The sequence below is a fragment of the Myotis nattereri genome, assembly GCF_964212035.1.
Source record: "Myotis nattereri genome assembly, chromosome: 3".
NCBI lineage: Eukaryota > Metazoa > Chordata > Mammalia > Chiroptera > Vespertilionidae > Myotis > Myotis nattereri.
The window spans coordinates 27,910,603-27,982,691 of record NC_138077.1 but is presented as its reverse complement, the minus strand read 5'-3'; the positions used below and the strand labels follow the sequence as shown (position 1 = coordinate 27,982,691).

Below are 72,089 nucleotides of genomic sequence, written 5' to 3'. Positions count from 1 at the left end.
ATTTGAACATACTGGGCTCCATCTAAACTTGTGCATCTCAAGATGTGAAAGGTAACCTCCATCTTTCACATCCCACCAACTCCCTGATGTGATTGAGAAATTCTGATAAGGAAAATGGTGTCAATCTGGCCTAAGATTTTCTGCAAAGTACCTGGTGTATATGTGCAAAGTCATCTCTGAACAGCACTGCTATTTGCAGTTTGTAAGCAACTGAAATTGATTCTTTTTCATATCCTGGTCAGCCTAATGAAGGATGGAATGAATGCTCAGATTGACTCCTCTACTAGCTGACAGCTTGTTTTCCACCCTCCTAAGTGTTCAAAATTCACGCATTCTAAACTGCTAGTGATATTACCTTTTTTATTTGTATTTTTTATTGAATTTATTGGAATGACATTGGTTTGCAAAACCATATAGGTTTCAAATGTACAACTCAACATATCAGCGGCACACTGCATCATGTGCCCATTGCCAAAGCAAAGTCTTTCTCCATCTCCCTCTACCCGCCCCCCCTTTGCCCACCTCCACCTACTCTCACCCACTTTTCCCTCTGGTTATCACCACACTGTTGTCTGTGTATATGTGTCATGTATATATTTTTTGCTTAATCCCTTCACCTTATTTCATCCATCCCTTTCAATCCCTCCCCTCTGACAGCTGTCAGTTTGTTCCATGTATCCACGTCTCTATTTTGTTTGTCACTTTATTTTGTTCATTCCACATGGAAGTGAGATCCTAGGGCATTTGTCTTTCTCTAAGTGGTTTATTTCATTTAGCATAATACCCTTCAGGTAAGAGGAGAAGTTACCACAGACATCACAGAAATACAAAGGGGCATACTAAAATACAATGAAAGACTATATGCCACCAAATGCAATAACCTAGAAGGAATGCATAGGTTCCTAGAAATATATAACTTCCCTCGTCTGAATTATGAAGAATTGAAAAATGTAAATAGACCAATCAACAGTGAGGAAATTGAAGCAACCATCAAATCCTCCCAAAAAGTAAAAGTGCAAGACCAGATAGCTTCACTAGTGAATTCTGCCAGACATTCAAAGATTTGATTTTGTCTTTTTAATCTTGTATTCCTTTTATAATTCTTATTACTGCCTTTCTTGCTGTATGAAAAGAATCCATATACTGTATAGTGTGTCCTTTTTTTTGCTGTAAGCTTAATATAATTTTTTTTCTTTAAGTTAATATCAGTTGGTCTGTGACAACCTGGAGCTTATTTCTGGGGATGCCTTGGGTAAACTTGATTTAAATGAATTAATTGATAATTTATATAATCCTGTACTAAGGTCTGAGATAGCTAAGAGGGCAGACTGAATGAGCTTTTCAACATTGTTTCTAGAACTCTCATTTTCTTTCCCTTTGTCTCCCTGAATCCTACCCCCAAACCCCCTAGGCCTTCACCACATTAATTCGTGTCCATGGGTTATGTATGCATATATGCATATATATTCTTTGGCAGAGCTCGTCCCATCCTCTCCATCCTCCTCCCCTCTGAGATCTGTCAGCCTGTTCCATTTATTTTCTTCAAGAAAAATTTCAGCTGAAAGAAAACAATGCATATTTTATCAGATACCTATTCTGCCTTTATAAATTCTATATGCTTTTACTGTCTGTTTTTGTTAATAGGGTCTGCATGGCACCTGGTGTTTTTTCTGGGACGTGTCAAGTTTTGTTCAGTGTCAATGCTGAGTCCCAGATGGGTTGGGTAGGTGTGACGGGTTTAGCATCCCTACCTCTGCCAATAAGATATGTAAGCAGGGTAACCTGGGTAACCTGTTCCTAGGGCAGCTGGAAATGACACTTATTCCAGAGTGTGTGGATAACCATGCCTTTGGCTGAAACGCCATCATAACAATCCTTTGAATACAATTATTAAAGTATGAAACCCCTGTGCCCATGACTCTGTGCAAGTCACCATCAATTGAACAAGGTCAGTTTGAGAGCTTCAGAAATTTTCAAGAAAAACAGAAACTTTAGAGGTTTATGCTCAATTTCATCTGCAAGGATTCAATTTGAGTTAATGCATAACAAATGGTATCTTACATCTATGAAACAGCTTATAATTCATTACTGACTGGAGTTGTACAAAGGAGTGACGGCACCAATCAGAAAGGATATATGGAACCCTATGTTCATAGCAGCACAATTCACCATAGCTAAGAATTGGAAACAGCCTAAGTGCCCATCAGCAGATGAGTGGATTAAAAAATTGTGGTATATGTACACAATGGAATACTATACTGTGGTAAAAAAAAAAAAAAAAAAAAAAAAAAAAGGAATTCTTACCATTTACAACAGCATGGATAGAACTGGAGAGCATTATGTTAAGCAAAATAAGCCAGTCAGAGAAAGATAAATATCACATGATCTCACTCATTTGTGGCATATAATGAACAACATAAACTGAAGAACAAAAACAGATCCAGAGACAGAGAAGTATCAATCAGACCGTCAAACCCCAGAGGGAAGGTGAGGGTAAGGGGCAGAGATAACCAAAGGACTTGTATGCATGCATATAAGCCTAACCAATGGACACAGACACCAGGAGGGTGAGGGCTTAAGTGGGAGGTGGGGGGGCAATGGGGAGATAAGGACATATATGTAATACCTTAATCAGTAAAGAAAAAATAAAAATAAAAATAAACAACTACAACAAAAAAGAAAACTGCATTAATGTGCCTTGAGCTGATATCCTAAAGAAAGAATGTCTTTTGTTACCACCAAATGGTAACCAAAGTGATTCTTTATCTTTTTTCAAATCTTATTAATTTAGGTTAAAATAATAAAAATGTTTTCCTACACAATTGATTTCTAAATAACTTTTTAGTAGTTGCTAGTTTCAGATTATGTATAAGTTTATTGATCTGTCAATGATTGCTTATTTTTGAATACTGTTTGCCTCCTTGAAGACATGTTGCATTCATATTATTTTTTATGGTATCAATAATGATTAAAATTCAAATTTCATACTATCACAAGAAATTGATGAGTAACTCACTTCCTTCTAAATCAAATAAATCAATTACCTAAGGGATTCTTTTTTTTTCAATTGGTTATCCCTCCTAGGTGTAGATGTAAAAATTTCTTTCTCTCTTAAATTTGAGTATCAAATTTTAATTGTTTTTCTGCAAGATCTACAGTTCTTTTTTTATTTTTGTTCCTTTCAACCTGAAGCTCCCTTTTAACTAATATATTTTTAAACAAGAGATCTAACAATGTTGCAGAGTTGTTCAAGCATTTTCAAGAGTTCTTCAAAATTAATGTAACTCTGATTAAAGGATCTGAAGTTTCCTGTATTTGTGATTATTTGGTACATATTATTTCATGGATCTGAATCCTGACTAATTTTTCTATTTTATTGCTGGGTATCCTTTGACTTAATCAAATTGCACAAAATAGTTTCTTAAGATCCACTTTCTCAGGCTATCTATACTTTTGAAAATATATACCCTTGAATACTTAGAAATATTTTGTAAGTCTTTTAAGTTCTTTGGAAATAAAACCAAATTTTTAAAGCTTTCCAAGATAATCATAAGGATACCTTTTTTTCACTCCCATAGCACATTATTCATAGCTCTGGACAATTATAACTGATTTGAATACTAAAATAATAGATATTATTTATTTACTACTTTCTATTTGTTAAGTACAAAAAGCATTATCTTTTAAAATTTTATAGATGGTATCATTAAGTAGGTAAAATTATTATGTTTATAAGTGGCACTGCTATCATTTTAATCAAGGTGTATCTGATTAAGAACCTGATACACTGTCTCTATACAACACCTATTACACGTTTTTTTTTCAAAAATATATTGTCTGTATTTCCACAACAGACTAAAATGAACTAAAATCCTAGAGCAGAAACTTATCTCTTATGGCAAATAGTTTACACTTAATAATTATTAAATGAACAACATAATTTATTTTAGCACTAACAAAATAAAAGAATTGAATATTTCATTTGTAAGAGTTCATTCTAGCAGGAACACCCATGACAGTTTGCATTCTAAGATTGAAAGATACACTTTATCTTCATGTTCTTTTCAATACATGATATTCTATATTAACATACAAAATGAAAGGAAATCTCTTAGGAAATCAATTTCTAAGCACAAAGGATTTTAAAAGTTGTTACCAAAACTATGAATTATTTCAGTCTCTAAACTGGAAGATACAGACAAGGAAACAGAATACTATATGCCTTGCAATGTAAAATTAATGGTCATTGGCACTTTCAGAGGCTAAAACAAAAAGTTTCAAAATCCTGTGTATATTCCATTTTGTGGAATTTTCTTTTACTCAACTAAATTTTTCCTGAACTTCCAAATCTTCAAATGTAATTTCTTTCTGTGCTCAGCTGTCGAGAAATTTGCAGTATGGCATTATACAGCTGTCAAATTCCACCCACAGGACCTGATTTGGCAGTTTACACAAGCAAAACTTCTACTGACTCTGGGGATAGTTGCCATATTTTGAATTGGTTGGGAATGAAAGAAAAGAATTGCTTCATTTGGAAAAAAGTTCTTAGAAATTATTTTATACATAAGAGAAAATAAGTAAAAACTCAACTAAGATTTTAAATATATATATATATATATATATATATATATATATATAATTTATTCTATTATTTTTTATTGCTGACAGTGTTATAGATATCTCCTATCCTCCCCTTTTTCCACCCTCCACCAAACCCCTACCCATCTCCCAGGTCTTCACCATCCTATTGTCTGTGTCCATGGCTATGCATATCCTATATAATAAAAGGCTAATATGCAAATTGTCCCCCACCGGAGGGAGTTCGAACGTGACTGGGAGTTAGACATGCGCTGACCACCAGGGGGCAGCATGGAACATGGCAGGCGTCAGTGGAGGTACTGCCAGCTCCGATGGGCCCAGATGAGAGCGGGACTGTGGCGGAATGGTGGATGGAGCAGGTGAGCAGGTGGCACCAGGACAAGGCAGATAGAGTGGGGTTCCTAATCACCCCACTGGCCACCCCAAAGATGGCGACTGGCAGCGAGTGGGTGGTGCCAGGCCAAGGTGGGTGCAAGCGGAGGCCTCTATCGCCCTACCGGTTGCTCCAGAGACAGTGATCATGGGGGGGGGGGGAGGGGGGACGGGGCAGCGAGAGGACAGAGCCAGGCCAAGGTGACTGAGAGCAGGGACCCTGATCACCCTGCTGGTCGCACCACATATCAGCCCTGATTGCCAGCTAGGCCTAGAGACCCTGCCTGTGCACAAATTTTGTGCACCAGGCCTCTAGTAAGTATATCAAAATCCAGAGATATTTTAATTGCAAAAATGTATGAAAATATTAAATACATTGTCATATTATATACCATTTTCTAGGCAAAAATCAATAAGAACCTTTAAAATAACATTTTCTAATATATGAGGTAGAAAATTAATCATATAAAACAACAAAAAAGTGAATGGAAATAAATCTAAAATGAGTCATGAAACAAAACACACAAAAAAGAGCCCACTTTTAAAATAGATTTAGGAGGAAGGGTTTAAAAAAGAAAAGCTGGAGAGCTATTATAAGATTTTAAGAGAGAAAATGGTTAGTCAGCAGTCTTCTTTAAGGAAATCTCTATTCAAACCTATAACCAATCTTTACATTCAAGACAATACAAAGCAAGTTTAGGAGGCTCAATGTTGACAATGGAGAAACAAGTTTCAAGATAAAGGCTTGGCGGGTAAGTCTCACTTCTGAAAATGAGGTGGCATGGTTTTATCACACAGCAATGTTGGACTGGGAGGAACTGGTTGACAAAAGGATAGCGTGTCAGAATTCTTCTCCCTACTTCATCTATCTTGGAGAAGTCATAGATTTCTCCCCCAAAATGAGATTGAGCACATCATACCTAAAGGTACTGAACAACATGCTCTGCAAGTTGCCTAGAATGAGAACAGGTTGGCCAATGTGGAGTCTTTGAAAGGGAATGGTCCAGGGACAGACGGCCAGCTTTCTCTCTGATAGCACCCCACTCAGTGAAACATCCAGTTTATACACTCCACACACATATCCCTGCAGCCATCAGGCAGCCATCCCTTCCAGTGAAATTGCCTTAAGCAACCTGTTGCAATTAATAATCATCTCTTTCTAATTTGAACACAGATTAAAGAACCGTCAGACATTTAAGGAGAATCAACAACAAAAAGACAAAGACTCAAGAGGAAAAACATAAAACTACATTGGACCCATAGTCCCTGCTCTGCCAATGCCTTTTAAATGCATACACTGGCCTTGCACATTCCCAAATCCATCCCCTCTAATTCTGACTTCGATGCCAACTCTCTGATGTACTCAGAGATTTTGCTCTTGAAAGTGTCTCCTTTCTCTAACGGATCATTATTTTCCCCATCAATTACAGTATTCCCCTATGCAAGCATGTATAATGTGTTTTGTTGAAAAACAAAACGAAAACCTCCCTTGACCTTCCTCCACGAAAAGCTTGCTCACTTCCTGTTCTCTGGACACCCCGTGCAATGGCCTCTGACCATTTGTCAAAGGTCCCCAATTAGCTAGCTCTACATTACCAGACCCAAAAGTCAATTAGGACTTGTAGACTGAAAACTCTCTAGTGTGTGCCCTCAGAGAATCGGAAACCAGTGGTGGTTGCCTAAATCACTGCCCATCCTGGCTGGTGCTGTCCGCACAGCTCCCTGGTAATTGCAGGAGCAGTTGAGCTTTTGCTTCCTTCATAAGATCTAATCCTCTGTCAATCGCTCTAGTTTGAGCACAAAAGGAGAGATGTCACTTCTGGGAGAAAGAAGCTCTTCTTGAATAGTAAACACCATGGCCTGCTTACTATTCATAAGCAGAAATGCATCTGCATTAGAGTAGATCACGTATGGCAAGGATGTCATCTGCAGACATGCGATCACCAAAATGCAGCAGATGGCTCTGCAGAAAATGTCTAAAATTGCATCTCTGAAAAAGGATATGATTATTTTGGAGAAGAATAAGTTTTCAGCCCACAAAGCAGAAAATGAGGAAAAAAAGAACTTGAATGGCATGGGTAAAAACTGCAAGTAATGGATGAAGTGAGCAAAATCCAAATAGGTTTTAAAAATTAATCAGCTATCTAGGAAAGAGCCTCATTAAAAAAATATTGAATAAACTGAATGGAAGGAGGCTACATTAAAAAAAAAAAAGGACAAAAGTTGTAGCACTGGATGCCCAGCAATATGAAACTCTCACCTAGATATAGAGAAAGAACTCAATGTAGGAGCTGGTCTCAAAACCTTGTAGGAATTATGCAAACGGTGTAATATTAAATATTTACCAGAGTCTCTATTTACATGACTACAAAAAGCTCTGGGATTTCATTGGCTATGGATATAGTAAAGTTTCTATTGAAAAAAAAATCTGTTTTCTTTTTACTAAAAAGTAAAATGGCCCAGCCAGTGTGGCTCAGTGGTTGAGCATTTACCTATGAATCAGGATGTCATGGTTCAATTCCCAGGTCAGGACACATGCCCGGGTTGTGGGTTCGATCCCCATTGTGGAACATGCAGGAGGCAGCTGATCAATTTCTCTCTCATCATTGATATTTCTATCTTTCTTTCCCTCTCCCTTTCTTTCTGAAATCAATAAAAATATATTTAAAAAATGAAAACATTCTTTCCCCCCTCATTTTAAAATTTAACCTAGTTTTTGATTTTCTGCATATTATTTACTTTTTAATTTAAAAAAATTAATCACAGTTGGTATTCAATATTATGTTATTTTCAGCATAGTGGTTAGACATATACCTTACCAAAGGAGCCCCTAGATAAGTTTAGCACACCCCTGACAATGTACATAGTTATTATGGATTATAACCAATGTAAAGATGCCATGAACTTCATAACAGTCCCTTTATATCTATTTTTCCTTCATTGACTGGCTTATTTCACATAGCATAATGCTCTCCAGTTCCATCCATGCCATTACAAATGGTAAGAGTTCCTTCAGGAGGGAGGGGGGTAAGAGATCAACCGAAGGACTTGTATGCATGCATATAAGCATAACCAATGGACATAAGACCCTGGGGGCTAGGGGAGGCCAGGGGATTGTCAAGGGCTGGGAAAAAAGAAAGACACATATGTAATACCCTTTGTAATACTTTAAGCAATAAAACAATAAAAAAAAAGTCCCTTTATCTTTCTATTTGGTTGACTTTATAATGTTGCTACATGTTGTTGGATAATGTCTACTCAGCTAGACAATGATTTTGCCTTCTCTGCAGTGCACAGTAATTGTAAATATACTACAATTTAAAGTTATTTGCATGTATAGAATTTGGGTGTTCCATTTGAACGCCACAATGCCTTGCGGTAGGCGGTGTTCTCAGTGGTAAGAGCATTGACTTGTGCACTGAAGGGTCAGGGCTTTGAGTCAGGTCAAGGGCAGATTCAGGTCAAGGGCATATGCCTGAGTTGCAGGTTAGATCTCCAGCCCAGTTGGGACATGTGCAGGAGGCAACCAATCGATGGGTCTCTTTCTCATATTGATATCTCTCTATTCCCTTCCCTCTTTCCCTCCCACTCTTTTTTTTAAAAGCAGTAGAAAAAATATCCTTGGGTGAATATTAATAACAAAAAATAAAAGCTCCTATGCCTTTATTACATGAATAACATACACCAAACAAGAAAGCTAAACCCTCTTTACCCAGGCCCTGACATCCACTATTCCCTGTACCACACTGTCGGTTTCAGAGCATGTTAGTTCAGCTGTAGATGGCCCATGTAGTCATGATACAGCAGAACTTGTACACGGAGGCAGTTTCCCCCTCCCCCACTGTCCTCATAAATTATCCCCCTGACTACTTTTTATGCACCTTCCAGCAAAAAATAAATGAATCATGCTGCCCGATGAAATGTTATAATGTAATGGAGACCTTCCTTTTCTTTCTTTCAAAACACACAAGATTTCTTTCCCTATCCTGCCCATGATTTTAGAACTAAATATATTACCCATTTGTGAAATTATCCACCATAAAATATCTTAATCTTGCTAGATAGCTACTCTGCCTTACAAAGATTCAGATAATTTTAAACATTGGGCAATAATAGCACTAAGGAGACAAAAGACAAAACTGCAAAATGTCCAGGTAACAGCTTTAGTTCCAGCACATGGGGAAATTAGCCATAGCTTGATACTCAAAATATGCCTCTTTTAGGCAAAAAAAAAAAAAAAAAAATCATTGTCAAATGCCTGACATAGTATATTAAAGGGAAAAATATATGATATGTATGTATTTCCATTTTATCCAGTAGTCAGTCTTTTTTCTTACTTAGGACTCTTCTGCTGCCTAAATCTCCCCCTGCCTCACTCATTCACTCGGTATCTTTTTAAAGCTGCCTGGACGCTTTTTGCACTAGTGTTGCTCCTCGAATAAGCATCACCTGTTCCTGTGTATGGTTCTTTATTCGAAACACTAACTTTGTTACTGGTGCTAGCTTTATTACCTCATATTGATTTCTAGCTTAATATTTAGCAAAAATAAAATCTGAATATATTCATTTTTCCCTTAACTGTACTAGGCACCTCTTCGGAGAAATCACAAGTTTGAGAAGAGTTGAGGTAAACTAGAAATGTTGCTGAAATCTATATCTGAACCCTTTAAAACCAAACCCCTGATAATGCGGAGGTATAGTTGCTGTTACATAATAGTTGGGTGGGACAAGGAGGAATCAATTTTCTTCCAGGCGATCCCTTGAGCACCTCTAAATACAGCATTGCTTGATTTTGATGGAAAATACACAAATTCAGCAGTCATGGTCTGAGAATGGCATAGTGGCTCTGGAATGAGAATTGGTGATTATTGTATCAGGTAAGTCACCTAGACCCTAAAAGTGCTGGCTGTCAATGAAGGGAAACTGAAATGGATAGTAAAGGTAGAGGAAGGAAAAGTCTAGAATTAATTGTGGCCTCAATACAGTACCAGCTATAATGACAGATGATGCAGTTTGTCCCACTAGATTCCTACTTTATAGATTTTACCCAGAGGGGGGAAAAAAGACCATTAATATCCTATAGTTGCTGTCTCTAGAAATGTTAATAAAGAAATATGCTCAGACAGTGCAAAGGTGGACTGTCACTCATGCTGTGATCCACTCTCTAGATTCTCTGCCAGTAATTATCCACTTTTCCTCCAGATGCGAGGGTGCTCCAGGCTGCCTGCCCTTAGCTGCTAGACCTTTCCAGGAGTTTCCCCAGCTAAAGAGAGGAAACTCCTTGGGCATGTTTCCTGCCTTTGCAAAGGCTACATTGAATGTTTTCTTGATGTGGACAGTCAGCACAGAAAATTATTCTGTTAGAACAAAATATAGCATCATTTTTCTGTTTTTAACTCATTAGCAACCTAAAAATAATAAATAAATAAATAAATAAATAAATAAATAAATAAAGTAAGAGTTTAGAATTTGAACTTGGGAAAGATAACCTATATTTCTTCCCCCAAATTTCAAAATTTGTGAGTTTATAGAATCCTTATAAAACCTAATCTGAGATAATGTAATACAAATGTCCAATGTAATAATACACATCATTTTAAAAAATATGAGTACATTTTAATTCTAGGAACTATAACGGAGCTTGCCCTTCTTCCCTCACAAGATAATTTCACTACCTCTACCTTCAAATGAAAAAAAAAAACAACCCTCTGTAATATACATCAGTCATTTATAACTACATTTGCTTTAACTGTATATGAATATAGCATTTTTGTTTATGTAGGATTATGGTAGATCAAACCTTACAGCCTTAGAGGTAGCATTATCAAAGTAGGGGTCCAGTGCAGGAATTCGTGCACCTTGAAAGGAACTGTGGGCTGTGAGGCTGCAGGAGGCACAGGGGCGTGTCTCGGCCCATCCTCCAGGCCACTGCCCAGCCCCTCCCGCTGCAGTCTCCAGTCCCCTGTCTGCTTCAGGAGCAGGGGGAGGTGGAGAAGCCCTCAGAGGCAATCAGGGCCAGCAGCTGCCGCTCACACCCACTACTGGTGCCAAGTGATTGGGACCGGCACTAGGCATTGGCAGTGGGTGTGAGCTGTGGCTCTGGTGCTGGCAGTGGGTGCAAGCGAGTCTGGCACCGGCAGCAGGTGCGAGTTCCAGGCAGGACCACGGTGTGCAGGAGCAAAGAAATTTCAGTAACAACCAGAGGCTCAACTCGATGACAGCGACTGGCACCCCGTCTTGGTGCCCTGCTCACCTGCTCCACCATTCCACTGCAGCCAACACCCGCCATGTTCCATACATGCCCCCTGGTGGTAAGTGCACATCATAGAAACTGGTTGTTTAGTTGTTCGGTTGTTCAGATTGTGCCGCTGTTCAGTCTATTTACATATTAGCCTTTTATTATATAGGACTAGAGGCCCGGTGCACAAAATTTTGCATGGGGAGGCTCCCTCAGCCCAGCCTGCACACTCTCCAATCCGGGACCCCTTGGGGGATGTCTGACTGCCGGTTTAGGCCCGATCTCGGGGATCAGGCCTAAACCGGAAGTCAGATATCCCTCTCACAATCCTGGACTGTTGGCTCCTATTCGCTCACCTGCCTGCCTGCCTGGTCACCCCTGACTATCGGCCTCCTACTGGCCTGATTGCCCCTCACTGCCTCTGTGTGCCACCCTGATTGTTCCTAACTGACTCTCCTGCTGGCCTGGTTGTCCCTAACTGCCCCCCACTGCTAGCCAGGTCACCCCTATCTGTCTCCTTCCTGCTGGCCTGGTCACTCCTAACTTCTCCCCCGCCCCCACCCCGTGCCAGCCTGGTCACCCTTCACTAATCCCCCTGCCAGCCTGGTTGCCCCATGCAGCCTGCTTGTTCAGTCATTTGGTTGTCCCTCACTAATCCCCCTGACAGCCTGGTCATAGGTAGCCATCTTGTGAGGGTGTGAGGGTTAATTTGCATATTACTTCTTTATTATATAGGATAGTGGGAAGAAAAGCTGGGAAGGAAATACAGTCAGATGGACTGAGTGAGCACAGTGCAGAGCTAGCAAAGGATGATCTCATACATATTCACCTGTCAACTGATAAGGGAGAAATGGCTTGACCTGTCTCTCCTAGGTTAAGTGATGCAAAGAAATTGAGCTCCAGTTAAGTGGCAGGCAACCTACAGATGAAGTGATGCAAAGTTAAAAAGTCAATCTATATGTGACAGTCCATTAATTAACCATTTTTTAGTATTTACAACAAATTATTCTGAACACTCCTTCCTTAGATTATTAAAATGTAGAACAATCTCAACATAGTAAAATAACAAAAATAACATGTAAACAAGCATCAAAGTGAAGAATAGCTCAATAAAATATGGATTATCTAGGCTTATAAAGAAGTAGTTGATGCTACTAAAAACAAATGGAAACAATGTGTAAAATAGAGCAAAATACATCAGTCTGTCACATTCCACTGTCTGCTTTCTAGAGTGATATGAAATATTCCTGTGAAAATGTCACCATTCCTATACAAAGAAGATACAATTACTTGTACCCTTTGTGTGGTAAAATCCATTGGTGGAAAGAGACAGTATATTTTTCCTGTGGTTCACAAAATAAAAGACTCCAAGAAACCCTCTAATAGAGAAAGTAGAAAAATGGAGGCAGCAAAGAATTTTGGCAAGAAAGGAGGGCTGGGATGGAGAGCTGACACACAGTCATAGTCCCAGGCTATTAGAGCTGGTATGGCCCTTGGAGATAATATTGTCCCGAGCTCTCAATGCTGTTATTAGACCCAGGAGATGAAGTGATTTTCAAGTTACACAATCACTAAGTGAAAGAAAGAAAACCAGAAAGTTTAGCTCTTGATTCCCAACCTTGTGCTCTGGTCTCTTCAGACTTAAAGTCCAAATTGCTCTAATTGTTCTGGGAAGTGTGTAGGAAAGTGGAAAACATATATTTATCTCACATGTAAAGTCCGCACATGATCCAGTGAGTCCCTACGGATTTGGTACCTTATCCATTTCAGTGTGGTATTTTGTGCCTTGCAGAAACGGGCTACATGCATGTTCTAAGGCCAGTCCCAAGCGTGCTGACAGTTCACTACAAACATTGTATTCATGTCATCGTGCTTTTAAACCACCTCTCTTCTGACAATGCTTTCAGTCTCTAGTCTAATATGGTCAACGCTTTTGTTCAGGAATAAAATCCTCAAATGAGTTTGCAGCATTTCCTCTGGGTTCATTTTTCATGTCTCATAGAATCTTCACACAAATGATGAGAGGGCATTTTAAGCTACATCCTAAAGACATTATATGTACTAGGGTATTCCTACAATGTTTATATATTGGATTAAGGCTTAAGTCTTTCTATTGATAAAAATAGATACTGTAATAGATATTATTTTTATATTTTATTCTTTATATTCCTCTGGGTAGTACTCCAAATGAATTAAAATCCATTTGTTTTATAAAATTTAAATTGAAGTTTTAGAAAAACGTAATAGAAATATTTTCTTTCTTCAATAACTTTACCTATCATGCAGATACATCACAAAGCAGGGGGTCAAGAATAAATATATTCAAAAAGTATTCCAACTGGCATGTATTTATTTTTGTTACATAGCTGAAGTTGTAGTTCATGATTTAATTCAAAACGTCTTTGAAAGAGACTCATTTATATATAAATTATGACAGTTTATTGCTTCACATAGTGATTTGCTGTATTTCAGTAAATTGTAAGACAAACTTCCATGTAGGGCCGTGAATATGTTTATTTTTCAAATAGAATTTAAAGATGAACAGTAACCTATTTTCAGCATAAGTACAATGTCTGAGAGATTTCTTAAATATCCAATCTCTCTTCTTTCCTGTCTTTCTTCACTATGGTGTTTAGCAGTCACATTTGCTTCCTTCAAGCTGGTGATAACATTTCTAACTTCACTTGCAACTATGTGTAGCCATGTGATTAAATTCAGGCCAATGGAACTGAGCAAAATCAAAGTATGCAGCTTCTGAGTCAGGTGCCTAAAAACAAAGTTAGTTGCCTGACTCTGCTTCCCCTTCTTGCTCTCAGGAAAAAGAAAAAAAAAAAAAGCGAGTGTAATGGGAATATCCTTTCTGATAGCAGAGACAATAGACAGACTTACATTAAGAATAGTAGATATTTTTCCAAGCTTAGACTAATTTGAATAATAGGGATTATAATAGTTTTTAAAGTCCCCTTGTCAATCAGGAAGGTAAAAATTCCACATTTAATGTTAAACATAGACACTTTTAGCATGAACAAATATAAATCCATATATGTTTTGTCTAACTGTGATACTTGACTTTTTTAATTAAAAATGTATATGAAAAGGATTTAAGCCACAGATTTGTATGAAGAGGTGATTCTGTGACTGAGCAATTCTAGTGGAAAAGTCAGGGGCACTCCACTGACAAGAGCAACTTTAAATGCTTTGAGGAGAGACTCCAACACTGAAATTAGAAGAGCCCCAGAAAGGTTGACTTAAGCGATAGTTTAGTTCAGGAGCTCAGCAGACGTCCTCATGAGCTTCATTTTTTCAGTCTATGGAACTCAAAATAAGACACTGATGCTTCACAAAACTCAAAGGAGCCAACATTCACTGGGATAGTTCAACCAAACAAAACAAAGGTATTTTGTGTGTTTTCCTAGTTTCACCTGTGGGAATATTGTTTCTAAACTTAGATAATGATGTTGTCAGATAGAGAATTTAGATTGGCATCAATGAAAATCTGCTAACATTTATTTTTAGAATGAAAGGAATGATTTATAAGTTTCTTCCTATTTTTGAGTCATGTCATGAATCATTGTGTATGCCAGATATATTCTGTTTCACTTCGTGGCTCTTTCTTCCATAATTGCTCCACAGACAGCAGCCCTAGTAAAGATATAAATCCAGATGTCTATATTAAATTAGAGTCAAACATATTTTATAAAAGTTTGCATGCCAGATTATCTATATGGGATCAGTGACCTTTCACATTATAAATTATGAGGAATTATTAATATCTGGAATACTAGCTTAGACCAATTTTAAAATGTGCTGATGAATGTCTGTTAAAATACATGGAACGAAAAGCACAACCGAGATATACTGTGGGAAAAAGAAAAAAAAAAGACATGGTCTATGAGTTAGAGCAGTGGATTGGTTCTGATAAAGTTATTACAGTACTAGGTTCTGTTTTAAAATAAAAAGTATGGCAGTGGCTGCATTTTTGTTGTTGTTGTTGTTAATCCTCACCCGAGGATATTTTTCAATTGATTTTTGGAGAGAGTGAAAGAGAGAGGGAGCGACAGAGAGAAACATTAATGTGAGAGAAACACATTGATTGGTTGCTTCCTGCATGAGCCCTGACCAGGGCCCAGGCCGGGGAGGAGCCTGCAATCAAGGTACATGCCCTTGACCAGAATCAAACCCAGGACCCTTCGTTTGACAGGCAGACACTCTATCCACTGAGCCGAACCTGCTAGGGTTGTGTATGTATGTATATATATATATATATATATATATATATATATATATATATATAATATATTAATATGTGCTTACTAAAAATGGTATAAATTATGTGTAGTGATATCTAAAACATTCATGAAATCACTAGCAACTTTAAAACATTTTATTTTTATTAAATGACTTAAGTTATGCACAGATTTTTTGCTATGCAAGGGATACCATGCATTTTTATCTCAATTGCATATGTATTGTTACTCTAATTAACAGAATTATTATCAAATGACATTATTCAATCTGCACAACTCTAAAAAATTTATATATTTCTAGATATTTGGAAAGTTTCTTAGTAATATGATGAAATAATTTCCTCACTAAAGGTTTATGAGTAGGGGTTCTGTGAAGTATAAAGGTCTACCTAAGCCATGCATTTAACTAGCAGATATCTCACCTCACATGAAAGAGGGGAGTTGGTTGCATATAACTGACTTACATTTCTGCTGTTTATTTTCTTTGCTCTTTCTTTCAGAATGAATTTGCAATGTGGACACTAAATATAAACTCTTCATTCTTATTTTTGGTCAAAGCTACTCTTAAAGGGAGTGATGGCTGTATATCATGGTGACTCTTCATTCTAGAAAAAAAAAATATTCACACCTTCTGTCTCTGAATGGACACTATTTCTTATTTCCTGGTGAACCAAAATGCTAAGATGGTCTTCCAGGTACAGGGGTTAGTGGAATTCAGGTGAAAAATGAATTTGAGTCTTAGTACATCTAACAGATAATTTGGTGGGACTGTAGAATTAAGCTGCAGTTATTTCTCATTTCAAAATGTATAATGATGATATATAATTATCAGCTGAGAAAAATCTCATGAGAATATTGAAGGCTAATTTTGTAAGCATGGTCAGGTAGAACTGCCTCCCACCCCTCACTAAAATAGTAACCAAAAGCAACACTGAACACTTGAGAAAATTGCAGATGTAGTGCAATCATATGCCGAAACAATGTCTTCACTGATACTGCTCCTAGGGCAATGGAAACTAAAGAGATAATAAACAAATGGGACTACGTCAAAATAAAAAGCTTTTGCACAGCAAAGGAAACCATCAACAAAACAAGAAATCCCACTGCATGGGAGAACATATTTGCAAATGTTATCACTGATAAGGGTTTAATCTCCAACATTTACATGGAACTCATACAACTTAATAAAAGGAAGATAAACAAACCAATCAAAAAATGGGCAACAGACCTAAATAGATACTTTTCAAAATAAGACAGAAGAAAGGCCAAAAGACATATGAAAACATGTTTAAAGTTACTAATCTTCCGAGAGATGCAAATCAAAACGACAATGCGGTACCATCTCACACCTGTCAGAATAGCTTTCATCAACAAATCAACAAATGACAAGTGCTGGCGAGGATTTGAAGAAAAAGGAACCCTCGTTCACTGCTGGTGGGAATGCAGACTGGTGCAGCCACTGTGGAGAACAGTATGGAGTTTCCTCAAAAAACTAAAAGTGGAACTCCCATTTGACCCTGTGATCCCACTCCTAGGAATATATCCCAAGAAACTAGAAACACCAATTTGAAAAGATATATGCACCCCTATGTTCATAGCAGCACAATTCACCATAGCTAAGATTTGGAAACAGCCTAAGTGCCCATCAGCAGATGAATGGATTAAAAACCTGTGGTACATCTATACAATTGAATACTATGCTGCGGTAAAAAAGAAGGAATTCTTTTTTTTTAATATATTTTTTATTGATTAAGATATTACATATGTGTCCTTGTCCCCACGTTACCCTCTACCCCCCCCTCATGTCCTCACCCCCCCCCCCCCCCGTTGTCCATGTCCATTGGTTAGGCCTATATGCTTGCATGTAAGTCCTTAGGTTGATCTTTCCCCCTTACCCCCACCCTCCCCTACCTTCCCTCCAAGGCCCGACAGTCCAATCAATGCCTCTCCATCTCTGGATCAGTCCTTGTTCATCAGTTTATATTGTTCATTATATTCCACAAATGAGTGAGATCATGTGGTATTTATCTGCTCTCCAGTTCCATCCATGCTGTGGCAAATGGTAATAGTTCCTTTTTCTTCTTCCTCTTAAAAAGAAGGAATTCTTACCATTTGCCACAGCATGGATGGAACTGGAGAGCATTATGCTAAGTGAAATAAGCCAGTCAGAGAAAGAAAAATACCACATGATCTCACTCATTTGTAGAATATAATGAACAACATAAACTGATGAACAAAAATAGATCCAGAGACAGAGAAACATTGATCAGACTATCACACTTCAGAGGGAAAGTAGGGGAGGGTGGGGGTAAGGGGGAGAGATCAACCAAAGGACTTATATGCAAGTATATAGGCCTAACCAATGGACACAGACAACAGGAGGGTGAGGGCATGAGTGGGGGGTGGGGGGGGGATAGGGGGTAACGTGGGATAAGGACACATATGTAATAACTTAATCAATAAAAAAATTTTAAAAAAGAATTAAGAAGATATATTATCCTCCAAGTATTGGCCTTTGTGATTGATATTCAATACAAGGACACAAATGGAGGCAATTAGTACTGTACTTAGGACTTTGGGCATTCTCTGGGATGCCTCTTGTTATTCTTGTCCCATTAAAGCATACCAGATAAAACTCCCCAGTACCCCAGTACACCAAAAGACTGGATGAGAGAGTAAAGGACCATGGGATGCCTATAAAAGGACTGTATGAATATCATCTTAGAATTCAAGACAAATGACAGAAGTGGAGATGATAGTGATAATTACGTAGTATCCCCTGGTTTCTCCTGATACTTTACCTGAAATCTACAAATGATTGAATTGAAACCCCCCTGCAAATATATAGAAGCTGAAGAGATTTTTATATTACCTCTGAGGTGTTGACCTGATTGATTCTTTTCCATCTAAACAAAGGATAATAACAGATTTTTATCTTTCAAATCCATCTTTTCCTACTCTTAGACCTACTCTGTGCTATGGGAAGTTCTCTATCATTCATATACCTTATCATTCAGACTCTTTTCCAAGTCTGGTATTTGGTTGGCTTTGACAAATGGTAGGTGCAAGAATGAAATCAAAGGGAAGAAAAGGGTAAAGATAGAAATATCTTCCCCACCTCCATCCCTATGTCATGGCCTGCTCCTCCACCAATGGCCATGCCTCTCATTGAATGCCTCTTCTTCCATAGCTACAGCTTATACTAGACCCACTCAGAGTCTAGTATATAGCTTATACTGTTACCATCTAGCTAAAGTAAGATAAACTGGTGTAAAGAATTTGGATATTTCTCATTCTGGGATGTTTCACTATTTTTGGTTCCCTTAACCTTGACTACAACAGTTGAATCTTGACTGTTAAGTTTCTGATTGATATGTGATTTGGGTCAGTAGAATAGAGCATTTCATTTAGAGACTATCCTATCTAATAAAAGAGAAACATGGTAATTAGCCTTACATCTGCTACCCTTCCAATTGGCTAATCAGGGCGATATGCAAATTAACTGCCAGCCAAGATGGCGGCCGGCAGCCAGGAAGTTTGAAGAGAACATGAGGCTTGCTTGCTTCAGTGACAGAGGACTCCAACATTCCCCGCCTGCCTTGCCGGCCTCTGATTTGCAGTTTGAAACATTGTTACAAATATAGAAGCTAAACAAAATCCCAGAAACCTGATTTCAGCCAGCCGGGATCTCAGAGCTGGAGTTGAAACAGTGTTTTGATTATAGAACCCAAACAAACCAGATACCTGCTTTCAGCAGCAGAGGCCTAAGAGCTGGAGCCAAACCTCAGAGCTAAAGCTGGCCCAGAATAAAAAAAAAAAGAAAAAAAGGAGCAGTTGGGAGCTTCAGTCACCCGCCAGCCTGAAAACAGCCCTCAGACCCTCACCCAGACTGGCAAGGCACCCCAGTGGGGACCCCCACCCTGATCCAGGACACCCTTCAGGGCAAACCAGCCGGCCCCCACCTGTGCATCAGGCCTCTATCCTATATAGTAAAAGGGTAATATGCCTCCTAGTACCGGGATCAGTGGAGCCTCGAGGCCTCCCAGCAACGGGATCAGCGTAACAGTGGGCAGCGCCCAAACCCCCTGATCCGCCCTGCTCTGTGTGTGATAGAGGGCAGCGCCCCAAACACCCCCCCACAGGCCCTGCTCTGTGTGTGACGGGGTAGAGCCATAACCTCCCCATCGGCCCTGCCCTGAGTGTGACAGGGGGCGGTGTCCCAACTCCCCTATCGGCCCTACTCTGTGAGTGACAGGGGGGAGCTCCTCAACCCCCTGATAGGCCCTGCTCTGTGCGTGACAGGGTACAGAACCCCAACCCCCCTGATGGGCCGTGCTCTGTGAGTGACAGGGGGCAGCGCCCCAACACCCTGATAGGCCCTGCTCTGTGCGTGACAGGGGATGGCACCGCAATCTCCCCATCGACCCTGCCTTGAGTGTGACTGGGGTTGGTGCCCCAACCCCCCAATCGGCCCTACCCTGAGCATGACTGAGGGTGGCATCGCAACCTCCCTACCCACACTTCTCTGTGCATGCCAGGGGGTGGCGCCCCAACTCCCCAATCAGCCCTGCTCTGAGCCCGACCAGTGGCTGCACCTAGGGATTGGGCCTGCCCTCTGCCACCGGGGAGCAGGCCTAAGCCAGCAGGTCGTTATCTCCCGAGGGGTCCCAGACTGCGAGAGGGCACAGGCCTGGCTGAGTGAGCCCCCATCCTACTCGAGTGCACATATTCTTGTGCACCGGGCCTCTAGTAGATTATAATATTCAAAGAGTGTTAAGGGGTGTCAGCTAAGACAGTGTATAAAAATTTTGCTTTTCTTCAGGTGAGTAACAACTCTGCTTTGTCAACATTTTAACTTAGGAACTCATGAAAAGAGCTACAATAAAAACAATAACCTTACTATTACATAAATACTATATGATTCTTTCACTGTTTAAAAGCATGTTTCTATACACCATCCTATTTGACACTAATACATACTTGGCTTATTAATCATCTACCTGTAAAGAACACAAAAAGCTATCCTAACTAATAATAGACAAAGATGGTAATTGACCGTACCTTTGCTACGCATCCCATTGGCTAGTCAGCATGATATGCAAATTAGACTCCAACAAAGATTGCGGCTAATTTGCATACTGCAGGCAGGGCGGGGCAGCGGGAGCCGCCATCCGGGCCCTGTGTGCAATCACACTGCCTAAGCCCAGCCCCCAGCCGGGACCCCCGTGTGCCGCCTAAGCCCCGCGCCGCCTAAACCCCACTCCCAGCCGGGACACCATGGCGATTAGAGAGCAGGAAAGTGACGCCCACAGGGAGCACCTGGCAGGGCCTGATCCCGGGTGCCCTGGAGATCCAGCGATCGGTGAGCAGGAAAGTATGGCCTGTAAGCAGCCCCCAGCAAGGCCTGCTGCTGGGTCGCCATGGCGATCCCAGAGCAGGAAAGAGTGGTCTGCAGGCAGCACCCCACCCTGACCACAGCTCAAGGGAGAGTACAACATGCAGTGGAGGCCAGGAGCCTGAGAGATCGAGAGAGAGGGGCGCCTGCTCCAAGCCTCCATGGTGTAGCTGGGGGCAGGCCCCCAGCAGACAGACACACACACACACACACACACACACACACACACAGCCTACTCTGAGCCTTCAATGTGGCTGGGGCAGACCCCCAGTGGGGACACACACACAAACACACACACACACACACACACACACACGGCAACTGCTCTGAGCCTATGTGGTGTGGCTTGGGGCAGGCCCCAGCAGACCCATACACACACACACACACACACACACACACACACACACACACACACTTGGGATGCCTGCTCTAGCCTCTGCTACCAGACTGTGGCCATCAGTAGGACATCCACTGAGGGATCCCAGACTGAGGGGCAGGCTGGGCTGTGGGAACCCCACCCCCCAGTGCACGAATTTCATGCACTGGGCCTCTAGTTATAAATAATCCTATTGCTTCAGTAGTTAAGCAATAATAAGAAAACACAAAGCAACAAAAATATTCTAGAGAAAACAGCAACTTATCAATATGTAGGCATTTGTCTTTTTAATTTTTAAAAAAGGGTATACACAAGATATATGTACAAATAGATCTACATAATTCAACTTTTACAATAAGAATTGAAAGAAGAAAGTTGCTACCCACAGAATAGCAAAATGATTAGTGATATTATTCAGAGAAATACTAAATACTTCTACAATATTGGAAGAAACTCTATAGCTTTCATATTGCTTTCGCATATTTTGTACATTTACAGGCTTTCAGGAAAATAGATAAATCAGTATACTTTCAACAATAAAGATTTTTTAAAAGTATTTTCAGAGTCACATGACTTTAATATAGAATTTGGAAAATATAAGCAATTAAATATAACTGCTTATCCTGGGCAATAGTTACCAGAGAAATAAAACAAAAACATAAAAGTGTGATAATTCCTGTCTCTGAACATAGAAAGAAGGGAACATAGGTAGAGGAAGAAGGGAATCATTTAGTGGGGTGAATTAAGAAAATAATTGTTGAGGAGTAGACTCTAAGTTAATTTGGAAGTGTCGTAAAAATTAAAAAAGTGAAAATAGGGCATATCCTTCAGGGAAAAGTAAATTGTGTGAGCATCATGAACCCAGGTAGAAAATAAAAGAGAAACAGCGAACAGTTTAAAAAGATAACAACATTATTAATTTTTACCAGGAGATAATATACATTAGATTACTTATAATTGTATTTTTATTATCTCAAGGAAAAAATAACAAACAGAATTTATGAATTCCAGAGACATTATAGCTTTATTTAAAGTGAATGCTTATTATGCATGCATTGGGTCTCTATGACTAACTTCCCCCAAACTTAGAGTGTTAGAACTATTAAATATTATTTCTCATGATTCTGTGGGTCTAGAATTCAAGCAGGTTTTTGCTCCATGTGATTTGTCTGGGCAGTGCTTGAGGCTGCATTCAACTTGGAATAGAATGGACGGGGCTTTCAGGAAGACCTTATTCATTTGACTGGCAGGTAATCTGGTTATGAGTCTTCATTTTCTTGTCCATGGTTTCTCTTTTCTAGTAGTAGAGATGTTCACACAGTAGAAGCCACCAGACCTCACACAAGCTAGGCAAAAAATTGGAACAGTCACAATTCTGCCAATTTTAATGGTCAATCCAGATACAAGAAAATAGGAAAATAACTCCATCTCTTGATGGAAGATAGTCTATGAGTACAGGAAAGAAAGGAAATTCTAGCAGTTATCATAGTACATTTTAAATACTATGTAATAGATCTATGATTTTTCTTTTCTTTTCACAAAGTTTAAAATAATGCAAATCCAAATTTTATGTTTGAAAATTCATCTGTAATTACATAAACTAGAACTTGGCAGGCTAAATAATTGGAAGCTATATGTATACACTATTGCTGTAGAAGAGTCAGCTTCAGCTGCCAACCATAAAATAGCAACCAAACTCTAAATTTAGTCTGAAACAGGTTGCTGTTTATGAGTCAGAATTTCTGCTCAGACTTTAGCAAATATTTTTCAGATTTTAATATTCAAAGATTTACTGCAGTGTTTAGAGGTATTATTTTAAAAGGGTGTAATATTGCGGTAAGCACTATGATAGTTGCTGGAAATAAGAATGTTCAAAGGAACAGCCTTTGCTACTTACACAGATGAGAGTTTTTATGAGAAAATTTTATTTTTATGTGAGCACCTGGGATGAGAATTATAGAGTGATGGTGAAGCTGGTAGGGGACAAATGAACAAAGATAGTGAAAAAAAAAAAGGAGAGGTGAGGCTAAGCTTTATGTACTGGAAAGATAGAAAAAAACTTAGAGGTAAGTGTGAATATGGGACATTCAAGGAATGTAAAGACCAGCATAGATAGTATGAAGAGAAGAGAATCAAGATATGATTTTAAAAAAAAGAAATATGTAGAATCAGATATTGGGAAGCCTTCTAAACTGTATATGGGCTTAATTTTTATCATATGGGTAAATAGAAAGTCATCCAAAATTTATAAGCAGGGGGGATATTTTCAAATTTGAATAGCAGTAAGTTAACTCTGCAGTGTAGAAAACAACTAGACACAAACAAAAATTGGAGGCAGAAAGTTTTGTTCAGAGACTCTTTTGGGGACAGGAAAGACAAGATAGTGTCAGAAGTTGTACAGAAAGAAGTACATTACTTAAAGGTAAATCAAAATGACAAAACTAAATAAAGCAAGATCACTAAAATAGTTGTGAGGTTTAAAATATGGAAACATTTCTTTCATTAAGGATAGTTTCCTTTAAGTTAAAAATTTCAGCAGCCCTATCTTTGAGTCATATCCTCATCCTAGAAACAAACAAACATCTCTCAAGGAAACCAATCTATCCATAGTTTTCTCTAATATTGGAACAGATTAATACCTCAATCAAAAAAAATGTACTCTAATCACTGGGTATTAAAAGGAAAACCCAATAAATTTAAGAACTGACTTTTCAAGAGAAACAATGCAGAATAAAGAGTGGTATAATATGTTTTAAATAATCAAAGAAAAATGTATGTCAATCAAGAATTCTATACCCAGAAAATCTACTGTTGAAAAATGAAAGTAAAATAAAAACTTTTCTAGATAAATAAAAACTGAGAGTTTTCTTGGTAGCAAGAACACTAAAGGAAATTATCGAAGCAGAAAACAAGTAACCCAAGATGCTAAATAGGAATCCACATTAATAAGCAAAGAACACAGGAAAAGTTAAATGTGCAATTATAAAATACACTGAAAATACCTTTTGAAATATCTTACCTAATAATAGACAAACATGGTAATTGACCATACCTTCGCTACACCTCCCATTGGCTAATCAGCAAGATATGCAAATTAACTGCCAACAATGATGGCAGTTAGCAGCCACGGAGCTAGAACCAGCAGGAAACTTGCTTGCTCCAGTGATGGAGGCTCTAAGCTACACTCAAAGCAACAAAGTTTCAATTATAGAAGGTAAATAAATCCCAGATACCTGCTTTCAGCTGTCCGGCCGTGGCCACTGAGCTGGAGCCTTGGGTTGCCCCTGGCAATGGAGAAAGCCAAGCCCTAGCCGGCACTGAGCTCCACTATAGGCTACAAAGTTTCAATTATAGAAGGTAAATAAATCCCAGACAAAAAAAAAAGAAAAAAAAGGAGAGGCTGGGAGCTTCTGTCGCTGGGGAGGCTTGGCCAGCCTGAAAACAGCCCTCAGCCCTTCAACCCAGACTGGCCAGGCACCCCAGTGGCACCCCAGTGGGGAACCCCACCCTGAAGGGCAAACCAGCCGGCCCCCACCCATGTACCAGGCCTCTATCCTATATAATAAAAGGGTAATATGCAAACTGACCCTAACATCAGAAAAACTTGGAATGACTGGTCACTATGACACACACTGACCACCAGGGGCAGATGTTCAATGCAGGATCTGCCCCCTGGTGGTCAGTGCGCTCCCAGAGGGGGCTCTCTGCTCAGCCACAGCCAGGCTGACGGCTGTCCATACAGTGGTGGTGGTGGGAGCCTCTCCTGCCTCCTCAGCAGCGCTAAGGATGTCCAACTGCAGCTTAGGCCTGCTCCCCGCTGGCAAGTGGACATCCCCCAAGGGTTGTCGGGCTGCCAGATGGATGTCTGATTGCCAGCTTAGGCCCAATCCCCCGAGGAGCAGGCCAAAACCAGCAGGTGGTCATCCCCCAAGGGGTCCCAGACTGCGAGAGGACACAGGCCGGGCTGAGGGACACCCTCCCCCCCACCCCCGTGCACACATTTTTGTGCACCAGGCCTCTAGTAGTATAAATATGAAGCTAAGTTAGGACATACATGGGAAATCATAGATCAATCACACACACATACACAATTTACCGTGACACAACTACTAAAAAATTAAAAAGCTAAATTAGAAAATATTCAACTGACACAAAACAAAGTAGAAAAAGAGAGAGGAACAAAAAGACATGAGAATAGAAAACTTTACATAAAACAAGCAGAAGAAAGCTAATAATAATGATTAGAGCCAAATTAATTAAGCAGATGATAGAAAGTGTAAAAGAAAATCACAATGGAATACTATACAGTTATAAAAATGAAAGCATTCTTACCATTTGCAATAGCATGGATGGACCTGTAGAGCATTATAAGCAAAATAAGCCAGTCATAGAAAGTATTACATGATTTCACTCATATATGGGATCTAATGAGCAAAATAAACTAATAAATAAAATAGAACCAGAAACAGATGCGTGGAACAGACTGACGAATTTCAGAGGTAAGGTGGGGATGGGGGGTGGGAGGAGAGTGATTAACTGGAGAACTTATATGCATATATGCCCAACCTATGGACACAGACAAAAGGCCTGGGAGAGGTGGGTATGGGGTGGAGGGAGTCAATGGGGGGGGAGGGAGGGGGACACCACACAAAGAAAGGGGACAGCTGTAATATTTTCAACAATAAATATAAATTAATAAAAGAAATTAATGAAACCAAATTTGGTTCTTAAAAAAGATTAATAAAATTGACCAACCTAAGCCAGATTAACCGAGAATGAAAGAAAGACGGCTTAAGTAATTAGAAACAGAAATGAAAGAAATGATATAACTATGGACAGTACAATAATCTACACTAATAAAAGAGAAAAAATGGTAATTGGTGTACGGCGATACCTTTTTCATTGGCTAATCAGGGCTATATGCAAATTAACTGCCAACTAAGATTGGCAGTTAACTGCCAACAAGATGGCGGTTAATTTGCATATGTAGGCACAATGCAGGGAGGCGAAAGGGAAAGCAGGAAGAAGCCCCCTGCCACTGACAGTGATCAGAAACCCAGGGGGGAGCTAAGAGCTGGGGGGCAGGGCAAAGGCGACCCTGGGGCCGCCTGTGCCCTGCCCCCCAGCCATGATCGGAGAATCAGGCGCCTTCGCCGCCCTGGCCAGTGATAGCAGGAAGTAGGGGTGGAGCCAGCGATGGGAGCTGGGCACGGTCGAAGCTGGCAGTCCCGGGAGCTAGGGGTCCCTTGCCTGGGCCCAAAGCGAAGCCCACGATCGCGGTGCCCCCCGCTGCCACTGCAGGTCCCCGCTGCCTGGGCCGGACGCCTAGGCCAGAGGCGTTAGGCCTGGGCAGGGGCGGAGCCTACAAACGCGGGGAGCTGGGGGTCCCCTGCCCAGGCCTGACACCTCTGCCGGAGGCCTCAGGCCTGGTCAAGGGGCCGATCCGGTGATTGGTGATCGGAGGGTGATGAGGGTCAACTCCTCTGGCTGAGGCATCAGGCCTGGGTGGGGGGCAGAGCCGGGGATTGGGGAGATATGATGGTCCCCTTGCCCAGGCCTGAAGCCTGGGTCAGAGACGTTAGGCTTGGGCGGGGGGTGGAGCAAGCGATCAGAGGGAGATGGGGGTCCCCTGCCCAGGCATGATTCCTGGGCCAGAGGCCTCAGGCCTGGGCGGGGGCCAGAGCCAGTGATCGGGGGGAGATGGGGGTCCCCTGTCCAAGCCTGACACCTCTGGCGGAGGCGTCAGGCCTGGGCAAGGGGCCGATCAGGCGATCGGAGGGTGATGGGGGTCAACGCCTGAGGGCTCCCAGTATGTGAGAGGGGGCAGCCTAGGCTGAGGGACACTCTCCCCCCCCCCCACCCAGTGCACGAATTTCGTGCACCAGGCCCCTAGTACAAAGTATAAAGAAATATTTTCCCCCATAACTGGTTTGGCTCAGTAGATAGAGCGTCGGCCTGCGGACTGAAGGGTGCCGGGTTCGATTCCAGTCAAGGGCATGTACCTTAGTTGTGGGCACATTCCCAGTAGGTGGTATGCAGGAGGTAGCTGATCAATGCTTCTCTCTCATTGATGTTTCTAACTCTCTATCCTTCTCCCTTCCTCTCTGTAAAAAATCAATAAAGTATATTTTTTTTAAAAAAGAAATATTTTCAATAATTGTATACTTACAAATTAAATAAATTAAATGTCGTGAACAAATTCCTAGAAATACACATCTTTCTAAAAAAAAAAACTCAAGAAGAAATAGATAATATTAATAGAGCTATATCAAGTGAAGTTATCAATTAGTAATCAAAGTCTATCCAAAAGGAAAAGCCCAGGTCTGACTGGTTTAACTTTTTTTTCTTCTTTATTAATTAAGGTATTACATATGTGTCCTTATCCCCCCATTGCCCCTCCAGCCCCCGACTCATGCCCTCATCCCCCTGGTGTTTGTGTCCATTGGTTAGGCTTATATGCATGCATACAAGTCCTTTGATTGATCTCTCCCCCTTGCCCCTACCCTCCCCTACATTCCCTCTGAGGTTTGACAATCTAACTTTTAAAGTTAAGCATACATCTCCCTTTGGCTTAGAAATTCTACTCTTAGGTATTTATCCAAGAAAAATAAACACATATATACACAAAATAACTTGATTGAAATGTTTATAACTTCTCATAAAGGGAAACAATTCCCAATTGTAGAAAGTATAAACATAATTTGGTAAGTCCAGGGAATGGAATACTTTTTTTTTTTTATTATTAGTTAAGGTATTACAAATGTGTCCTCATCCCCCCCATTAACCCCCAACCTCCCCCACACACACACACAAACTCATGCTCCCATCCCCCCGTTGTCCATGTCCATTGGTTTGGCTTATATACATGTATACAAGTCCTTCGGTTGATCTCTTCCCCTTACCCCTGAATACTTTTGGTGACTTAAAAAAAAATCCTGATACATGATCAAACGAATGGATCTCACACACATCATGCTAACCTCAAGAAGCCAAATATATATATATATATATTTATATATTTATATATTTATATATTTATATATTTATATATTTATATATTTATATATTTATATATTTATATATTTATATATTTATATTTATATATTTATATATATATATACACACACACACACATATATATAGTATTTTTATCGAGAAAATAACAAATTTTGCCCTATGATTTATAAATAGAGCAGTGGTTGCTTTGGTAGATGAATTAACTAGGATGAAAGAAACACAAGGGAAATCTCTGAGAGCCTGACGGGGTGGGAGGGTGGAGTGCGTGCTTGCACGCACGTGTGTGTGTGTGTGTGTGTGTGTGTGTGTGTGTGTGTATGTGTTCTGAGATTATTGACTATTGAGTATATTGATGCCATTTCTCTAAATTAATGACATTTTACACTCAATATTTACAGTTTCAATATGCAATTTTAATTCAAGAATAGAAATTCAAACAACCAAAATAATGATTCCAATATGTTCGGGTTGGTATGAAAATTGAATAGCTTATTACATATAAAACATTTGGTGGAATAACCAAAATGTACTAAACATGACAAAATTTAAATAGAATAAGAAAATTAATTTTATTTAATTTTCAAACCTTCACCTTAAATTAAAATTATGTGAGAAATAATTATTTTCCATTAAATATACGCAAGTCAGAAAAAAACAGACACCTAAAACTTCAAGTTAAATATATAGACAGCATAATTCTCTTAGCCTATATCTATTTTCTACTTCACTTTGTAGTCTATTCCCTAATCAATACTACTTGTTTTAGAAATGTTAAATGCAGTATTAATGCTTTATTACCCTGAAATAACAATACATAATTTACAATAAAGTAGTCATATGAATCCCAATTTTAAGCTTTTAGACAAGTCCAAACACTGCTAACACTGTTTAACCATTGCTAAAGGTGGTATTTTTTATAGAATTGATGTTATTAACACTGTAAAATAAAAATGAATTTTCATAAATTCATTTTAGAATGTGTCTCCATTGGAAGCAATCACATGTCTAAATTTTATAAGAATACAAATGTCTTATAACAAGAACATACAGTAGAAAGATTAGTGACAGTTCACTCTTATTAAATATTTATATTAAATTTTATTGAGATTAAACTGTAAAAAAAAATAGCTTCAAATTATAAGGAAACAAATGGATATTTCATTAAAAAGTATAATTGTAATAAAAAATTAAAAGTATAATATAGATATATTTAACCTACCCTGTGTCTTAAACTGAGTCACTTTTATTTTAAACTTTACAAATTGCCATATTTCTACGTATGGTATAGTAAAAATTACCTACGTTGTGTTGTCATTATCATCTTTCATGTGCAAAACTAGAGAGATTATTAGGAAGTGAATATACCTATTGAAAAGCCTTCACAAAATATTCTTAACTCTTGTATTAATAGAGAGATCAGAAGTAATAATATGGCATGAAATATTTTTACTACTAACAATAACAATTATAAAACAAATGAAAAAGTTTTAAAATATTTAATTCATATAAGACTATAAGGAACATAGAACAACATAATTCTCCAGATTTGACACAGCACTTTGAAATTCATTAATATCTTTCAAACAAATTTAATATCTAAAGATTGTAAAGAAGAAAAAGAAATACTGCTATCGTAACATTAACCCTTTATAGCCTCTTCAAAACAAGAGTCCAATGACAGATGGAAAATTACTTAAATTTTTTCAGCAATCTGCTCAATGCTAAAGGTTTAAAAATTAACTAAAGGAATGAAGAATGTTCCTAAAGTCTCAGATAAAAATAACTTTGAAAATACTCATTTATTTCTTTCACAAAACCTAAAAACCATTACTGTTCAGTTTTAAGAGTTATCAGGACAAGAGTAATTAAGATAACTTATCTGCATAAGATATCAAATTACAATTAATTATACATTTTTTCAAAGTTATTTTTCCTTTAAATGGAGTGAGGAATTGATTACCAAAATCACTTCAGTGGTAAGAGACAAGTTTGGGAAATCAAAACACTAATCCCCATGAATTACCAATGTTTCTTCAATCGACACTTCAGACTTAACTTAGTACCTGTTTTACTTCACTTGCTGCATTACTTATCTTCTACATCTCACTCTTTCTAAGAGAGCTATTGGATGGTCTACAGCAGAAGAATCTCTTCATATAATCTTTTGCAGGTAACATCTGCTCTGGCTGTTCGAACAGCTGTGAAAGCATGAACAATTGTCATCAAGCTGGGGTGATGAGGGTGTATAGCAATATTCTAGAGCGTTACCAGCTGCATCTTTGGGTGTCATTAGCTCCTCGAGCTTTCTGATATCTCTTCATCACCAACCATTTTCTGATCTTTTGATCTCATTTGTAAGATGCTCCTTTCTATGAATTCCTCTGAATTATGTTTTAAAAAATGGTTTCACTTAGAACTGTAAAGCGGCAGACCATTCTATATTTTTCTAGTATTACCCTCTTCTCCAAAATCTCTAAATATTATAATCAACAAGATATTTTCAAAAGCAATCTGCTGAATAGGAGTTTGTCTCAATATATAGACACACACACACACACACACACACACACACAATAACTTTTCATACAGTATACACTTCTCATAATCTCTCACATATCCAAGGCAATATTAAGCAGTGGCAGCTTCTTGCACATTGTTTCACCCTACATTTACTTTGTCCTCATTTTGATACAGGATACATTATCACTTTTATGAACAAATTTACATATCTACTTTACACACTTATATTGCACTTGCATTAATTTGAACTAAATTTATCTTCCTCTAATGCTCCATTTATTTTATTTCTATTTAAAGCTAATAGATAGCCGAAACCGGTTTGGCTCAGTGGATAGAGCGTCAGCCTGAGGACTGAGAGGTCCCGGGTTCGATTCTGGTCAAGGGCATGTACCTGGGTTCCGGTCAAGGGCATGTACCCGAGGCAGCTGAATGATGTTTCTCTCTCATCAATGTTTCTAACTCTCTCTATCTCTCTCCCTTCCTCTCTGTGAAAAATCAATAAAATATATTTAAAAAAAATAAAATAAAGCTAATAGATAAATAGCAACATTATTCATTTAGTATTGACTGAGTCATTATATTAGGTCCTGTATTACTCAGGCATTTGGATTGTAGATGGCTTGTATTGTAGTATTAATCAACATAAATATCACATAGCATGACTTCCCAAGGTGAGAGGGAAGTAGAGTCACATTGTGGTTCAATTATAGTCTCCTTTGGGGTCCTTTGCAGTTATCAAAGGAGAAGTATAATCTATACTAATAAAAGCCTAGGTGACCAGTGTGCCCTCAAGTCATCACAAGATGGCTGCCCCCATGTTGTCACAAGATGGCCGTCATAAGATGGCCACCCCCATGCCATCACAAGGTGGCCACCCTATGGCTGCCCTATGTCATCACAAGATGGCCACCCCCACTTCATCACAAGGTGGCCGCCATAAAGATGGCTGCCCTATGTCATCACAATCTGGCAGCCCTCACATCATCACAAGATGGACACCACAAGATGACTGTTCCATGTCATCACAAGATGGCCACCACAAGATGGACGCCACAAGATGGCCACCACAAGATGGCCGGCAGTGGAAGGCAGTTGTAGATGATCAGGCCAGCAGGGGAGTGGTTAGGGGCTGATCAGGCTGGCAGGCAGGTGAGTAGTTAGAAGCCAGCGGTCTCGGATTGTGAGAGAAATGTCCCAGATTGGAGAGGGTGCAGGCTGGGCTGAGGGACACCCCCCAGTACATGAATTTCATGCACCCGGCCTCTAGTATTATGATAAAACCTAAAAACATAACAATCATGTTTCATAGGAAATGACGCTGTTCTTTGCAGCAAACGATATTAAGCAGAATTTTGGGTACCCAAAAGTATGTGTGAATCTAGTAGCCAATTGAGTATCACCTTTTGATATTCCAGGAAAGCTCTCCTTCAGTTCTTTATACCCATCATATTCAGTCAAATTCCAGAGTATCAGAGCAGTATAAACAATGGAAAATGCATGGGCAATGACATGAGGAATGTGGGACGGTGAGGGAGGAATTGATGGGCAGTGCAGCAAGAGCACCACAATAAAATTCTCTATGGAAAGACGATGGAAATAGGGATGATGGTAAAGAGTTTGTAAAGGTAAAGGGAGAAAAGGAATATTGCTACTTCACACATGAACTTCATCTTCAAAACTTTGTCTCTGTTGTCATCCAAAAGTACATATTTCATTATTTTTGTGAAAACATTCATCAACTTTAATTGAGCATATCTTGTAATAAGAAACTATTCAGTCTTAATGATTTTGCAGTCTGTCAGTAACTAAGTTTTTTATGAACACCAGGAAGAACTCAGAATATATATTAGGTGAGAAATATATATTAAATATCACAGGAGCAGCTTATTAAGCAGATACAAAAATACATCAACCGACAATGTTTGCATACAATCAGAATTTTCTATTTAGGAAATGGTATAACTGTAGATGTAGTTATATCCTATGTTTTGTATAAATACATATATATATCTCATAAAAATTTAAATGAATTTAGGTTATATACTAGTTAGTGATTCAAGGTACAATTCTTTAATCTCTATTATTTAGGCTTATTTTAGATGCATTAATGCAACTGCATAATGAGTGTAGCTTCAGTACAAAAATAGTAAAATGAATGAGTTATTTACATTATTGAATATCTCTTTTAGAAGGTATCTTTAACATTTTTATCAGAAGTATTATTATTCCCAGTTTACAGATGAGACTATCCTTTTATGAACGAGTTTGCCACAGAATAATATTCACAAGCATCTGTTTATAAGACCTTTTGCATTTTAAAAATGAAAAAAATAATAACTCAAACAGGATTGATTTTCTCCCTGGCATTTGTCATTACATCTTTCCAGTTATATCATTAGGCAGCATCACTCACCAGAGAACATTATTCTACATATTAAATTGAGTGATGAACTGAAATGACAAAGTTTTAATCTTCAGTAAAATTTTTAAAGACATAAAGCTATATTTGGCTGGGGATGCTGCCACTGATATATTTCTAGTTTTCCTCAGCTGCTGTAAAGTTACAGCCGTTTCTTCAAAGCCTATTGTACATTACAATAGAACAGTGCTTCAATTAATTCAATTTCCAGTAGAAGGAGCTGGAAATGAAATTACTTGAACAGAATGTGGTTTAGTCAGTTATGGGAAAATGACCTTTTAAAATTCAAAAACAAAATATTCTTTCTACTTATGATAAAACTAATCTAATGATGTCATGTGTAGCAAAATGGTATATTTATTTAGAAGCCAAAATATTAAATGCCATTAGCATGGGAATTAGAATGCAATGGTGAACTCAAAAGTCGACAAAATATAAGCTATCACTATATCTATAATCAACAAAGAAAAATAAGACATTTCTCTATCCCTCTATAATTCAAATGCCATATACATTCATTCCACAGGTACTTACTGAGCTCATTCATGTGTATAGTCTGTCTGTTCTAAACACTGAAGAATTTTCATTTTCTAAATTAGATGCAGGGCTTGCTTGCTATATGTTTAAAAACAATTCAAAGAGACAGATCTTTATGTGGGTATGTCGTTACATAAAGGAATATCATAGAGCTCAGGGAATGAGACACTAATGTTGCCCAGAGAAGGCAGGAAAAATAAATCAGAGGCCAGAAACCTTTGATTGGAAGCTGATGGCTAAGTGTGAATAGTAATATAAAGAATAAAAGGATAAAAATATTTCATGATGTCAACAATGGAAATAATTATTTTGAGTTGTGAATGAGCATGATATATTAAGGATAAAGAAGGACTATTGTCCCTCTGAAGTGAAGAAATGAACTAAATATGTGCAAAATGTTGACACTTAGGCACGAGCACCATTAAGAATAAATATATATTGCTAGAAAAAGCAGATTCTCTAGCCTTAGTATACACAAGATTAAAAATAATTTGGTGAAAAAGCCATAATTATTTTTTTTTCTCTTTGCCATTCTTATTTTCTAAATTACTCTGCATTATTATGATTTCTTTATCAACCATTTAACATACAATGGATTTCAAAATAATAATGTGACATATATTTAATTAGTAAACTACAATTGTGATTGAAATAATTTTAGTCCAATTCAAAGTTGAAGGATTGAGCCCTAGCTGGTGCCACACAGTGGCTAGAGCATCAGCCTGTGGACTGAAAAGTCCTGGGTTTGATTCCAGTCAAGGGCATGGATCCTATCTTTTCATAGGATCCATGAAAACAGGTGCAGTCTCCTCCTTGGCCTGGGCCCTGGCTGGGTGCATGAAGGAGTCAACCAATCAAGTGTTTCTCTCATATTGATATTTCTCTTTGTCTCTCTTCCACTCTCGCTAAAAATCACTTGAAAAATATCTTTGGGTGAGGATTGAAAATGAAAGTTAAGGGGATTGAAACCTTTATTTTATATAATAAACAAGGGTCAATCATTCATATATCTATATCTATATCTATCTATATCTATATCTATCTATACATATTTATGATATAATATTCTATATTCAAGAATTACATAGCCATTCATATATATATATAATTGAACATTTATTTTATGCTATACATAAAATAAAAGTTATACCCTAGTTGGCTTGCCCAGTGGATAGAGCTTCAGACTGCCCCCTGGTGGTCTGAACATCATTGAATCTGACATTTTAAGTCATGTTGTTCATTATAAGAAACATCAAGACCTGAAAAACTGAGAAATAATCATGTCATGTGATTTTATTGTGTTAGCTGTTACTTAAATTTAACCAAGAATTTTCATTTTAAATTGTAACATTATCTGATTCTGAAAGTAAAGTCTATATTAATGATACTATAGACAGAAATATGTTGTCAAATTTGTTCAATAAAAAATTATTTTTTATGGTATGTGCCGGAGACCATTCATTGTCTTCACTAGCTGAGTTTAGACAGAGACCCCCCAAAAGCTAGTAGCCCTTGAAAGTCCTAGTAAAGGTCAGGGCTTGAAAGTCCTAACAAAGGTCAGGGCTGTGCACCACCCAGTTAATCTAGGAACCACTCAGCTAATTTAGGTAATAATAGTTGAAGCATCCCCACCTTAGTTCCCTTAATTCCTTAGATACTTATGTAGATTCTTGTTGATTATTGTTAATCAGATACCCTGCCTACTCCCGGGAAAACTATTGATGAGCTAATCAGATACTTAGTCTATTCCTGGAATTTGTCGCTGATCCCTGTGTCATTGAAACCTCCTTACCCTAGGGCTACCCCAAACAAACATCCTTACCCTAGGGCTACCCCAAACAAACCTCCTCACCCTAGGGCTACCCCAAACAAACCTCCTCACCCTAGGGCTACCCTAGACCAAATAAAAGGTTGGAACTGCCTGAGCATCAGTGGAAGTCTTTCGGGACTTGCCTGCCTGGTCCCCCAATATTGCAAAATTATCTCGTGTCTTTTTCTCTCATTTGTTGTGCAGCTCCTCTTTCAGATACCGAACCCTACTCCACACAGAACGTGGAGGGAGTCATACTCGACAGTATGCAGACATCTTTCTTTAAAATCAGTCTACTAAAATGTTAAAGTTATTATGTTTAATATGTTTTTATTGATTTGAGAGAGACAGGAAGGGAAAGGGAGAGAGAGAGAAGCATTGATGTTAAAACAGGAATTTTAGGGGTAAAATAGGACAGGTTTAGGAAATTTTAGAAATTTTGGAAATTAAGGGCTGCAGGGCAACAGAAGGTATATTTCCTTCAATAGGGGAGCTGAAAAGCTGCAGAAGGAACATTTCCATAGGATGAGGGAGCTTGGAACAGCAAAAGGTCTATATTTACAAAATAAAGAGAAGGAAGCCCTTCATCCAGAAGGAGTGGAAGAAAGCCCAAAGGGAATAGGAAAACAATAAGGAAGGAGGGGGCGGATGACTTCACATGTCCCATGTGAGGTTTGGCCTTTGAGCCTAGGAGTTACTATAGTAACCAGTCTAAGGGAATAGTGACCAATCAGAGGGGATATCAAGGCACCAGGATCTGCAGCCTTTATAAACCAAAGGGAAAGAAACTCAGTGGTACCTTTTCCCCCTCCCCACCTGGGAGTCCATTCTGTGGGACTCTTTCCCTCCCTCCACATGGGAGACTGTACTTGTTCTTCAATAAATCTCCACCTTTGATGTACCACTTTCTGTCCTGGATTCATTCTTCGATTCCAGCCAACAAAGAATCCGGGTTCCAGGCAGTCCAGGGGAATACCGCATGTTCCAGACCAAAAATTCTGTTACAATGTGAGAGAGAAACATGGCTTGGCCACCTTCTGCACGCCCCTACTGGGGACTGAGCCCACAACCTGGGCATGTGCCCTGACCCAGAATCAAACTTGTGACCTTTTGGTGCACATGATGTTGCTCAAGCAACTGCACCACACCAGCCAGAGCACAATAATTACTTTCAATGGTCTTTGAAGTAAAGTATACAATTACTCAGGGTTCCTTATGAAATGCTAAGGAAGAACATTTTCTTGATGGAAACATTTTCAAACAATTTTTTTTGATAGAGGAAGTCTTTGTTTATTTTCCCTTCAAAGGTTTTTTGCTGTTGTTATTTTGGATTTTGCATAAGCAACAAAACTTTTGAAGTTCTCTAATGATTGCATGAACATTAGGATGCCTAAGAGAAATTAAAAAGCTAAGATGCTCTACCCAAATAAAAATCAAATGTTTTATCAATGTTATGCCACATTTTAATAAACAATTAAAATGTTGGAGAAAATAAATAATAAAGCAATGGTTTTAAAAATATTATATTTCAATAAAGAAAAATAATACTTAATAAAATATGATCTATTTTAGTTATAATGACCTTTTCTCTGCAGTGAAATTAAAAGATTTGGAATTCTTACTCATAGTAATGACATATTTATTGGGTTAGAGCTTTTTCAATGAAATTAATTCCCAGAATTTCTCTACATTTATAAAGAAACTGAATGATATGTGAATGTAATTATTTTATGTGTATTTTGAAACTAAAAGTATATATCTAGATGATGTTTATAAAGAATAAATTTATTTGCATAGATTTATTACCCTGTTTAACAAAACTCAGCTACTTTTTTATTACAATATACTATATACTGTCTTTTTAAAATTTTATGCAAGTTATTAAAATTTACTGAGCACACAGAAAAAGGTTTATGAAAATATAGACTATAATATTTTTGATAAATGATATTATATTCATGTTTATCTTTTAAAATGTTTGATTTTTAAAGGAAAGGGACAATGCTATTTTAAGTTAAAGTGGTTTAGTTTATCATTTTTATGCCAACATAAAAGATATGTATTTTCATGTCTTGTAAAAAAATTTAAGAAAGAAAAAAGTTCAGAACAAAACATTTATATGTATATGTAATATATGTTTATATGCATATATACACATATATAAACATACATTATACATATTTTATAATATAGATTATATTATAATATATGTATATATACATAAACACATAGTATATTTTCATTATATATGTATATATGTATATGTATATATATAATTTAGAGATAGAGAGAGAGCTCTCTTATTGATTATTGAATCTGTTTCTCTGGAGAACCCTGACTGATACAGCACCTATAATTTCATCGGGCTAACAAAGTGGAATTTTATCCGGACCTAATAATAAATAAAGTCTACTTTAATAATAGTTTACATAGAAATTTGGTTTTATTGTTATGTGGTAATAAACCTCTGAGAGGAAATTTATATTCTTCACTTCTAACTATAGGGGTATACTGACATTTATTTTAATAAAAGGAAAAAATACCTAATTCTAATTGAGTGTCCAAATTTCTTATGTTCACTCAAAACACATTATTTTGCCAAAAATCTCAATGCTATTTGAACTTTTGCCAAACATAAGTATCTAAATTAGAAATAACCTTTGATAAATTATCTTTAAGACTTTGTAAAATGTCTAAAAGTAGGGGAAAAGGAAAATAAAGTATAATATTTCTCCCACAAATGTGAAAATAATTGAAATAAGCAAAAGATAGACACTTTGCTACCTGCTCCTTTCATACAGGTAAAGATGGTGGTATAAAACCCTCAGAAAGCCACATGGAGTTAGATGTTCAGTAACACTCAGTGAAGGTCAATGAGGAAATAGCAGAGATTTTTACTAATTTCATTCACCAAATTACCCCCAGTGTCTAGATGAGGCAAAGAACTGGTATTCAATATGTATTTGACACATTAATAAACAAATGAATGACTGGAAGAGTAGTCAACTAAATAAAAAATGGTGGTGGAGAAGAGCATTACAGGATAGGGCAGAAAATAGCTTGGTGGTGTTGATGATTGAAAGAAGGCTAGTGAGCCGGAAAATAGTGGCGGAATGAGAAGGAGGGGTGGCCGCAGAGCAGGGCAAGACCAGGCATAGCAGAATCCTGAAGATCACATTCAAGATTCTAGATTTTACATATAGGATTTGAGGCTGGGAATGGTAAGATCTGGTTGGCATTTTAAGGCATTCCATCCAACTGCCAGGTGGAAAAAAGGTTGGATAGAGAGTTGCTGGAGAATGAATAACAGGCAGAAAGATAGGAATATTATGGAATGGACACTGGCCTGAATTAAAGTCTATATATTTCTGAAAGCACACACAAATACACACAAACACATGTGGCCGAAAGGAGCCACATGCTGACCTGACAAGCTCGGGGAGGCGTGCATGGCAGTCTTGCAAACTCAGAGACCTAAAGTCACCACAAAAAATGGTCTGAAATTAAACTTTAAGTAAAAGCAGTATGGTGGGCAGTTACGTCCTAGGCCGGTATCTTCACTGACAAGGTCAACCTTTATCTTAACTGAGCCTATCAGTCTTTTTGCATCTATGATAACATACCCTTGAAATGTCTGGGTGACTTGTAACTTCCCTTTTTCTGGAGCCCTTAGGGCACAACCAGGTGTGCTGGGCGCCATGACAGATACCACAAATTCCTTCATTATCATGTTAATTGATCCTGCACCCACGTAAGTATGTGTCCATCATTTTACTTTTTAGCCAATCCCAGGGGGTTCCCCGCTTTGCTTTCTCCCGTCTCTCTGCTCTATTACCAATGAATTTCATGTAACCCACCTACATTCCTCCTTTGATTGCAAATGTATAAATACAAATGTAACCCGGGCATTATCTCAATTTGTTGAGGTTCTGCTTCCTGGCATATGTCAACAGTTTGGCTCAAATAAACTCACAAAAATTCTTTACAGGTTTCAATGGTTTTTACGTTAACACACAACTAGGTACCCTATAACCCCCTTACACACATAGATAAACACACACAAAAAAACTTGGAGATTTGAAGAGAAATGTACAGAAAAGAATGTATTCTGGAAATCATGACACCTGAATTCTGATCCTTACTCAGCATTCATTAGCCATGTGACCTTGTAAAATGAAATCAAACCCATCTAGGAAAGGAAATATGAAAATTAGGTGAACTTTTAAGGTCTCTTCAAGTTCTACTACTGGAGACAATTTAAATTTTAAAGAAAGATATTCTTGAGCCTGAAATTTAAAAAGGTCAATTACCCAATGTTCTCTAAGGAACTATGCCACTAACACAAAGATTTTTGTGGTAAAAAAGAATAGAAATCTGTTTGCAGAAGATTATAACCAATGCTGAGTTTTAAGACATGCAGTAGTGTGCTAATTTATAGGTCATAGAACAGTGATTTGAAAGCACAAAAGTTTAAACACATACACAAAATACTATACACTTGGACATTTTATAAAAGTGCTGTGGACGAAAGGGGCCACAGGCTGACCTGACAAGCTCAGGGGAGGCCTGCATGGCGGTCTTGCAAACTCGGAGACCTAAAGTAACCACAAAGGGCGGTCTGAAATTAAACTTTGACTAAAAGCAGTTATGGTGGGCAGTTACGTCCTGGGCCAGTATCTTCACTGACAAGGTCAACCTTTATCTTAACTGAGCCTATCTGTCTTTTTGCATCTAAAGTAACATACCCTTGAAATGTCTGGGTAATTTGTGACTTCCCTTTATCTGGAGGCCCTGGGGCACAACCAAATGTGCTGGGTGCCAGGACAGATACCACAAATTCCTTCATTATCATGTTAATTGATCCTGCACCCACCTTAGTATGTGTCCATCATTTTACTTTTTAGCCAATCCCAGTGGTTTCCCTACTTTGCTTTATCCCTCCTTCTTAATCTATCACCAATGAATTTCATGTAACCCACCTATGTCCCTCCTTTGATTGGAATGTAGAAATACAAATGTAACCCCGCCATTCTCCGGAGCACTATCTCAATTCGTTGAGGTTCTGCTTCCTGGCATATGTTGACAGTTTGGTTCAAATAAACTCACAAAAATTCTTTATCGGTTTCAATGGGTTTTTTTTACGTTAACAGTACCCCTAAGTAAATTTTGAATTAAAGGAATGAACTGCCTTAATATTTAGAGAATAAGCCCACACAACACTTCATATGAAAAAAAACAACAATATATGAGACGCTCCCCAAATAGTGGCCGTCATATAAAGAAAATTTAGGACAGATATATACATGATCTCTTTTTAAAAAAAGAATGGCATTATATTTCCCTATATGTTCTCCATGCACAATAATTTAACTAGAAAAAAATGAATATATATACATTGATGAAGAAGCTGTGTGACACTTTGAATTTTAATAACAATCGCCATCTGAATTTTAACCTCATTGTTGCCAAAAGCTTTAATTAAAGGAGGCTCCTTCATTTGTAATTGTTATAAATAGACCATCAGTATGTCTGCTTTCTAAGATTCTATATGTTCCCACAACCTGTCACAAGAATATTGTAGTCCCATTGCAATCTAGTATGCCACTGACAATCTTACAACTACATGTAGAAAATTATTATTAGGTACAGCTAATAAAGTTCTTCAAAAAAGATGGATGATGGTTTACTGAAAATTAAAAAATTAAAATGCAATGCAGAAGAAAGAAAATAGCAGTCTCTGACATCTGGCAGCTGGTAATCGCAAATAATGCATGTGTTCTCCTGATGAACTGAAGAACTTTCACAGAACTCTAGAACACTAATATCAGAGAAGCACCTGAGACCACAATGGATCAAGGCTCTAGCAACATTAGCCAGAGAGTGGGACTTCTGTGTTCCCCGTGAAGAACACAGAACATTGTCCAGAACACAAAAACTATCAGAACGGCTAATGTGAGTGGATGCTGCCCCTTTAACATAATAGCTACTGCCTTTCATCCAACTTTTGATTAAAATTTGGAACTAGCTCCATTACTCAACAGCATCCAATATGTAACAAACCCCATTTCTGTGAATACTAATGAAAATTACTGAAAATAAGCACAAGTCCCATAAAGTCTCTTTCTAGGAAAGCTTATGGTTCCCCATTGCATGCAGTCTCCCCCCTTTGCAATAATGCAATAATCCCAATTTCATCCAACTGCAAGTATATACCTTGTGGATTTTGAGAGAGGTAGAGGTTCTGCCAAACTTCTGCTAAAGCCCGCCCTACCCCAGATGAAGACAAATAATCCTGTGCTGATGTCTATAAATACTTTGTTTTCTAAATATATACTCTGTATCTTGTCTTGTCTAAAAATCTCAACTTTACCTTTCTCAAATTCAGACCCCAAATTCAGAATAAGACATATTTTGTGCCTATGCCATCCTAAAATGGTCATTAGATAACACAACAATTTCCTATTCCTTTCATAAGATAAAGAATAATTTGATTTGTCTAGAAATCTCAAAATTATAATTACTTCCAAATTATCTCTATACATAAAAGTTTAATATGCAAAGTGTCCCCTTGGAAATTTAACCGACCTGGAGTTCGATCACTCATATGATGTACACTGACCACCAGGGGGCAGCACGAAATGAAGGAAGACCCTGGCTGGCAGCCGGCAGCTGTTAGGGACCCTACCCATGCATAAATTTCATGCACTGGGCCTCTAGTATTAATATAAATGTAAATATATTAACCTAAATATATAATATAAATGTAAATATATTAACCTAAATATATGTTAATGCTTTTGTACAGAGATTTCCTCTGTATACTGTTTTCCCACACAAGCATTAGCCTTTCCCATTAGCGACATCCCCCACCAGAGTGGTTCATTTGTTACAATTGATGAGCCTACACTGACACATCTTAATCACCTACAGTCCATAGTTGAAATTAGTGTTGACTCCCTGTTGTATATTCTATGTGTTTGGATAAATGAGAATGATATTGACATATGCCCCACATTATGGTATAATGAAAAGTATATTCATAGTGCCCCAAATTATCTGTGTTCTGTCTATTCTTCCTTCATCCCTCACCAACCCCTGGCAACCACTGATCTTTATACTTCCTCCATAGTTTTGCTTTTTTAAAGAATGTCATATTTTTTGAATCATACAGTAAGTAGATTTTTCAGATTGACTTTTTTAACTTAAGAATCGATATTTAAGATTTCTCCGTGTCTTTTCATTGCTTGATTGCTTTTTTTTCTTTGGCACTGACGATTTTAATTTCATTTCCTGGATGTATCACTTTGTTTATCCATTCACCTACTGAAGGATATCTTGGTTGCTTCCAATTTGGTAATTATGAATAAGATACTGTAACCATCCTTGTGCAGGTTTTTTCATGGGAAAAGTTTTCAACACCTTTGATCAAATGCCAAGGATTACATTTGCTGGGTCATCTTATAAAAGTAGATTTAGTTTTGTATGAATCTGTTGAACTGTCTTCCAAAGTGGCAGTAACATTTTGCAGTCTTACCAATAAAGAATGAGAATTCCTGTTGTTCCACTCCTCAAAAACATTTCGTATTAGCAATATTCCAGATTTTGGCCATTCTAATAATTATGTAGTGGTATGTCATTGTTGTTTTAATTTGCATTTTCCTGATTACATGATTTGGGGCATTTTTTTTTCATATTTTTTCCCCATCTGTATGTCTTTTGTGACGTTTTTGTTCAGACTTTGGCTCATCTTAGTATTGTTAATTTTAAAGAATTCTTTGTATATTTTGGATAACAGTCTTTTACCAGATGTGTCTTTTGCAAGTATTTTCTCATTCTCTTCTCATTCTTTTGACAATGTCTTCTACAGAGCAAAAATAGTTAATTTTCAAGTGCAAAAGTTATAATTAAATTTATACTGATAAATTAAGTCTACCAATAGACTGGTTTCCAAGATTTTAGATTCACAAAATACTTTTTCCATTTTTGTTCATAAAATTTTTGCACATACACTATTAAGGCCTTTGACTTTATATCTTGGGGATCACCACTGAGCTATTATTTATTTCAATCTATCATTAAATCCAAAAGCCGAAGTATATCCACCTTGTATAAAGGCAGTAGCAACAAAACTAGTGAAAGCTTCAGCTCCTTTTATTTTATGCTCTCCCAATGCTATTCTACTCTATAGACTCTTACACTGACAGGAAATACCACTTCTCCATTAGTTGTCTTTCCTTCTGTGAAACAGTGCTGTCTCCCCTTCACACTTATACTAGTAAGTCCCAAATTATTGCCTGCATCCTGATGGTAATAAGATCAACTACATCTAGGTCCCATAAGTTTTCCTGAGTTAATAATAGGTTGTCCCCCAAATTTGAGAATTTTTTTATTCTAATCTATTACTCGCTAATGTGACTAAACCAGAAGACCAGTGCACAAAATCCATGCACTGGTAGGGTCCCTAGCAGCTGCTAGCCAGGTACTCCCTCTCTTCACCCGGCCACCTGCCACCACTGCTGCCAGCCAGGGCCTCCTTCCCTTCCCCAGGGTGGCCCCGCCCACTGGTCGAACTCCTGGACAACTCCTGGTCGAGAGGACAATTTGCATACTACACTTTTATTACATAGGATACTGCCAGAGCCCCACATGCCACCTCCAGCTTTAGTAGAAATATATTCAAATTTCATATCCAAAACTGTCACCTAAATTGTTTTTGTATGATCTAAAACAAGGAGATTTCGTCTTCTGCAAAGTATGTCAAGAAAAACTGACCTGAATACAATGGAAAAGACCCTTATCAGTTATTATTAACAACTGATGCAATAGCAAAAGCCACAGTGTTTATACTTTGAGTTTTGATTTCCAGCTTAAAAGACATACATAACTTTTTCATGACAACTACATATCAATGCTGTTAGGAAACTTCAAATTTGTTAGAAGTCCACCAGAAACTACTACAGAAGTGGACTGCTTTTATCTAAGATAGCAGAATTGGTTAATGATTGCAAAGTGGACAGCTTTTGAACAAGATGAGAGAACAAGATTAATTTTCTAATTCTTCAGCAGCCTATTTTTTTCTTTTTATTCTATCATTAATCTTGCATATTATGACATTTTGGCATGCTCTTTAATTAACAAAAAGTTTTCTCAATGTGCTTTTACTTACTTTCATCTTTTTACTTTTAAACACTGCAATCTTCTGTGTTTGCTGTGAATGTAACTGTTTGATGGATATGTAACCCTCTACCTAACCCTGCTGACCAAAAAACAACTTTATAGATGTTAAAGTATTGCAGGAGATAAACATCTTTTAAAGTTATCTTCTGATACTTAAGATGCCCTCAGATAATTAATTCCAAACTCCAATCTTGTTAATATTGAACTTTGAACTCAAATCAGCAGATATTTGTGCTAAACAATTACAACCAGCAAAATGTACCCCACCACCAGGAATGAGAGTAATACTGAGTTTATTTTTGCTACAATAGTTAGCTTATTCTCTTTAGAGACATTCCAGTCTGTTTTGCAGAAACTGTTTACCATTCAAAAAATCTTTGCACATTAAGGAATTAATAAGTGATTATGCCTTCATAAGGTATAGGATAGCATAAGGTATTGAATAGTTCCTAATGTATGTGTCCTTCTAATGAGAACATAACTTCTGTTCTAGAAGCCCAATAAAGTAGTTTAACCTTAAACATATTAGCCCAAGTCTATATGAACAAATTCATAACCTTTGATTCTGTTTGTCTAGAAAAGGGGGAAACACTTCTTGCTGCACATATAGAAATTCTTCAGGTCACATAGAATAGCCTGTGACTTGGCTAGAAAAAAAAACAAAAAAAAAACAGTAAAAACCCCTCCTTATTGGAGCTTTACAAATGGCACAGGTGGATTTAGGACAGATTCTATTATCTATGTTTGGTTATTCAGGCCTTATCTTAATACCTATCACAAAGACTAATAACCATTTCGATGCAGTTGCCCAAAGTATCCTGCTCAGTCTCACAAATGTTACTTTCATTTCAAAGGCACCAAAATGAATAGCAAAGACTAACTGTATTCAAAGTACAAGCGAGGTGTTGTCAACAACTTCCTGGTTAGCAAAATCTTGGCAACAAGTGAGGATAATACTCTAACCTCCTGCTTCATCTCCCCTTGGACAAAAACAGGGACTAAGGAAGAAAGATAACCCTTGACAGTAGGTGGGTGTCTCAGCACCGACAAGGAAGACCTGGTGTTTCAAGAAGTTGACCTGACACTCACAACTAAGCTCTGATATCTCCTGTTGGACATAAAAACTTGCACAAAACACAGACACCAGGCAAAGCCATTTGTGATCATGAAGGAAAAATAATGGAAAACATAACTTAATGATGCCTAAGCACATAACATTGTATAATTTAAAATAATGGTTAAACACTGATTTCCTAGTAACATATGTGACTGCTGCATCTTTTAAAATTGCTGCTTTAACTCTACTTTATTACTCTCCTCTTCCAAATAGAAATTGTGTAGATATCCAAATATGAAATCATCCCAGGTTTCTGAAAGCATTCAATCCCCTGAGCACAATCCTGCTATATTTAACCCCCAAATTACTTCACAAATTCTATACTACATTTTGTAATAGTGAGCAATCCCATGGTTGCCCTACATACTTGTCTTTGGCTGGAGGACATCAACAAATATATAGATGCAAATACAATAGTTTCTCTTCATGGTGGTCTCTAATTAAAAAAAAAAAAAATTTGTTTAGCCCAGCTGCATTCCCAGTCAGGGAACATGCCGGGTTTGCCAACTTGATCCCCAGTGGGGGCGTGCAGGAGGCAGCTGATCAATGATTCTTTCTCACCATTGATGTTTCTATCTCTCTCTCTCTCTCCCTCTTCCTTCCTCTCTGAAATCAATAAAACATATTTAAAAAATTGATTTGTTTATATTTGTGTTTATAAAAGTATAATACCTGTATACCCATTCTGTTAAATGTGGGGAAAAAATTAAAATTACAAAATCTTACTAAGTAAAAAAAAAAAAAAATCATTTAACATACCCAGGAACATGTATATATATATATATATATATATATATATATATATATATATATATATGACTTATTATCTCACAAAATCATCTACCATTTTAAGCAAAATTCATAAAGTAGCATAGATGAAAGGCATTATTATATTACATTGTGGTAAATACTCAAGAATTCTCACTTTTTGTAGTTGTATTAGTATAAACAGTGTTCATGGAGAAAATAAAATGGAATAAGTATGGCTAAGATAGTCTCTTAAAAAAGCGTCAGGAGGCTATGGAAAGTGGGGGCCTGTGCATATGTTGTAGCTAATTCTCAGAGTTGCCACGGAGTTGCTAAAACTTTTGCTAAACTCAGCTCAAGGCCAAGCAATAAATATGCTGGAACTACTTCAGTCTGAACCCCTGTGGACTTCACTTTCTTCCTTGTAGTTTTCTCCTTCCTGGTTTGCATATTGCAGCTTATCAACTTCTGCTGGCCTAGCCAGGACCCTTCATTAGCATGCAATAATTGCATTTTGTGGTTTTTGCCTTTGTAAACCCTGCCTTTTTTGTTCTCTCCAGAGCAGAGTTTGTATTGCTACCTGAGTCTGTATCTCTCAGATTGCAGTCCTTTTGCTCATATAAATGCTTCTGGTTCTTTATTGGTTAACAATAGCAACCTAGCCTCTTCATTGGTTAACAATAGCAAGATAAAAACTAAAAAACTAAAAAAAAGTATTTATATATAAATAATGATCCTCTGTATTAATTTAGAACCCAATCCTTTTTAAATTAAAAGTATTCTATTAGACTGGTCTGCTCTAACAAATAGAACATAATTTTTCAAACTCAAATGTTTACTTTCCTCTGATGTGACATTCCAAAATGGTTTTCCTACAATGTGGACAAGGCAAAGAGTGATATGTTTCACTCAGAAGTAGAAGGGCTGGGAAGACTATATATAGTTCTGCCATCACCAGTGAATGACTGATAAGACTGCTGAGTTATCATCACTGTGCACATGGGAAAGAAAAAGAGAATGGAGAAAGGCACACGCTGGAACTCGCCCACACCACTTTCATTCACATTAGGTTCAAATAGCTACACTCAGTTACATAAGGGTGGTACCTAAAATTGTATGTCTGTAGAAGAGGTACATGATTTGTAAAACAACCACTGTTCTCCCAACTGTGTAAGAGTTTTATTCATTTACATTTAAATAGTTATAGCTATCATATTGTCCCTACCTACCTTAATAAATGTTTAATTACATAAAACTTGTATATATGTGTTGTAATATATTTTGTTCTTTTTAAGTTTAAATCTATATCTATATCTATATATATCATATCTATGTCTATGTCTATGTCTATGTCTATGTCTGTATCTGTATCTATATCTATCATATATATATAATCAATTTCAGAGAGGAAGGGAGAGGGAAACAGAGATAGAAACATCAATGATGATGATCATTGATTAGGTGCCTCCTGCATGGCCTCTATTGAGGATCAAGCTCACAACCCAGGCATGTGCCCAGACCAAGAATCAAACTGCTATCTTCTGACTCATAGGTCTATGCTCAACCGCTGAGCCATGCCAGCTGAGCTATTTTGGTCTTTTAGAAAATTACTATAGCATTTGAGAAAAACTGTTCATTCAAATGGGTTTATATTTCACATAGTGTTATACCCAATCACTTGCTGAAGGCTCACATATGGAATTGCCACATAGTTTGTGTTTAAAATATTTTAAAAACATGTTTTATAGAATAAAATAACTTCAAATAAAGTATTACTGAAAAGACAACACAATTTAACAACATGACTGAAGTCCTTAAGATGCAGAAATAAAAATTAACAATCCTTTGAGTTTAGACTACATCCAAGATATTGTTAAGTAAAATCTGTAATGTTAAAAGACAGTAACAAAAATATTTATTTTAATAGATCTAAAAGATGATTTAATTTTACTGTTTTTTATCTAAGGATTTCAAATTGTGAAAATATAAATTTTGTCAATAGCGTCTCATGTTATGAGACAGAAATATATGCCTAGCTTGAATATGTATAAAGTAAGCCAAAATTCCATTATTAAATGAGTTTAAATAATGCTGCTATAGAAAACTAGGCAAAAGTTTTACATTTGAAGAAGAGTGAGATCAAATTAATAAATATATGAAATCTTCATAAGCAAATAGGAAGTGTTTTGGAACAGACAAAATTAATAAAAACTCTTTGGCATCTCAGCTGACTCAGGTCTGTGGGAATTCTTTCCTTAGATTTATTAAACTGCTACAGATGGATAAATAACAACATATATTTGTTAAAATTACTCCTTTTTTTTTCTTGAAATCCTATAGTCTCCAAGGTGAGGATGTGATATAAAGTGGTTGCATTTCCTTCAGAAAACAAGTTATTTGCATTCTTTTTAAAAAACAGACCTCTTCAAAATAAAATAAAAGAGATACAGGAAACATAAATAATAAAATCTTTAAAAAAATGTAATTTCAAAATATATGAGCACATTGGACTTTCCCTTTTGAGTAATTCAATAGACATATTTTCCCTATTAGTTCCATTTAGTGTAAGTACCATGTGTACATCACACATGAAACAAGTATAAAATGATTTTAAAAGGTGATAAGAAGACAGACTGGCTAGGGGCTTCAGGACACAAGGAACCACAAAGTAGTGTGTCTCATGGATTTTCGTTTTGTTTCCTTTATCTCCACAATGCCAGCAAGCTCAGACAAACCAAGGCCCAACAAAAGTTAGGTCTCTCTGGCAAAGATATCAGGAAAAAGACAGCCTTGCAGGTCAGAAGCATTTCAGGCGTTAACCACTCTATTCCAGTGAAGAAGCCAACTCTCTCTCTCTCTCTCTCTCTCTCTCTCTCTCTCTCTCTCTCTCTCTCTCTCTCTCTTTCACTTCAACTGTGGTCCCATCTCTATCCATTCCAGCAGAGGCCAATTGGGGAGTCTGGACTTTTCGTCTTTTCAGGTTGTTACCAGACATCACAACAGTGGCCTCAAAAAGGTCAAGTGGGAAAGTGGGAAGTCAGCACTTCCATCCCCCCACCTCCTCCTGCAGCATCAATGGAGACCACGGAGGAGCCTGGACTTACCCCAATACCCAGCAGTAAGGAGGCGCTGCTTTCTCTCCTCACTGGGGGTGGTGTCAGAAGAGGCACAATGGAGGGTAAAGACCCTCACCAGCATTCACAGTAGTGAGACCACTGCCACCTTCCTTAGTGATGTCTGAGAAACTAATAATCAATAGTTAAGAGGAGCCTAAAGAAATATGACCACTAAATGCAGCATAGTGTTATTAGAAGGGATGAATCAAAAACAGGTCATTAAATAAAACTAATGTGATATAAATAAACTTTAACCTTGAGTTAATAATAATGTATCAATATGGATTATTAATGTAAAAAATGTCTACACCAACATAAGATATTTATAATAGGGGAATCTGGGTCAGGATATATGGGAACTCTCTGTACTATCTTCTCAACTGTTGAGTGTTTCCCTCCATGTCCCGCGTGGATTAGGGTTTGGGATCTGAAAGAGGAGCCGCACACAAATGAGAGAGAAAAGAGACAAGAGACAATTTGGAAATGTTGGGGAGCCAGGCAGGCAAGTCCAACTCAAGGAGAGAAACTTCCACCTATGCTCAGGGCGCTCCAACCTTTTATTTGATCTGGGGTAGCCCTAGGGTAAGGAGGTTTATCTGGGGTAGCCCTAGGGTAAGGAGGTTTCAATGACACACAGATACTATCATGGTAGGGAGGTTGCTTCAGCTATTTACATGAATAAAGGTAGGGAGGTTGCTTCAGCTATTTACATGAATAAAGGTAGGGAGGTTGCTTCAGCTGCCATTATCTAGATAAACTGGGTGGTGCGCAGTCCTGACCTTGGCTAGGACTTCAAAGGTTACTAACTTTTGGGGGTCTCTGTCTATACTCAATTAGTGAAGACCATAAATGGACTCTGGCACTCAATTTTTCTATAAACCTAAAATTATTCTAAAAGTAGTCTATGAAACACAAAAACATGCATATGTAGACACACACACACTTTAAAGTGAAAAGGCAAGATATAGAGTGGATGAAAATATCTGAATACATACATCCAACATAGGTCCAATGTACAAAATATATAAAGCACTATTACAAATCAATAAAAGACAGATGACCTTAAGTTTTTAAAATTGGTCAAGAGATATGTTCAGGCTTATAAAACAAACAAAAAAAAATAATGAAATGGTAATCAACATGGGAAATAGTGCTCAATCTTATTAGCCAGCAAGTAAAAGCAAAATAATTCTATCAAAAGCCCATGGGAAAATGTCAAATAAAGGAGCCAGAACAAACAAAGTGTTGAAGAGAAGGTAAAACAACTCTACTGTTGGGATGATTCATTTTTATAAACATTTTGGAAAACAGTTTGGAATTATCTACTAAAGCTGAACAAATGAATATTCCAAGATCTAGTAATTATAGTCCAAAAAATATAAAAGTATATATGCATGCATGTCTCAGAGATACACACATGTAATTGTAGTAGTACAGTTACTATTATTTTCAAACTGAAACCTACCCACATATCCACTAACAGTAGATTGTATAAATATAGTACAATTACACAAAGGAATACTAAAACAGTGAAGAGAATGTTCTACATTGGTACATAATAATATGAATGAATTTCACAAGGATGAAATTGAGCAAATGAAATCTGACACCAAAGACTTTAAAGTTCTAAAACAGAGGACTTAGATTTCAAAGAGCTTGGGGAAGTGGGGCTTCTAGAACTCTGCTAATTTTCTGTATCTTGATAGAAACAGAATATTGTAGTAATTTTCAATTATTTCAATAATTTTCTGGTTCCAGTGGGAGGGTTGCTTTGTGACCTTCATCTAGCTGCGACTTATGCACTTTTCTGTATGCATATTATAATTAAACTAGAGGCCCAGTGCATGCACTCATGCGTGGGTGGGATCCCTTGGCCTGGCTGTCATGTGAGCATCTGCCCCCTGGTGGTCAGTGTGTGACATAGCTATCAGCTGGTCATCTGGTCATCTGGTTGTTTGGTTGCTCATATATAACTTTTTTTTGTTAATCCTTACCTGAGGATATATTTTATTGGTTTTTAGAGAGTGGAAGGGAGGATAGAGGTAGGGGGAGAGAGATAGAGAGAGGGGAGACAGAGAGAGAGAGAGAGAGAGAGAGAGAGAGAGAGAGAGAGAGACTGGTTGCCTCCCACACATGCCTCAGGGCTGGGGATCGAATCACAAACTTTTGGTGCACTATCTAGTGAGCTACACTGGCCAATGCTTAAATAAAACTTTTTAGAAAGTGAAAAAATTAATTAGTTTTATATATACATACACAAAAGAATTTTATAATATGTTGTGGAGGGAAAAGCATGTTATAGTATAGTGTAAATCTATACGTATACTTTTGAAACCATACAAATAAAAATACATATATGTATAAAAATAAAAACAAATAACAAACATCTGGAAGTGGCAGAAATTGCACTTTACTTCTTGCAACTTTATATGTCTGAATAGACAGAATTTACCCCCTTAAAACAAAAATGATTATAAGAAAATAACACACTATATTAGCCAGGGTTCCCCAGAGAATACCACTCAACACTCACTAGGATGGCTCTAATATATTTTTTTAAAAAAGCATTCATGAGAATGTTTAAAAATTGGACCCATTGTACATTGCTTTTGGAAATGTGAAATACTGGGGCCACGTTGGAAAACGTTTTTGGCAGTTCCTCAACATGCTAAGCAAAGAGTTACCAGATGACCCAGAAGTTCCACTTCTAGGTACATACCCAAAAGAAATGGAAACATGTTCACACGAAAAACTTGTACACAATGTTCATAGCGGCGTTATTCATAAAAGCCACAATCTGGAAACAACCCATATACTCAACAACTGATGAATACGTAAACAAAATGTGGTATACCCATACACTAGAATATAGCATACATAAAACTTTAAAATGTTATGCTAAGTGAAAGAAGCCAGTCACAAAAGACCAGATATTATGACTGCAGTTATGTGAAATGCCTGCCCCCCCCCCCCCCCAACCCCTGCCCTCCGAATTGGCATATCCCTGGAGCATATCCATACAGAAATCAGATTAGTTACTGCCTGGGCTTAGGGTGGGAGTACAGGGAGGGGGCACGGGAAAGGGATGGGACTGTTAATAAGTATGGGTTTAAAATCCTACAATTGGTTCCTCCCTGAGGGGGCGTGGCTAGGCCATGAGGGGCGTGGCTAGACCCAGCTTAAAGCCAGCTGAGGAGCAGCAGCCCACACTGTGGTGGCTGTTACAGGTAGAGGCATGGAGGAGTGCGCTTGCATCTGCGGCTTGAGCTCTTTGCAGGGATGTCGATGTCCTCAGCAGCTCCAAGGCCCAGCTGAGATGGCAGCGGCTGAGGGCAAGCCTGCCCCCGCTCTGGCCCCTGCACAAAATAAACTCGAGGCTGACAGGGCAGCTGGGTGCTGTTGGGGGAGTGGAGGAATCCAGAGCCCCATGCGGCCCCCACTGCCCCTGCACTGCTCTCTGCAGGACCTGCCAGTGGAGATGCTGGTGGAGATCTTCGCCCAGCTCCCCGGCACCGATCTGCTCAGCCTGGCCCAGGTCTGCACCAAATTCCAACACATCCTGCACACCGACAGCATCTGGAGACGGCGCTGCTGCAAAGAGTTTGGCCTTCCTGAAGACTTGCAGAACCTGGAGATGATCGGTATGTCTTATCGAGAAGTCTATTTGAAGCTGTTCCACCCATACAGACACATATTGGGATTGTGGCAGCTAGATAATGACTATAGAGGAAATAAAGGACTGCTGAATGTCGTGGTGGATGGTGTATGCATTACTGGCTGGATGTACAGGCCTGGCCTTAACACCCATGTGCATGGCCCAATACGTTTCCAGCGCTCTTTCAGAATTCGCCTGACAGAGAGGAAATCAGCCGCGGTGGAGTGCATGGCAGGCCGCCTCAGCAGACCCCACCACCGCCACATGCAGATTTGGAAGGACAGGTTCACCATGCAGTGCAAGAAGACAGACCGCCCAACCTATTTACCAAGGTGGCTAAGGAGAGAAAGGAGGCCGGGACTGGTGCAAAAGGACAGACATCACTATGACTGCCTGACCTCCAGACGCCTCTACCTCCCGCCCCACCAACCGGACGACTTCATCAGGCCAGGCCTCTTCCAAGGCAACTGCGATATCTACGGCCTAACGATTGTCATGCTCAGCTTCCATGGGAAGTATGCCAGCGTCACCCAGATCATCGGAAACTCCATCGAGAGGTTAGAGATCCACCTCATGCCCCGCATCCAGCTGCCAGGTGGCGAGTTCTTCCGCAACTTCAAGGAGCTCTCCAGCGTGGTCAGGAAGATTGACAAGCAGGTGATCTGGGAGCAGCAGCAGCAGCAGCAGCAGAAAGAAGACAGGACTGAGGAAAGCGAGGGTCATGGATGGCAGAGCCGTGCCCAGCCCAGCGTCAGGGAGTTGGGGGCTGAAGCTTGGGAGGAGCAGCCTGTTCCGTTTGTTCTGCCTGTGGGCGTGTACTCAAGAGCCCGGAACTACCCTCGAACCTGCAGGATGTGTTTCTATGGGGTGGACACTGTTACCTCAGATGGCTTCGACTACCCCAGGGGCTTCCCTGGAGTCTTCATCCTGTTCGATGAAAACCACTTCGGGTTCATCTGCCTGTATATGAAATACTTCATGCTGTACTGCAGAGTCCAGAACACCTTCCAGAATGTGGAGGCACCATCCCCACAGGCCTTCCTGGAGATGCTCAAGAACATTCAGTACTAAAATTAACAAATAAACTGATCATGACTTTGGATAACTCAATGAACTGCTAATGTGACCTGGACAATCATTTTGTTGAGTGTGTTTCCCTCCACGTCCAATATATATTTTATTGATTTTTTTACAGAGAGGAAGGGAGAGAGATAGTTAGAAACATCGATAAGAGAGAAACGTCGATCAGCTGCCTCCTTCACACCTCCCACCGGGGATGTGCCTGCAACCAAGGCACATGGCCTTGACCTGAATCTAACCTGCGACCCTTCAGTCCGAAGGCCGACGCTCTATCCACTGAGCCAAATTGGTCAGGGCCAGACTTTTTATGTATTAATTATGTGCCTGAATTGCTCTGTCATCTTATTTCTAAAGGAAAGCAACTTTGTTTTTTTAGAATTCGTTACAATAAAGTTAATAACTGCACCAATAAATGTCTACTAGTCTTTTATTTTATTTTAGTGTTTGTTGAGTTTTCTTTTCAAGTGAACCACCACTGATAAAATGAATCAGAGGAAAAAATAGGGAATAGAATAAAAAGAATGAGAATATTCTATTTTTTTCCCCTCTAACCATAGCAGCAGTCTCTGTCTATCCTTTGATCTATTCACCTGCCTTTGACCTTCCTACACAGATTTCTTCCTAGGGTAGAGGCATCTCTGGCTCTCTCAATCCTGGGAGAGAAAAGATGATTGTATCTCTACACTAGCCAATCAAGCCCTCCTAGTGCCAAACACCAGCTGCACTCACATTCCTAGGTTCTCCTTGACCCACCAGATACACATGTACCCTTGGAGACCGTCCCTCAAAATCCCATCAATGCAGGATCCTAAAAGACGAGTCTTTACACCCATTACCCAGTTACATACCAATAATAATATAGGGATATTCTTCAAAGGAGGGATTGAGAAATTTTAGTGTTTAAATGATCGAAGTCAGTGTCTGTGTTAGGTGGAATTTACACCCTTCTATCATATAAACCACCCTAAATGTCTATTCCTGACAAAAGGCAGATCAAATTCCTCCCAGGGCACTAAAAGGACCCTCCAAAGTTGAGAGTGATTCTCTGGTAGGAATCCAGAAAAATGGAGAGATGGGATCTAGCTGCTCTCAACATGAGAATGGAAGCCTGTCTGAATGGGCAGGGCCAGTCTCAGCCCATAGAAAAATTATGTTCATACTGGGCAGATCCTGTGAACTTTTTTTGAGGGCATCCATTCACCCAAGGAACTAGCAAGGTTAGTCACTTGAAAGTGAAGAACTCAGGTCAACTGAAAGTGAAGAACTCAAGTCCATCCTTGCTCACATGTAGGAGCCCATTCCTACCAGGGGCCTGAGAGATTTGGCAGAGGCTGGGTGAAGGCTGAGCATAGAATAGATCTCCCTTATGGAGTTCAAGGTCAAGTCAACCTACAGTTAATAACTGCTCGAAACTATGATAAAATACCACTCAACACTCACTAGGATTCCTATAATATAATTTTTTAAAAAGCATTCATGCTGAAACTGGTTTGGCCCAGTGGATAGAGCGTCAGCCTGCGGACTGAAGGGTCCCAGGTTCAATTCTGGTCAAGGGCATGTAGCTTGGTTGAGGGCACATCCCCAGTAGGAGATGTGCAGGAGGCAGCTGATCGATGTTTCTCTCTCATCGATGTTTCTAACTCTCTATCTCTTTCCCTTCCTCTCTTTAAAAAATCAATAAAATACATTTTAAAAAAAGCATTCATGAGCATGTTTAAAAGTTGGGCCCATCGTACATTGCTTTTGGAAATGTGAAATAGTGAGGCCACGTTGGAAAACGTTTTTGGCAGTTCCTCAACATGCTAAGCATAGAGTTACCAGATGACCCAGAAGTTCCACTTCTAGGTACATACCCAAAAGAAATGGAAACATGTTTACACAAAAAAAACTTGTACACAATGTTCGTAGCGGCGTTATTCATAAGAGCCTCAAACCGGAAACCACCCAAATACTCATCAACTGATGAATGGGTAAACAAAATGTGGTATACCCATACACTAGAATATAGCATACATAAAACTTTAAAATGTTATGCTAAGTGAAAGAAGCCAGTCACAAAAGACCAGATATTATGACTGCAGTTATGTGAAATGTCGTCTCCCCCCCCCCCCATCATCCCACCCACCTTCTCCCCCCAACCACCCCCCATCCTCACCCATAGGCATATCTCTGGAGGCATATCCATACAGAAATCAGATTAGTTACTGCCTGGGCTTAGGGTGGGAGTACAGGGAGGGGGCACGGGAAAGGGATGGGACTGTTAATAAGTATGGGTTTAAAGTTCTACAATTGGCTCCTGTCTGAGGGGGCGTGGCTAGGCCATGAGGGGCGTGGCTAGACCCAGCTTAAAGCCAGCTGAGGAGCAGCAGCCCACACTGTGGTGGCTGTTACAGGTAGAGGCATGGAGGAGTGCGCTTGCATCTGCGGCTTGAGCTCTTTGCAGGGATGTCGATGTCCTCAGCAGCTCCAAGGCCCAGCTGAGATGGCAGCGGCTGAGGGCAAGCCTGTGCCCGCTCTGGCCCCTGCACAAAATAACCTCGAGGCTGACAGGGCAGCCGGGTGCTGTTGGGGGAGTGGAGGAATCCAGAGCCCCATGCGGCCCCCACTGCCCCTGCACTGCTCTCTGCAGGACCTGCCAGTGGAGATGCTGGTGGAGATCTTCGCCCAGCTCCCCGGCACCGATCTGCTCAGCCTGGCCCAGGTCTGCACCAAATTCCAACACATCCTGCACACCGACAGCATCTGGAGACGGCGCTGCTGCAAAGAGTTTGGCCTTCCTGAAGACTTGCAGAACCTGGAGATGATCGGTATGTCTTATCGAGAAGTCTATTTGAAGCTGTTCCACCCATACAGACACATATTGGGATTGTGGCAGCTAGATAATGACTATAGAGGAAATAGAGGACTGCTGAATGTCGTGGTGGATGGTGTATGCATTACTGGCGGGATGTACAGGCCTGGCCTTAACACCCATATGCATGGCCCAATACGTTTCCAGCGCTCGTTCAGAATTCGCCTGACAGAGAGGAAATCAGCCGCGGTGGAGTGCATGGCAGGCCGCCTCAGCAGGCCCCACCACCGCCACATGCAGATTTGGAAGGACAGGTTCACCATGCAGTGCAAGAAGACAGACCGCCCAACCTATTTACCAAGGTGGCTAAGGAGAGAAAGGAGGCCGGGACTGGTGCAAAAGGACAGACATCACTATGACTGCCTGACCTCCAAACGCCTCTACCTCCCGGCGCACCACCCGGACGACCTCATCAGGCCAGGCCTCTTCCAAGGCAAATATGATCCCTACGGCACAATGACTATCATGCTCAGCTTCCATGGGAAGTATGCCAGGGTCACCCAGATCATGGGCAACTCCATCGAGAGGTTAGAGATCCACCTCATGCCCCGCATCCAGCTGCCAGATGGCGAGCTCTTTCGCAACTTCAAGGAGCTCTCCAGTGTGGTCAAGATGATTGACAAGCAGGTGATCCGGGATCAGCAGCAGCAGCAAGAAGAAGGGACTGAGGAAAGCGAGGGTGATGGCTGGCAGAGCCCTGACCAGCCCAGTGTCAGGGATTCCGGGGCTGCATCTTTGGAGGAGCAGCCTATTCCGTTTGTTCTGCCCGTGGGCTTGCACTCAGGAGACCGGAACTACCCCTAAACCTGCAGGATGTGTTTCTATGGCGTGGAAATTTTTACTGATATCTTAGACTTAGGTGCCTTCGACTACCCCAGGGGCTTCCCTGGAGTCTTCATCCTGTTCGATGAGAACCACTTCGGGTTCATCTGCCTGGATATGAAACACTTCATGTTGTACGGCAGAGTCCAGAACACCTTCCAGAAGGTGGAGGCACCATCCCTCAGGCCTTCCTGGAGATGCTCAAGAACATTCAGTCCTGACCCCCTGGGAGGAGCAGCTTGCATGCACTTTGAAGATTTGACCTTCTGACCAGGTTACCCACCTCAGTTGGGTTTTTTAATCCTCACCCGAGGATATTTTCCCATTGATGTTTAGAGAGAGTGGGGGAGAGAGGGAAAGACAGAAATAATTGATGTGAGAGAAACACATCTGTTGGTTGCCTCCTGCCTAAGCCCGGACCAGGGCCAGGCCGGGTAGGAGCCAGCAATTGAGGTAGAAATAAACCTTAGACCAGTGGTCTCAACTTTCCTAATGCTGCGACCCTTTAATACAGTTCCTCATGTTGTGGTGAACCCAATTTCATTGTTACCAATTGAATATAATTAAAGCATAGGGATTAATCACACACACAAAAAAGAATGAATACATTTTCTCATTATGCGGGTTAAAATGGTTATTGCTGCAATATTTGCAGCAGTATGAATAGAATATAAATGCATGTGTGGTTTTCATAAAAATGGAAGTTTAATGGTTTATACTGTACTAGAAATTACATCTATAGTATGTGACACTTTTATGCTTTGGGTCACTATAGCAAATGTGAAATAAGTCAAATGCTTCTGAACTGTCATAAAATGCTAACAATTTTGCATGCGTTAGTAAGCTCATTCAGATTTTTAGTGAACTGCTGTTCTTCAACTTCACAAAAATTCTTCAGTGTATCATTGCAGGTAAATTCAAATCCTTTGGAATAGAATCCCTTTCCTATTTCATCAAAATCCCTATCCCAACGTTTCTGATATCTTCAGATTTTTGGGGGGTAGAGGTTAAATTGTCTCATTAATGAATCAAGTATAATGCTTGCAGTTGTATAATGAAAAACTGGTCCCAAATCTTTTATTAAGTGAAAACCTATATATCTTAATCTTTAAAATGACTTGTGGGAACTTAGTTCCAGAATGAGGATAGAAAGATTAGGGTAGAGGGCTTTTTCCATATCCAGACTCAATGCAACTAGGTTTGTCCTTATTCATTCAGGTAGGTTATTTGACTGTTTCCTTATCTATTAAATTATAGTATTCTTTAAAAGTAATTAATAATATCATAAATAAAATTAGATCAATTCTAGATAGAGGCAGGAGAGAACAACCCCAGTTTCAGATTTGAAGTAAAAAAAATAAAATAAAATAAAGGTTGAAGATATAGTCTGGTAAAATTTTTTTTCTTCTGACCTTTGCATCATTTGTGATCAATGCTCTCTGCTAAGCTGAGTTAAATTTGTTTTGCACTTTGCATTTTATGTGTAAACATTAACAGCTGATGTCCAGGCTAATTCACATGAGAGTATTTAACCTATTCACAACTAATGCAATAACATTTCGGTACAAATAAAATACTCTCCCACTGCATTTTTAAAAAAACAGAAAAACTGCAATTACATCATAAACACATACATACTATCAAATACTTTTGATAACAGTATAGATACTCTGTAAAGTACTATACACATCTATAAATAGAAAGAGCAATGAATCTGCGATAATTTTAAATCTTAAAGAATAGCGTTCTATGAACCTAAAAATAAGAATTAAACCTAAGAAGAAACTATATGCATAAATGTATTCAAAATAAATTTTCTGTTATCCTTCCATTATTTTATGTTTGTTATTAGAAAGCTAGAGGCCCAGTGCACAAATTCGTGCATGGGTGGGGTCCCTTGGCCTGGCCATCTTGCCCAGTTTCGATCAGAGCTGGTGGGAGGAAGGGACCAGCTGCAGGAGGTTGGCTGTGGGAGTGCACTGACTACCAGGAGGCAACTCCTGCACTGAGCATCTGCCCTCTGGCGGTCAGTGCACGTCATAGCTAGTCGCCAGCCAGTCATGTAACATGGAGGTCTAAGATTATTGATAGGTTTCTAACTTAAACAAGTTAGAAGTCACATTTTCATTGAAAACTATGGAATTTAAAATTCCATTAATATATTTTAAAATATTATTTCCTTGCTGTCTGCTGTATACATTTTCATTTTGGCTTGCTGTTTTTTTTTTTCTTCCTGTTTTTTTTTTTTTTTTTTTTATTGTTTAAAGTATTACAAAGGGTATTACATATGTGTCCTTTTTTTTCCCCACCCTTGACAATCCCCTGGCCTCCCCTACCCCCCAGTGTCTTATGTCCATTGGTTATGCTTATATGCATGCATACAAGTCCTTTGGTTGATCTCTTACCTCCCTCCCTCCTGCCCCCCAACCCTCCCCGGCCTTCCCGCTGCAGTTTGACAATCTGTTTGAGGCAGCTCTGCCTCTGTATCTATTATTGTTCAAAAGTTTATAATGGTCTCTATTATCCATGAATGAGTGAGATCATGTGGTATTTTTCCTTCATTGACTGGCTTATTTCACTTAGCATAATGCTCTCCAGTTCCATCCATGCCGTTGCAAATGGTAAGAGTTCCTTCTTTTTTACAGCAGCATAGTATTCCATCGTGTAGATGTACCACAGTTTTCTAATCCATTCATCTACAGATGGGCACTTAGGCTGTTTCCAGATCTTAGCTATGGTGAATTGTGCTGCTATGAACATAGGGGTGCATATATCCTTTCTGATTGGTGTTTCTGGTTTCCTGGGATATATTCCTAGAAGTGGGATCACTGGGTCAAATGGGAGTTCCATTTTCAGTTTAATGAGGAAACTCCATACTGTCTTCCATAGTGGCTGCACCAGTCTGCATTCCCACCAGCAGTGCACGAGTGTTCCTTTTTCTCCACATCCTCTCCAACACTTGTCGTTTGTTGATTTGTTAATGATAGCCAGTCTGACAGGTGTGAGATGATACTTCATTGTTGTTTTGATTTGCATCTCTTGGATGATTTGTGACTTTGAGCATGTTTTCATATATCTCTTGGCTTTCTGAATGTCCTGTTTTGAAAGGTGTCTATTTAGGTCCTTTGCCCATTTTTTGATTGGATTGTTTATCTTCCTTTTGTTAAGTTGTATGAGTTCCCTATAAATTTTGGAGATTAGGTCCTTATCAGATATGATATTGGCAAATATTTGGCTTGCTTTTCTATTCTTTCTCTATTTAAGAGATACATGGACAGCCCTAGCAGGCTTGGCTCAGTGGATAGAGTGTCAGCCTGCGGACTGACGGGTCCCAGGTTCGATTCTGGTCGAGTGCACATGCCTGGGTTGTGGGCTCATTCCCCAGTAGGGGGTGTGCAGGAGGCAGCCAATCAATGATTCTCTCTCATCATTGATGTTTCTCTCTCTCCTCCTTTTCTTTCTAAAATCAATAAAGAAATATATTTTTTTTAAAAAGAGACACATGGACAAAATGTCAGTTAATTAATGAATCTATAGAATTTGTTCTGTTTATTCTAATCTATACTAATAAAAGGGTAATATGCTAATTAGACCAGACGTCTTCCAGAGACCTTCCGGACATCCTTCTGGACAAATTCATGGTGGTGGGGCCGAGGCAGAGGCAGTTAGGGGTGATCAGGCCGGCAGAGGAGAGCAGTTAGGGGGGTCAGGTCAGCAGGCAGGTGAGCAGTTAGGAGCCAGCAGTCCCGGGTTGTGAGAGGGATGTCCAACTTCCAGTAGTTGGACATTCCCCAAGGGGTCCTGGATTGGAGAGGGTGCAGGCCAGGCTGAGAAACCATACCCCTGTAAATGAATTTTGTGCAACAGGCCTCTAGTGTTTTATATTGAGCCAGAATTGCTGAGCGATCTGTTTTAGCTTATTTCATAGTGTTAGACTTTTGACAATTGATTTTAATTAAAACAGAGGCATTATTTTCATTGGTTCATTACAAAGAGCAAATAGGCACACATGACATTTTCAGTAACATTGCTTTTTCCCAACGGTTTCCATTTCTAGGAGTAAGCTTGAAAGAGAGAAAAGGAGAAGAGAGCGAGAAGGAGAGAGAGAGAGAGAGAGAGAGAGAGAGAGAGAGAGAGAGAGAGAGAGAGAGAGAGAGGTGAAGAATGTTTGAAGGCAATAAACAAAATGCACAATTTAAATGGCTATTTAAAAATAATCATTACACTAACTGTATATTGAGATATGAATGAACTTGATTAGGATGTCAGTATTCACTGTCCTTTGAATGATTTCAGTATTTAGCATTTTGATCTTTAGATGACACTATCTCTTTTTTTCTAGATTTATACCTAACTATTTTGAATTGTTAAACACAAAAATATATGAAATAAAATTTACTATTTTAGTATAGTCTTTGAGTTTTGGCAAATGCACACAGTTGTGACCACCACAACCAAAATATAAGATATCATTACCCTCAATAATTTCCAGTGTTTCTTTGTAGATGCCCCAGCCACTGGCAACCACCAATTTGTTTTAGGGTCTTATTCTTTTGCCTGTTCCAGAATGTCATAAAAATAGATGACAGATGAGAGCTTTGAATCTCAACATGATAAACTGACTTCACTCTATGATATAGGTCTATCTGTAGTTACCTAAGTTAAATGTTCTTTCTATTTTTCCATGTTGCAGATGTTTCTAAAAAATGTGTTTATGTCTAGTTTTTTTTTTTCTATATTTTTATTCCTAATGCCTAGAAATATTCCATGCATGTAGTGGGTGCTACATGTTTTAATTCTACCAGGTATACTTACTCATTATTCAATCTGACCCCAAAAGCAAAGATTTATGGAACTCTTTGAATAAATTAAAATAAGTCGAAATGAAAGGAGAAAACCTACAGCAGATATCATACTTTGTGCAAAACAAAGCATTGCATATATGGTGTGCTTAATTTGAGTACTATTTCCTTCATCCCTAAATTATCTGTTCACATCTCTATTCTATGAATGGACATTTATTTCTTTGTTTCAATATATCCCTTTAGACTTATTAAAATAAAAATACCTTTTAGAGGAGAATATAAAATTTAGGTTGCACTGGTTAGTTTTATTGGATCCAGTAGGAAAAAAAGCAAGGACAGTGTTAAAGTATTGCTGGTTTTGGGGATTGGTTATTGAAACATGAATACATAATATGAATTTTAAAAAATACATAATATGTAAATGCAACTTTGTAGCCTTTTTAATGTTTTTTTTTTTTATTATTGTCTAAAGTTTTACATATGTCTCCTTTTTCCCCAATTGACCCCCTCCCCCCCAGGCATTCCCACCCCTGGCAAGCCCCCACTGCACCAGTGTCTGTGTCCATTGGTTATGCTAATATGCATGCACACAAGTTCTTTGGTTGCTCTTTAACCTCCCCCCCATCCCCTACCATTTGTCTCTGGATCTATTCTTGTTCATCAAATTATGTAGCCTTTTTAATGTTAAAGAGCCAAGGGTTTTTTTGTTTTTACATTTGTGCACCGCATAACAATGTCTTAGTCGACAATAGGTCAAATATACAACTGTGAACTCTTAGGACCATAATGGAGCTGAATTTCCTATGAAAAATGAAAGCATAAATAGTTCAGGAGGAATTTTTTTTCTCTGACAGGAGCAACATTTGTGGGGCTTAGCTATATATTCCCTCTCACAGCACCTCATTTTGGGGACTCAGATGACATCCCAATCAGTCTGCCACTGACCTGTTTCAACACAGAAGAGCTTACCCCCCAACACTACATATTCAGAGGGTGCCACAGCCCTTCCAGATTTAGCTTGATGGTCTTCAGAGTGCATTGTTGTAAATTTTTGTTGAAGACATAAAATCCTGTAAGAGGACACAGATCCACAGGAACTGCCTTAACATGTATTAAATGCCCCTGTCACTTGAGTAAAACCTTTCTGTGCTAGTGTGAAGCCAGCCTGCCCCTGCCCTTTGGAAATATTTTCAGGTTGTAATGATGTAAATCAGAAATAAATTTTCTTTTTCCCCTCAATTCAGTGTCAGAGAGAGAGCCCTTTGTGTGAGATAGGGTCAATGGAACCGAAAACAAATTTCCAAAGTAAAAATATTGAGTCATCATTTCTACATCCTCTCCATACTAAACGTTCTCTTCTTGAATAAATGCAACATTTTAATTCTGACCACTGCTTCAACATGCAATAGACAAAAATGCGTTGTCGTGACAATCTCCTTAATTCTTTTATCTCTCCATCTTGATTTCTGATCCGCAGGCCACCTTTTACTCCCTCCACACAGTCATTAATATCGTTCTCTTTGCCTTACCCAGCCAGTTTCTCCTTGATATTCCCAATTAATCCAGCCCACTGCCCTGTTCATGGAGCAGCGTTGACAGCTTCAGTGTTCTATTTCTGGCTCTGTCATAAGGAAGCAGGAGGAGGGCTGGTGAGACAGTGTTGATAAAATCCATAGTAATGCACAGCAATGTCCTGGGATTCACTCACCACTCACCACTGACTCATCCACAGCGACTTCCTGTCCTATAAGCTCTGTCTATGATAAGTGACCTAGGCAGGTATACCTTTTTAAAAAAATATTTTATAACATATTTTGACTGTGCCTTTTCTATGGTTAGATACGTTTAGATACACAAATACCATTCTGTTACAATTGCCTACAGTATTCACTAGAGTAATATGCTATTCAGATGTGTAGGCTAGGAGCAATAAGATATACCATATAGTCTAGGTGTGTATAGGCTACACCATGCAGGTTAGTGTAAGTACACTCTATGATATTGGCACAATGATGAAATCGCCTAATGATGTATTTCTCAGATGTATCCCCATTGTTAAGTGACACATGACTGTTTATCCATCTTTCCGCAAAGAAAAATTGGTCCTCAGAAATGTTTGAAAATTTGTCCTGATTATTACATGGATTTAATATATGAACTAGAACTCATAGTCTCTTCAAGTATTTTGTGTATTTTCACTATTCTGAAATGCCTTCCTGAAGTAAGGAAGATAAAAATATAGCAGAAGAAGTATAGAGGTGGCATTTAGATTATACTTCTCTATCACTGTGCCAGACAAAAATTTTTTTTAAAAAAAGAAACTAGAGATAAATGAACATATAAAGATACACCTTTAGATTCTGACAGGTTGATGAGTATTTTTATTCTCTTTGGACTAATCTGAAGCAGGACAGAGAAAATCAGGTTATTGTCACTTCACTCAACTTTCATGATGTTTCAATGTACTTTAAAAGGGAAACACTGAAAAATGTGTTTCAGTAATCAATCACTTTTATTTTTGTGTTCATTTTTTTGTGAAAAAATACTTAGACTGGGCATTTATGCTAGTAGTGTTGTTTTTTATTGATTTCGGAGAGAGGAAGAGAGAGGGAGAGAGATAGAAAGGAATCGGGTGGTTTTTCCTGAGCAGAATGCTAGGGTGATTTCTCTCCTGGGTTCTTGTCCAGGTGGATTTGAAGAATGAAGCCAGGGACAAAAAAAGTGGTAGATGAAAAGGGTGGAAATGTATTGAAAGCAAGTACAGACTCTCACATGGGGAGGGGGTCCTAAGGTGGTAGCCCACTGAGCCCCTTTTTCTAAGGTTTATAAAGGCTGCAGTTCTTTGCCTCTTGATGCTCCCTTCTTATTAGTCACTCTTTTGCAGAATATCAGCTTCAGAGCCCAAACCCCACATGGTGTCCCCTTTTCCTCTCCCCACTCAGTGGTAGAATTCTCTGTCTCTTGTGAAAATCTGTTTTCCTCTTTCTCCCATTTGTCAGCATTTCTCTATCCTCTGTGAAAGTTTGTTTCCTCTTTCACCCCATACCCTGTGGCTTTTTCCAATCTTCTGTGAATGGATGTCTTTCTCTCCCTTTATCCTGTGGCACCTTTTTTTTTTTTCTTTTCTTTTTTTTTTTTTTCTCTGTGAATGTATACCTTTTGGCAGCTCCAAGCCCTCATCTAGGCATTCCTCTCCAATGGACCTCTAATCCTAAAACTCCCTAAACCTTCCTATTTTACCCCTAAAACTCCTTTCAGAAACATCAATGATGAGATAATTATCAATAAGCTGCCTTCTGCAAACCCCCTACTGGAGATCAAGCCTGCAACCCAAGCATGTGTCCTGACCAGGAATGGAACCCTGACCTGCTGGTTCATGGATAGATGCCAAACACTGAGCAACACTGGCCAGGCTTATAGGTTTTTAAGACCTTGATCTGGTAAGATTTTAAATAAATTCGAATTTTCCCCCTCTATTTAAAATATACATATTCATAGAAAAAAAAAACTACTTACAAAATAGATTTTTAAAAATATGTCTGACAAAAATATGCCTTTCTCTTTTGATCTTCTAAATAAAGCAGCTTTTCCACATTCTTCTCTTTCATATAATGGGATAGTGTATTGTTAATCATTTTCATGCACTGTAATTATTAACATTCTTTAATTATCCTGTTAATCAGTGTAAATGTCACCTGCTACCATATTTATATACTGCATCTATGTCATCCATTAATCTAATTGATTATAAATCCAGTTATTTATTGATTCATAAAATAAGCACTACAGTTCATATGCCTCTATAAAATTCACTGAATTAAAATTTTGCATCTGAGCTATTTTTGTCTTTCACTTTCTCACTTGCAAGTAAAACAATCCAGATTTTGATGTTCTTATTACTTATTTTGCTAGTTATCATTTTTAAGTAGAATAGTTTTTTACCTTGGAAGGTAGATAAAATAGGAAACAATCATAAACAAAACAAAGTTCTGCCTTCATGGAACTTTTTTTTTCGTGGAGGCAGACAACAAACCAAGCATATTGTATTGTACGTTAGAAGGTAATAATTGATATGGGTAAACATAGAGGATGCTAAGGAGGAAAACAATATGAGCAATTTGAATAAGAAGGTCAGAATCCCTAGCCAGTTTGACTCAGTGGATAGAGTGTCAGCCTGAGGAACCAAGAGTCCTGGGCTCAAGTCAAGCCAAGGGTCAAGGGCACATACCTCACTTGCAGACTTCTTCCAGGCCCAAGCCCTGGTCAGGGCATATGCAGGAGTCAACCAATCGATGTGTCGCTCTCAGATTTATGTTTCTCTCTGTCTTTTCCTCTCTCTCTTCCACTCTCTCTAAAAATCAATGGAAAAATATCTTAAGGAGAGGATAAATAAATAAATAAATACATACATAAATAAAAGAAGGTCAGCAAAAATCTCATTAAGAAATAGAATTGGGTCCATAGACTGCTGTTACCTTCTTCGTGTTTTAGAGAATCTACTCTTTTCTCAGTTTCCCAATATTTTTGAACTCTCCCCTATGGTTTTTACTGAGCAGAATCGCTTATGTATATTTAGGGTATTAAAAAGAATATATAGAGACTTGACTCAACTGCTTCTGTCTTAAACCTGGTAAAAATCTTCAAGTCAAGGGATTATAATTCTTATTAAGCAGTTTAAACTAAAGAAGGAGAAACTATGGGAAGAAAACACAGTAATGTTTCAATAAATAATTTTAATTTAAAAGATTTTTACTTTCAGGAGTTAATAAATTCAATGTAAAGGTAAGTCATGCCTATATAAAATGACAATTACCATTCAATTGTAGAGAGTCTGTGGGTTTTAATATGTCATTTTATATGGTAACTGATAGACCAACAAAAATTGCAAATTATTCTGATTTATATAATTTTTATTTCAAGCCAAGAAGAAGAAATAAGGTAATTTTTCATCTTTTAGAGTCCTTCAAAGATTCAATTTTAAAATTGTTGTCTCTACAAACAACTGTTCAATCCAATAAATTAGACAGACCACTTTAGTAATTTGAACTTCAGCTTCTTCAATATTAACATGGATAAACCTACATTCCCATATTTTGCCTGGTGCTGAAAGAAAAGTAATTTACAAAGTCATACTTCATTTTTTAGAGTGCACTCTATCTTTCTTAATACCTTTTAAATTTTGTTCAAATTTACAAAACTTGTACTTTTATTACTTATAAGATAATACAGTGACTACAGTTTCACATAATTTCATCTAGCTCTCTTACATTCAAATAAACAGATGTCTTAACTATGAGAATTGATTATCTATTTTCTCCCTAAATTCATCTAGAGAGCATTTTTATTTTTGAGAAATTTAGGAAAGACTTAAATATATAGTGGCTCTATTTTTATACTAATAACTTTTTTCGGTTACCCGTAAACCTTAGATTTGTATGAAACCACATCATACAATTTTAACAGTTACTTTGTCAAAAAAAGACACAATAATTAGAATTTTTTATTTCCAGAATTTAAACAAAACACTACTTACTATTGATTGTTTAAATTGTATTCAAATAGCCTCTTTTCTAAAATATGTATTAAAAGCACATATTTGAAAAGCATATAGTCATACATCAGTAGTGAGTGACTAGAACTCTAAAATTTCTTCCCAACTATTCTTCAGCTGTATAAACAAACCAGTCATCAATTGTATTTACTCTTTTGGGGAAAGGGCAGTATATGAGTCCTAGAAATAATCTTTAGGATTCTTGTCTTCCTATATCTTGCCGAGTATGCCAAGACTACAAGGCCCTGACAGGTCTTTGCCCATGCCATTTCTCAGGGTTTTGTTGGCAATAAGCATCCTTGAGAGATGAGGTATTATGAAACAAAAAGTAGGTTTGCTTACCGCTTGATGTGAGAGTAGTATGTCCCTCCATGTCAGTGTTCCTCAATTGTGACAAACCCCACTGTGCATGCAGCGTGAATGCTGCATCCATGGGCTGCTGGGCCACTTCATGTTGCCCCCATGAGGCTTAGAAGCAAGAAAACTGGCATGCATGTGCTGATGAATAGGCAATGGTCAAGCTGCTTACTCTGCTATGAGTTTTAAATTCCTTTGTTTCTGACTCAGCAGTCTCTTATCTTCTGCTGGCACATGCAACAATTAAGGTTCACTTATATAAGCTGCATGTAAGGTATAATCAAATTTCAGATCCAACAATGAGAAATGTATCCATTACAGAAAACAACTGAACTACTAGAAAACAGTCAAATAGAATATATGGCCCCTTTTCAAGATCCATTGATATACCTTTATTTACAAATACACATAGACTATGAAGGGTGAAGGAGGAAGAGAGAGAAACAGCCCCAAATGCTGTAAAACAGAGAAATATATCTCCTTAATTTATAGTAATTCCATAAGGTAGTTTATTATCCAGATAAAGTTTTATCATGTTTTCATTTTTAGGTATGTAAAGGTAACTCATAGGTTTATAAATCTGTTTTGTTGGTATTATTATTATTATTATTATTATTATTATTTTGTAATCACCTTTGGGTGGTAGCATTCAGTTTAATACTTTCACAGGATCTGAGAAATAATTCTGTAGAAAGCGGTCTTTGGCATTATGATCCTATAATAACTTACATGGTCAATCAAATATAAATTTTCACAGTGTCCTACTTAGTAGTCAGAAAATAATTTGAAGTCAAGTTCTTTACTCCAAAATAATTATAAGTAAATGTTGCCCAAATAAATTGAACTATTCACTTTGGCCTGCTGTTTGAGATCTTTAAGATTAAATAGCTTGCTAGCTAAGAAGGGGAAATTAAATTTATTTTTACCAAAGGTATCTGGAGCACTTAATATTTTCTTAATCTCTTCTCCTTTAACTATTTTCTTTTGAAGATGCACTGAGCTACTTTAATTGGGAAAAGGCCCATAGAGGCAGCTTGCTTGAAATTCCAGCTTTTCTCTCTCAGCTAAATTGATTTTTTATATTTATAACTAGAGCCCATAATATTAGCCACTATAGACTCTCTTTAACTTTTTTCAGTCATTATGGTATTTTCTGTTTCCATAATCATGATAAATATAGCAAAACTCACTTTTAATGTTTTACTAGGGAAAAAGAGGTCTGTTACAAAATAGGAGAGAATAAACTAGAGGGAATAAAAATAAATTAACAAGGATGTTGCCCAAAAGCTTTAATAGCATGGTAATAATAGCATATATTAAAACTACAACTTATATTTTTAATAAACAAGAACATCAACTCTCAAATGGTAAAACCCTAACAAGAGGAAATCTCCTAGCAAATATATTTATGTTTTTAAAGCCTGATACTATAGCTAGAGGGCAATTGAGTAATAAAAATCAACTATAGAAGAGGGCGTTCTTGCTCGATAGAGATAATTTTCTGGACAGTGTGTGGCCAGGACATTCTAATACATGAATTTCAAGAGGCCTATGAAATCATACTCTACCTGTCACTGAGGACTTAGTTTGTTTTATTGAAGTTTTCTCAGTTAAATGATGTATAACAGAAATAAATTCTGATATAAGACTAGGCCACTAATGGTAAGTAGCATAAACAAAAGTGATGTTTGTGAGTTGAGGACCAAAACCATTTAAAAAATGACCCAGACTTTTGGAATTCCAGTCATAGTGGAAGGTTTACAGGTTGGTATTTTAATACCAGAGGCAAAAAATGCCGCAGAAAAAAACATTCTTGTTAGATTAATTAGAGTATGAAAAAAGTGTGGTTGGGATTTGCATGTTTATTTATTTTATTTTTTAAAATATATTTTATTGATTTCAGAGAGGTAGGGAGAGGGATAGAGAGATAGAAAGATCAATGATGAGAATCATCAGATCAGCTGCCTCCTGCATACCCCACAGGATTGAGCTGGCAACCCACCAGGACCTGGGATCCAATGGTGACTTCCTGGTTCCAAGGTCTGTACTCAACCAATGAGCCACACCCCTGGGTAGATTTTGCTTGTTTAGATAGATAGCTGGGGAGAAGTGAGGCCAGGGAGAGAAATGGCAGGGTTTTTAGTAGTTAAATGTTAGGTATGCTGATAAGGAAGTTGTGGAAATAATTACAGAACATTTTTTGGAACCTCATGTTACTATTTAACCTCCTAATATTATCTTAACTTTAAGGTTAGCTTATCACATTTTTAATGGATTTCTAATAAGATTTGAAAGCAGAGGTAACTTTGTAGAGTACCTTCATATTTGAGACAAATAGTATTTGTAAAATTTGAGCAAAACTCAAGATATACCTAAAGCAATACAGATGCAATGGCTATGATCTGCACAGTGAAAAGGTAAAGTTTTTAAGACTACTTTTGCACGCGGGATGCTTTCTGCTATTACATCAGTTAGGATACAAGGATGATATTTTTTGGTGGTATTTTTAGCCCTTAATAGTTTTGAGAACATGTATTTATCATCAGACTTTCTGACTCCATGATGACACTGATTTTATTACTTAGAGTGTTCAATAAATATTTGTTAAATTCATGTTGATTAATGGATCTACATACGATGAAGAAGTATATTAGGGAACCACCATAAGGGATGAGTGCAGACCCAGAGAATGAAGATCTGGCTTCTGGCCACACCTCTCCCAGATAGCCACCAGGGCTCTCATGTGGAAGGCTAAGTTTTCCATGAAACTTTTTTCTTTATGTGACAGTGGGTCATCATATTTGCATATTTTATGTTCTTTGTCTAATTGTGTTAATTTCCATCACTTCATTCATTTTGCACATTAGTTCTTTCAACTAATTCTTGTCATGTATTTAGGAATAGATATTGATGACACTTGGTAAAGTTTTATGTGGACAGTATAGTGTCAGTTGTTAACTTAAGAATATCAATTCTGAAGCCAACTTGCCTGGGTTCAAAAGTCTTTTCTGTTATTTGCTAAATATGTAAATGTGCAGATTAAAATAGCAGCTACCACATATGTCTACATTGAAAAATTATATGTACTAATAAATATAAAGTACTTGGGAGTTTATAAATGCATTAAATAGTTGCCATTATTCAGTATACTTTTTAAGAGGGTATGTTGGCTGAAATCCAGGACAAAAAATGTCAGTACCTTAGATTTATTGCACTATGCTATTAAGCATTTTTGTTAGTAGCTGCCTTTATGTCCACTTAATCTAAGCATATTTGATATA

General features: G+C 38.3%; 2 protein-coding genes across 2 annotated transcripts; both read left to right on the top strand.

Annotated features, from left to right (window-relative positions):
• Positions 1 to 52,922: 52,922 nt before the first annotated feature.
• LOC308515318 (F-box only protein 31-like) lies at positions 52,923 to 56,385 on the top strand (the record flags this gene model as incomplete). Its single annotated transcript, XM_081085957.1, has 2 exons — positions 52,923 to 54,325; positions 56,331 to 56,385. 2 exons carry the CDS (start codon positions 52,923 to 52,925, stop codon positions 56,383 to 56,385), a joined length of 1,458 nt encoding a protein of 485 aa, XP_080942083.1.
• A 438-nt stretch (positions 56,386 to 56,823) lies between these two features.
• On the top strand, positions 56,824 to 58,365 carry LOC308515317 (F-box only protein 31-like; the record flags this gene model as incomplete). The annotated part of the gene is made up of 2 exons (XM_081085956.1): positions 56,824 to 57,923; positions 58,086 to 58,365. The coding sequence occupies 2 exons, from the start codon at positions 56,824 to 56,826 to the stop codon at positions 58,363 to 58,365; spliced, it is 1,380 nt and encodes a 459-aa protein (XP_080942082.1).
• Between the last annotated feature and the right edge of the window lie 13,724 nt (positions 58,366 to 72,089).